Below are 72,089 nucleotides of genomic sequence, written 5' to 3'. Positions count from 1 at the left end.
GTCATGAGCACAGCTCAACCGTGACTCATGACGGAGTGGCTCCGTCATGAGCACAGCGCCACCGCGCTGCCCCCAAACCCCCCCCAGCGCTGCGGCGGAATTCCTGCCGCAGTCAAGGGGTTAAGCTGTCAAATATTACATAACAATACATCAATTTGTAAATACTAGCATTATACCATAAATGTATGTTGACATATGCCGTTATTTGTAGAAGTTTTATTCTTTTTTTTAATTTCCCATGCTGTCCATCTGCTCAGCTTCTGGCCTATAATTCATGAAAGATAGCACGGAGAGTCACTTAAAATAAGCACAATTTTCGGTATTTGTCAACTTTTAAAAATAAATGCAGACAGAAAACGCATTGTTTTATGTCTGTATTTATCTGTAAAAATCCGTAAAAATGTAAAACAGGGAGCCTTAATTATGAACGATGTCTTAGAAGATGTCAAGAGTGATGAAATATGTGGGGTAATTAACAGTGCACGGAGAGGGCGCGAGTTATAGTTTGGGTGCTAGACAGTCGTCCCAGTGTTTGAAGTCAATACACCAGCAATAAAATCTAGCAAACATTGGGGAATGACAACGCAAATAGGGCATTTTCTCACAACTATTGCAACAGTGCTAGTGATGGAATCTCCAGGAATTATATAATTGTGCAAAATGTTAATGGCAAAGTTGAAACACTTTCTCCAATCAGAACCAAATAACAGGAATTGTATGTGTGGTAGACCTTGGAAAAATTTGATCGTTGCAAATGTCACAATTTGAGTTTTTCTTTCTGATTGAAAGATTGTTTTAATTGATCCCTTTCTTTTGAAGATGATGTAATATCCTAAATGAGCATAAAGCTAACCTAAAAAGGTTGTTTGACAGCCACCCCATAAAGTCTGCTGTAAGATTATAACTCAACCAACTCAATGAGGGCATGGCCTGGACGGCTAAGATGGGGTGAGCCCCTGGCGGAGCCCCCTGCACGGTGAAAAGCTAAGGACACTGGCCCTGCGACACCACAGGCCTCCCTCCATGGGCCTGTGGCGGAAGTTGAAAGCTGCCCTCCGGTGATGTGAGACGGGGCGCTTGGGCCCGAGAGACACGAGGTGAGGGGGAGGATTACAGGTGCTGCCCTTTGCAGTGAGCCCTATCCGCTTGTGTGGCGCAGGGTCACCGTGCCCGGAGACACCCCAGAGGGCTGAATGTGAATCCTGGAGACGGGGGCGGGGGGAGGGTTGAGATCTTTGCCCCCCCTTCATACATCGGGGGGAAAGAGCTGGCCAGTTGAACAATACGATTGAATGGTGCGGTAGCCGTGCTGTTGTTGGAAGGGGAGCCCTCACAATGTTGAATTGGAGCACCTGGCCTCTGCATGGTCCGGGGGGTGTGGATGGCCCCCCATAAACTGGCATTACCCTTGGGCATCTAGATTGGGGGGGCACATTATGCCTTGTGAACCCCTGCCCTGTGCATGCTGGGCCCGGGGGAGGATTCAGGCAATATTGTATCCCTGCTCTATATTACTAGAGCACCCGACAATAATACCGGTGCATCGGTCAATAACAACTACCATTAGCTTTGGAGATACCACATATTGGAATATTGGAATATTGGATGGGTATTTATAGAGCGCGAACGTTCGCTCCGAAGGGAGCATCTTGGCGCTGTGAAAACCTGGGACCAGATCAGTGGAAGGGCGGTGGAGGGTTAAATGGCTGCTTTAGTCCAGTCGTCAGAGAGATTAAAAATCCACGTTTTAAGGTGCTTCCTAAATGGTTTCTCATGCGTCTGAAGTCTAAGATGCCTTGGCGTACTGTTCCAGGCTCTAATAGCCAGGGTGCTGAGAGTTTTTCCGCCTTTGGACTTCAGGTTGAATTTAGGGGGGGTCATGAGGTTTTCTTGAGAGGATCTGAGAATGCGACCCGGGATGTAATGAGGGAAGCGTTTCGACAGGTAGACTGGGCCGGATTTGTGGAAGGCTCGGAAGGCTACAACGAGAATTTTAAAGAGTATTCTCTTGTGCAAGGGGAGCCAATGAAGGAATCTGAGGGCAGTGGAAATAGAAGATTTGCGTGGGAGTTTTAAGACAAGACGCGCGGCAGTGTGCAGGACACTTTGCAGTTTCAGTCGGGTGGATTTCTTGGTCCCTGCCAAAAGGCCATTACAGTAGTCCACTCGAGAGAGAATGAGGGCTACCGCAATGGTCTTTCTGGACTCGAGCGGGAGAAAGTCAAAGAACTTTCTCATGGATTTTATAATGCCAAAGCATTTACCTGCTACAGTTGTGACATGGGAATCGAAAGAAAGATCGGAATCGAAGATGACTCCGAGGTTTCTGGCCGATGAAACTGTCTGGGGTGGGGCAGCAGAGTTATCAGGCCACCACAGAGCGGGACAGAAGGATGCGTTCTTTCCAATGGGCAGGATCTCGGTTTTGTTGGAGTTACAGCGAAGATGGTTGGTGTCCATCCATTGAAAGACCGCTGTGAGGCAGCATTTGAGGTTAAGTTCGGCCGAGTTGGAATTGTCGTCGAGAGGGATGACAAGCTGAGTATCGTCGGCATAAGACGTGACAATTATGCCGAACGATTCTATGAGTGAGAGCAGGGGGATGAGATATATATTGAATAGGAGGGGACTTAGAATGGAGCCCTGGGGGACTCCACACGAGATCTTTTTTTCTTTGGATTGGAAAGGGCCCAGTGAGATGGTTTGAGACCTGTCACTGAGGAAGGAACTGATCCAGGCTAGGGCTGAGTTGGTGATGCCAATGTCCATAAGTCTGTTGAGCAGTATGGAGTGGGAAATAGTGTCGAATGCCGCCGTGAGGTCAAGAAGGATCAGGATGGCCTTCTTCCTCTGATCATGGAGGTTTTTAATGGTGTCGGTCAGCTCGATCAGGGCGGTCTCGGTAGAATGTCTAGACCGGAAGCCGGATTGCTGGGGGTGAAGTAGGTTGTGGTCATCAAGGAAGGACTTGAGCTCTTTGTGGACTAATTGTTCCGTGATTTTGCCCAGTGCAGGTAGCAGGGTGATGGGACGAAGGTTAGTTAAATCAGAGGGGGGTTTGTTTGCCTTTTTCATCAGAGGTTTAACCACACCTTTTTTCCAGGCGAGCGGGACAGAGCCAGATTTGAGGGAGAGGTTAATTATTTCGTTAATGATGGGGTTTATTTCATCAATGATGGTGTGGAGGATCTTGGGGGGACAAGGGTCAGAGGGAGAGCCCGATTTGCATGAGAGGATCGCTTCTCTGGTTTGAGTTAGGGTTACCGGAGAGAAATGATTGAGGCAGTTTGTAGTCGGGCGAGATTTGTCTAGCTCCGAAAATGAGAACACCGGAGGGGAAGGGGGGAAGTTGATGTGGATAGAACTAATTTTTTCCTCAAAGTAGTCGGAGATCTTATCACACAGCTCTTGGGACGGGGGGATCTCTGGTTGAAGGGCTTTTGGTTTAGTAAAAGACTTTACTATGGAGAAGAGGATTTGTTGTTTTTGACTGGCATCATTAATGGCGTTTACATAGTAGGTTCTTTTTGCTGATTTTATAGTTGAGAGGTAATTTTTTCTCTGGAGAATGTAGTTGCTACGGTCGTCATTGTCGTATGATCTACGCCATTTGCGTTCTGCTTTCCTGCAGAGTAGGTGAGCGGCGGTAAGGTCAGGCGTATACCAAGGGGCTTTGATTTTCGTTTTTTTAAGGGTGTTATCTTTTTTATTAGGTGGACATCGTACAGAGATTTCTTGAGAAAGCCAGTTGTTAAAGGAGACTGCATCTTTATCGATGTTGCCAGAGGAAGGGGGGGCGTTAGAAGGGGAAAAGGGATGAGAGATAAGACTTGCCTGCACAGTTTTCCAATTTATGGAGTGAGTGTGTTGGCGGATTGGTTTTTTACAGTTAGGAGGGGGAACATTGAGGATATGGAAAGGGATCAGGCTGTGATCCGACCAAATTTGGGGAATGGGAGGTGAGGTGGAGATGGCTGGGAAATTAGAACAGACACCGTCCAGGGTGTGACCAAGGGAATGTGTGGGCAGCTTGACGCTTTGTTGCAGGTCAAAGGTATCCAATGTCTGCAGCAGGTTATTGGTGGAGGGGTCAACAGGTATTTCCAGATGCAGGTTAAAATCGCCCAAGAGGGTGAAATGAGGGTATCGGAGTAGGAAGTGTCCAAGTGCGTCATTGAGGGAGCCGAGGAACTTCGCAGCATTTCCAGGAGGGCGGTAGATCAGACCACCTGAAAAGGAGAGGGTTTGGCTAAGTTTGATGGAGAAACCTAGTCCCTCGGCATCAGTGAGGGGGTCGAGGCAGAAGGTGTGGCAGCTGAAGGAGTTCCTTAGAATGACCGCGACACCTCCTCCTCTACCTTTCAGTCTATCCTGTCTGTGAAAGGAGTACCCTGGGGGGAGGGCGATGGCTATGTCAGGATTACTCGATCTGAGAAGGGCCTGTCCCCCGGCCTGTCCCCCGGTGAGTGACGGCGCTGTCATGGGCAAGGACAAGGTCACCAAACCTGTCCAATCCAATAAAATTGATCACTACACCCAGGTGCTCACACCGACGGGACAGGCCACTGACTCCCATATGGATCCAGCTGAACAGTCACAACATGGTAACCTCCCCCAAAGAACCCACATTATCTGATCTTATGGCAGCAATCCAAACCACGCGCACAGAGCTTGTTCATAAAATAGATTCTGTTGCCATAAATGTAACCCTGCAGACCGAGTGACTACTGCTGAAAAGGTGGTGACGGGCCTACAATCTGAAGTAGTTTCCCACTGCGAAACAGTGTCCTCACTACAGAAACTGACTATCCGCTTGAAAGGCCGAGTGGAGGACGCAGAGGGCCGTTCCCGGAAGAACAACCTCTGCTTTGTTGTATTCCCTGAAAAATCAGAGGGACTATCAGCAGAACTATTCCCCCGAGGAATGGATTGGTAAAAAGATGAACCCGCATACGCTGTCTAGGATCTTCACGTTAGAGCGTGCACATAGAGCCTTGGCTCAGCCCCCTTGCCCTGAGGCACCGCCGAGGGCCTTTATTGCAAGGATGTTCAACTATAGGGATAGAGATGCGATACTGCAACACGTGCGGGTGAAGGGTACACCAAACTCTGAAGGCCATCAAATTTCTTTGTTTCCAGATTACACCCTGAAAGTCCAGGAGCAGCAACAAACCTTTTTAGCAGTTAAAGCAAGATTATGAGAGAATGGTTTACGCTGTAGCCTGATGTTCCCTGCCAAGCTCAGGGTGTTGTACCAGGCAAGGCCCAGTTTTTCTCTTCGGTGGCAGAGGCTTCGGACTAGTTGACACACTTCGGGAGCCTCTTTCCCACCCTTCTGGGAAACTGAAAGCATCTTTTAACACAGAGACCAAAGGCAGATCATTGCGACAGAGACACCGAGCCCAGTAGTCTGCACGCCCGCATTCACAATCGGTTCAAGGGCGAATAGAGGCTCAACCGATAACACTGGCCCCTCTCTTAACTAGGCAAAGTGGCCATGAATATGATGGCATGCTGTACCTCCTCAATGCCAAACACAACGGGTTTGAATGGGCTGCAAGCCCTGCACAGGAACTGTTTGAATGCGACCTTCCATGTACCTCCTTTAGTTGACATGATTAATACTGCATGTTGGTCTTGGGATATAAGCAATTAGGATCTAGCAGCTCTGGGACAGGGAGAGGGGATACCTTTTGAAACTGCCCACACTACTATTAGGTCGTCGTTTCGATGCTCACTATAGGAAACCTTTTGTTTAATGGCAATGATAAAGATTATATGATACGTTTTGGGAATTATTTTAGAGTTCACAACATTTCAAGTCACAATACATGGGTGGTATGGCTACGTCAGGACAGCGGGGGCGGGAACGGATCTTACCTTGTGCTCCTTATAGCCTCCAGTATTCGTTTTTGTTACTAGTACGGTGGTAAGAAAAATTGGGTATGGGGCGGGACCAGTGACTATTACTGTTGCTTGCTGCAAAGCGGGACGGGTTGGTGGTACCGCCCAGAGGGTGGGGGAGTTGTGGGTAAAAATGGTTACTAGGTTGTTACAGTACATTGGGGGGGAGGGACATACAGGTGATCAGGAAAAATCTTTGATTTAGATGCGGCGATACATTACACTTTTTCTAGAAACAGGTCAACCCCCAGTAAAACCAAAGAATACCATGGATAGGACACTTAAAATTATAACATGGAATGTTAGAAGCCTAGCGCAACCTAAAAAACGACAGAGAATATATGCATACCTTAAAAGATATCATATAACAATAGCCTTTCTCCTGGAGGCGGACTTCTGGGGAGATTGTCTCCTGGCACTACGAAAAAGATGGAGGGGGCAATTGTACGCATCATCATACTCAAGATTCGCCAGAGGCACACTAATTTGATTGGCCCCAGGAGTATTATTCCACCACATTACCCATTTGGTTGATCCTGGTGGCCATTATATGATACTTTCAGAAACATTAGATAGCCGCGAACTTTGATTAATCTCAGTCTGTGCCAGAAATCTAGATCACTCCTAGTTTTTACTGACCTAATTACGGCAGCAACCCAACTTCTAACCAGCGACATCATACTCGCTGGTGACTGCAATTGCATGTTGGACCCCGCCTTGGACCGAGCTACCCCCAAGAAAAACACGAAACCACATACGACGGGATGTTTACAGGCACTACTGCACTAATTCGGCATTAAAGGTGTTTGGAGTGAAAGGCATCCACCTACCAGGGCTTTTTCCTGTTACGCACGAGGAGCAGGTACCCATAGTAGACTAGACAACTTTTTCACTACCACCAACATTGCTACTCTAGTTTCTGAAGCATCATATCTAGCCAGATACCTTTCTGACCACTCCCCCTCTTACTGGCACTGACAGACCCTCCATTTGTGGCCACAGTACAAACAACACTTTGATCATAATTTTTTTGAAAATTGGGGCACCTCCACGACAAGAGCCCATGACTGGGGAGCTAAGAAGATGGTCCTTAGGGGAGTGTGCAGGAACACGACCTATGGGGTCAGGGAAGGAATTAGAGCATGACTTGGAATGCGACGAATCCAAACTACTGGAAATACAACGGACACTACCAGTACAACCCACTAGGTGAGAGGAATGTTGGCAAGCTGCGATGCACAACACTCGGACTGGCAAAGGGTCGAAAATTACACCCATAAGGCCCACAGACAATGATTGTATATGGAGGGGGACAAGACTGGGCTCTGTTGGTCAGACTAGCAAGACAATCACAGTCATGTGATCCAATCCTGGCACCGCGAGTCGCAGTGGGCGCGCTACGCACATCACAGGCAGCCAGAAATAAAGTGATAAGAGAACATCTCAGGGATGTATATGCACTAAATTCAACAACGATCGAATCTGCAATATAAGACTTCTTAGCAGACCTTGAATTACAATGCCTGTCAGCAGAAGATAGGGCCAAACTAGAAGCAGATTTGACTGGGGGATGAGATTCTCGCATCATTGAAAAGCCAATGGCCAACCAAAATCCCAGTAGGAGATGGCTTACCCACCGAGTTCTATCATAAAACAGCAGGGACACTCACAGATAAGCTGTTAGAGGCTTATCGTGAATCTCATACGGTGGGACGCCTCCCTGACACAATGTAGGAGGCACTTGTGGTGTTGATACCCAAACCAGGCAAGCCTAGAGACGAGGGAAAATCAGACAGGCCTCTCTTGATGCTTAATGTCGATGTTAAAATACTCAGTGGACTATTAGCATCCTGACTCCTTCCTCACTTACCCACACTTGTACATGAAGACCAATGTGGGTTTATAACTAAAAGAAGTACAACATTCAATATTCATAGACTCTTTCATATTCTCCAGATCCCCAAAACTCAGATAGGCCCATACGCACTCACTTTTCTTGACGTAGAGCAAGCATTTGACTGAGTGAGGTGAGATAATTTATGGCAGGTTATGAAAAATCTAGGGTTCGGGCCCAAATATATACAATGGGTAAAATTTCTGTACACCACACTGACCGCCCGAGTTCACACGGGTAGCTATGTGTCGGAGCCTTTTTCACTATGGAGAGGTACCAGGCAGGTATGCCCTTTATCTCCATTGCTTTTCATGATGGTGAAGGAACCACTAGTGGTGATACTTCGAAATAGACTAAAACAATGGGGAATTCCAGTCCGAGTTTCTATCCACGTAGTTTCACTCTACGCCAATTACGCTCTGGTTTACTTGCGAGAACCAGATAGGGCACTACCAGTGCTGCAGACAGCACTATCAGAAGTCGCAGCTGCCTTTGGCCTATCGGTGAACACCCAAAAATCACAAATCATGCCACTTGGGAAACTGGCGAGTTTAGACCCCGTATTACTCTCACAACTCTCCCTCTCCTGGTGCCTAGAAGGGATCAGCTATCTAGGTATTAGGCTGACTCTAGAAAGACAGAGATTCTTAGACTTAAATATAGGAAGGGTCCTGACAGGATTGCATGCTTCGGTCCAATTTTGGAAGGATCTTTGATGAGTGGGAAAATTGGGAGAAGATTGCTGGGGGATCTGAATGATCAAGTTGGCTTACCCGAACTCCTTATGCTGGGAGCACGCGTTCCTGACAGGTACTCATACTTGGTTAAACTAATTGGCTGCACGTGGGAGAGGATGATCATGACAGTCCTTCACAGAGCCCCGTACATGCAAGATATGCCAATACGGTTAATCAAACTCTTTAGGGATATTGAAAATACCATGTCCATGACTAAATGGAAATCTGGAGGCTGCGAGGTCCTGGGAGACCTTTACCTAGGCGATCAATATGTAACTAGAGAGGATGCCATTGACTCCTTTGTGTTGGGTACAATACAACACTTGTAATATAAGAAAAGGTTAGCCACAGCGCGTGAAATCTAGCCAAACTTTCCGGAGGAGCCAACTCCCTCCCAGACGTATATGTTATACTTACTTACTTACAACTTTATTGCCATCACACAGATGCTAAAAAGTATACAGCAAAGAGTTCCAAAGAAGTTATGCACCGAAATATATAGGTAAAATAAGTATAGGATAAAAATTGACATTTGTACAAATTCAAAATGACTGGGCCCCCAGAACAGTTTTAAAGTGCATATGTGCAAAGCAGCAAAATGTATGGCACAAGATAAGGTGCTTGAAATTCCCACAAGTACAAAATAGCAAAATGTTTTTTTTTTAAATTTGATAACATTCTAATCTGGCAAGTCTTTCCAAAACACAGTGACTCAGCTACATATTTTCTTTTTTACACATTTAGGCACATCCCATTGCCTGCTCTGTTGCTTTCTTCACTGATATCTGTACTGTGCTACCTGATCTGTGACATGCGACTCGTACACCTTCTAATCCTCATTGTTTTATTTAACATTTCCTAGACTGATTTACACACGTATGATTAATTGTCTCTGTGTAATGTGTCTGTGATGTTAAATGCTCCGACACCTTGTGTTAGTATGCGCAGCATTATAAAACAAAAATATTTGTGACAGAGGGACTATGGAGAGGTGATGGGCACTGTTGGCCACTGGTTGCGAGGGAAGCCATGGAGCACAAGGTCATGGGGCACCAAAAACGATTGTTGTACTGGGTACCATTTGCTGGTCCTAAGAGAGTAAGTAATGTCCTGATTACTTACCGGTAATCCTCATTATTCTTAGTCCTACTCGTTCTCGACCCAGTCATGAAACATAAGGTAATATTCACTGACAGGAAACAAAACAGGAAATGCTTGCTAACTCCACTCACCCTCCTGCCAGGGGCTATAATACTATAGCCAGAGAGCAAAGCACTTCCTGACATACCAAGAACTACAAAGGCCTGACACAGGGAGGGTGGGTTTCGAAGAACACTGGGTCGAGGACGAGTAGGACTAAGAGTAATGAGGATTACCATTAAGTAATCAGGACATTACCTCTACATGCTTCGTCCTCGACCCAGTCATAAACCATGAGGCAAACTAAAGCAGACCCCTGCAATGTGAAGGTCTTAGGCACACCGGTACAACAACCAGACAAGACACAGGAGAGAAGCGCACTACAGTGAACTTTAATGGCATGAAAACAACTCAATAAGCAGAAGGTCCCACAGTACGCAAAACACCACACCTAAAATTCAAACGGTCACCCAGAGCGCAATTTAACCTGTAATGTCGCACAAAGGTAGACTCAGAAGCCCAAGTCCCAGCACAACAGATTTAATCCAAAGCCACCCCATGAAAGGCAGCCCAAGAAGCCGAGGCCCCGTTAGCGATCGGGCCTGAACCCCTGAAGGACACAACAAACCAGAGCCCCGATAATCCAAAGAAATAGCGGACTTGAGCCAATGACCCAAGGTGAGCCAAGAGGCGACTTTTCCACAGCCTGCCAGATCAAAAGTCACAAACAGGCTGTCAGAAGCACAAAAGGCAGCAGACCTGTCCACATACACAGACAAAGCACGCTTCACATCCAGAGAGTGCAGCAAGCATTCCTCAGGAGAAGAAGGTGAAGGGTTGAAAGAAGGCAACACCAACTCCTGAGGCGTATGAAACTTAGAACCAATTTTTCGGAAGAAAACCAGGATCCAAACACAAATTCACAACATCCTCCACAAACCCCAAAAAATGGGGACAACAACGTAAATCAGAAAGTTCCCCCAACCTCCGAGCCGAAGTGATGGCCATGAGGAAAGCCACCTTAAAAGACAAGAAATTGACCTCCACAGTCAACAAAGGCTCAAAAGGAGAGGACTGAGGAGCATGCAGGACCAGAGAAAGATCCCAGGTACGCACCAAAAAATGGACACTGGGGGAGGAGAGCGAAAAGCTCTGGAACAACCGGGACACCAACAGACTGTCCCCAGAGGACAAAGAAGCATGATCCCGGAAAGCCCGGACAGACACCCACTGGCCCTTCAGGTTAGACAAAGCAAAACCCTTATGGAACCCGTCCAAAAAGAACTGCAGAATCTCGGAGACAGAACACGAAGCAGAGGACAGACCACAAACATAACACCAGCTGTCGAAGGAAGACCAAAGCTTAGAATAAGAAGACAAAGTGGACTTTCTACGTGAACCCTGCATCACGGAAATAATGTGGTCAGGCAAACCCCGCCCACCTAGCAACAGCCGCTCAACCTCCAGACCGGTAAATTGAGCTGGACCAGCAGGGGAGGAGAGAATGGCCTCAGGTTAGATGGATGTCACAGCAAGATCCAAGGAGGACCCAACTCCAGACACAACAACAGCAGCAACCAAGACCTCCGGGCCAGAGAGGTAACACAGCGACCACATGCACTCCCACCATCTGGACCTTCAACAGGAACACAGGAATGAGGGGAAAAGGAGGGAAGGCACACAGCAACCAAAGAGTGGCAAGAGAGCATTTGTCCTGGAAGCAAACAAGTCCAACCTGGGAGTCCCGAACCTCCGGAAAACAAAGCGGAACACCCAGGGAGACAGACACACCGTCAGAGAGGAGGGAAACCTGCGACTCAGGGCATCCGCCAGCACATTGTCCGTGCCCTGGATGAGTTGAGTTGAAATGGCCTGGAGATGCTGCTCCGCCCAACTAGTTATAGCACAAGCCACCAGATTTAAAGAATGACTGTGAGTACTGCCCTGATGATTCATGTAAGCCATATTCACAGTGTTATCAGAGAGCACCAGGACATTGCAACCCAACAGACGAGCATGGAAGTACCGAAGGGTCCTCTCCACAGCCGACAGCTCCTTCCAGTTGGAAGAGCGCCTGGTCTCTGACTCCAGCCAACGAGCCAGGCGGGCCACCGACCCAGAGTCGCACCCAATCCCCGGGCACTGGCATCCGTCGTCAGAACTACTGGTGGCGCAGGATGCAACCACATGCCCCGGAAGAAGTTGGACGCATCCATCCACCACTGCAGGCTGTGCACCACATCTGGTGGGACCAGTACCATCAATGACAAATCCTGAACAGGAAAACGAACAAAGCGGTGAAGATGCCACATCAAGGGACGAAGATGCAACGTGGCCCACGGCACCGTGAACAGTGAGGCCAACATGTGCCCCTGTACCTACATTCAATGAAGCAGAAGGGCCGTGGAACGAGACAACAGAGCCCCCAACAAACACCAGATGCAGATCGGGATTATCCCCAGGACGAAGTCGCTGTACAGACAAAAATAAACCTTGAGAGAGCCCTGGTCCAGATGACCATGTAAGGGTGAAACACGTGTCGGCTGCTGAAATGCTTTAGCTGCTGAAATGTTTTTAAACTGAACACTGTAATAATTTGGATAAATGATGAAAACTCCAAAACAAGGAATAAAGGCATAATCAAAAATCGTCACCAGAAATTTTGAAGCTTTCTTTATTCATTAATATTCAACAAGGAGAAGGATGCACTCACACATTCTCAACCAGAGCCACCAACAAAGACTGCAGACGCTTGATCTGGGAGGGAGACAGTAACACTTTGACCAGAACAGAGTCAAAGTCCGCCTCCATAAAAGATCTCCTGATGGCAGGTTGAAGGTGGTACTTCGGAAAATTCAGGAGGAACCGTGACTCTCATGCGTACGCATGGTCAAAGACAAATGTAGAGACATCACCAGGGTAGAGGGGGCCTGCAGGAGCCAGTCGTCCAGGTACGGAAACAGAAAACCCCTGGAGGTGCAGGTGAGCCACCAGGGGAGCCACCGCCTTGGTAAAAACCATGGGTGAGGAACCCAGGCAGAAAGGGAGGACACAAAACTGCCAATGACGACCCTGCAGGGAGAACCGCAGAAACTTCTGGAACCCCAACGCCACAGGCACATGCAGATACGAATCTTGAAGATCCAAGGTAGACATTACACAGCCGACTTGAATCAATGGGATCACACGTTACAGGGTCTCCATCTTGAAGGGGATCTTCCAGACAAACCTGTTCAGGGGCCTGAGGTTGATCACAATATGGAAACCGCTTGTATCCTTCAGGACCAGAAAGAGGACTGAATAAGTGCCCTGACCCCATTCCGACCTTGGAACAGGGACGATCGCCTTCTTCAGCAACAGCAGTTGAACCCCTTCCAACACAGCCCTCCGACAGGGAACATCCTTTGAAACCAGAGAAAGAATCGTTCCAGACTCTGGGAGGGGGGGGGGGGCAGGAACTTGATCTGGTAACCCCTCTGAAGGACATTCAGCACCCAGTGGTCTGTAGTCTGTAGTCGTGAGTCTCAAGGCCACCAGGAATTTGCGCAGTCTCCCACCAACCACAGTAGACTGCCAGCAGGACCTTGAGAGAGGGTCGATTTTATATCATAGGGTGCCCCAGGCCCGTTCTGTCCACACCTGAGGTATGAGACCCTTGTCCTTGCCCTGCCAGCCTAATTTGTAGGCCGTGTTAAATTGACCGGAGGGTCCTGTGTTACTATATAACAAATACCCTGGGACATCCTTACCACTCAGCCAGCATAAAACCCCTGTGTAGGCCCTTCTGTTCAATATGTAGGCCTCTTTGTTAAATTGACCATAGTTCTGCCATTTTCCTGTATAACAGGCTGAAGGCAGGTCTGAACCAAATCATATCTAGCTCCTCTTTCTGTGAGGCCTCCTGCTCCAAACTATAGAGCCCCCACCCTACCCGTGTGCCAAGTTCACTAGCGCAAAGTTCAACATCCCCCTGTTCTTTCGACATGCAGCAGACTGCATCCTGGGCCAGTACATACTTTTAGGGAAGTTGCCATCGCAGATGTGTCAAGCTAAGGAACACAGGACGTGAAGATTTATATATGTATATACAGAATCCCTTTACAATACACGTTTTTCTGCTTGCCCATCCAATTTAGGGCAAGCGCCTTGCCTGAGATATGAACTTCACCTAGCTCACGTACCACAGTTACTGGAAAGGGCATCACCATGTATGGTAAAATATTAGAACCATACCGTAAGTCACAAGGTAGACGTGGCATGAGATGACGATACCGTAGGCACTTCTGACCGCCTTAAAGAGTATAAGAAGGGAGACCACAGAGACATCTTCGGACTACCCCACCCGTCTGTTAGTAGATGGCAGGCGGGTGTGGGTGGTTCCCAAGAGCTCTTGTGTTTTGTTTTTATGATACAATTTAACTTGCCAATATATTTGCTGTATATGCTATGTATGCTATTTTGCTTTGCTATTTTGTCCCTAAATTGGTGTTTTATTATTGAGAATTCCATACTTATATTACATTTGCAAAGTTGCTTTCTTTTAGGTTTTTAGGTAGGTACGAGAGTATTCTCAGTATTTTAGATCAAGTGTGTTTTACATTCTGAGAACATTTTTCTTGATGTAACTTATGTTGCTCATAATGCATTTATAACTGTGTCGTTGAGGTTTTCTGAAGTGTCTCTCTCCAAACGAGTTCAATGCCTCCTGATTCATGCGAGGTCACTATATTTGTATTTTGTATTTTTATGCCTTTGTCTTGCAGTTTTTATGAAGTTGCACCTTCTCAATAAACTGCCAATATTCTTTGCTTCAAATTCCATGGCTCACATGTCTGTTTCCTTCATTTTTAGAGCGAGCGTTCCCAGACACCCCGGATCAAATTAAGGTGCCCCTTTTGTCCCTAGCTCACTCCCTCGCTCACTCCGTGAAGGCTTCAAGAGCTCTGTGCTCAGTCCCCTGCCCTCTTGACCTTTAAATAAAGCTCCCTCCAACATTTGGCGCCGTGATTCGGATTGGCAGTATCAGCAGACAGCTGAGAAAGCTGGGACCGAGAGGACGCAGACTAAACACTCGGGACTCCTTTCTGACTGAACCTCAGAGACAGACACTCGGGTAAGTCTATGATTGCTGCCTGATGTGATTGTGTCTTTTGGTAACAGTTTTTGAGAGGAGCGCTTGTGAGACCTCTGCGTTCCTTCTCCCTTTCAGTTTTTCTTCCCTGTCTGGCTTGGCTCGCTAAAGGACATTCTAAAGCTGAGGAAGCTTGTGTTCGAAATGGAATTCTGAGCCAGAGAGTAAAGTTAGGAAGTTAGGTGATTTATGTGTTTTTCTTGCTATAAATAGACGTACGTTATTACTGTGCCTCTCGTAGGACCAAAGGAAAGACTGCGTCTGGCATCTTTCAGTGGTGCTCATTTTTTTATTATTGTTATAACGTGTTATGGTGCCTCTCCACATATAGCAAGGGGAGGGCCCCTATTTCAGTACTAATAGGGAAGAGGTAGATTACCGGACGGGCCCGCGTAGCTAACGGGCTCAGGGATATCTCCTGTTTAGAGTGGATTACAAGTGGTTTCCCCGGGATGATTTATTAGATATTATGTTTTTCGCTAGCTTAAGCATTGTTTTTTTTAGGACTTACATTATGTTTTTTTTACTATTATGGAGATATATTTTGTGTAACGGAGATAGAGTTTACACCTGTGCAGGAAGGCAAGGAGTTTGCATGATGCAAATCTCAGCTTTTTGTGGGCTCAGGAGCGGTTCCGAGTCCCGGATAAGATGTGCCACTCTACGTCTTGTGACTGGCACATGAGGATTTATGATAAGCAGTTATCAGACTTCCTCGGCTTTTGCGAGGGACTGTCAGTATATACTTTTATTTCCAAAGACAGTCAACATGAGTATTGTGTGATTATGGTTTATGAACAGAACACCTTCCAATGTGGTTTTTTGTTCTCTTCCTGTGTTAAAATGAAATGTAAAGACATTTATTTTTTGCTATGTTATTTTAAGATATCCTTCTGTACGCATTTAGGCCAGCAGAGGAGAATGCGCAAATAGCACTGTGGGTTTATATATATAAATAGACGTGTACATAATATGCTTCACATTTTGTATAATTGAAGTGCGAATATTTTACGGTCAAATGTCTTTTTATTATGGACCTTTTTAGCATGCATTGTGGTTGTCTTTTTAGGCATCTGTGCCTGGCGCACCGACCTTTCATGTATTTAGTAAGACCAATAATAACTAGGATTGTTACTGTTTTTTATATCAAAGCTGTTGCCTTTTTGTGAATAAATAGTATTATATAGTTACCTCTTGCCCCCCCAGCCCGTCTGACCCATGTGGCTCAGCACCACATTTAATTAGCACAAACCATTTTCAGATAACTGACCACGTAGTGCACAACAACATACCCCAAATTGTTTAACTATTTCCTCACATTTATATTTTGAAGCATGTACTTGGTGACAGGAGGTTGTGTCTGGCGTCTCTCACTTTGTGCCTCAAATACGTGTTTATGGAACTGCGTCTGGCAACTCACATTTGTTTTGAATTTTGATTACTTATTTGGTGTAAATTGTATTGCTTGAACTTTATTTCTGCAGGGAATGGGAGGCATCTTATCCCATTGAGTTTAACAGTGTCTTTTTTTTCAACTGCATGCTTCCAAAAGGGGAGCTACTATCTTTCATCACATCGCATTGTGGTTCCCTATCTCAGGCCTGGCAGTAGCCAACGCCTTTCGACTTCTCTCTCCATATTATAATGGGTGTCCTCTGTTCTTCTCCTTTTTCAGCTACATGCGGTGTACTTTGATAGATATAATGTCTGTCACCTTCTCTAGATTTGCAATTTAGCGTCTCTCCCTCTCTTACCTGGCTTATAGGCCTTTTTCCCAGAAGTGACCAAAAATGCGTCATGTCCTATAGGTCAGAGGCACTTGATAATGTTGTCCTTATGTGGTCAATAGTTCATCATTAAAAGAGTATAAAAATCTGTTCCTTAATCCATTCGACGGACTACCCTGCTGCAGTGACCCCTTGGGTCACTGACACCTGTGTGGTCTCCTTCAGCCCTCTATCTAAGCATCTTTGGCTGGAGCTCTAATTTCTTATTGTACTTTGAAATGGTCTTTTTCTCTCTCCTCTGCATTGCCCTTATTCTAAATCATTATTGCAAAGCACTAATGGTTGTCCCTCCTAACTTAGTGTGCATTCCTAGCATTGCAGTAAAGTGTATGTTGCATTTTGAAAGTATTTCCAGTGACTTAAAATATATTTGCATTACATGAGTTTGTTCTTCACTCTAGAAATGTGTCTTTAAATGCCAAGACTTTGTTGAGACTTCCAGGCTATATATTGAATTATTTTTAATAAAAGGGGTTCTTCTTTCATATAAATCAGACAGCTATTTTTCCCTATCGTTTACATGTCTATTTTGTCATACTTTTGCCTTGGTGCAGTTCCCCAGGACCATGCAATTTCACCCTTTCATTGCCTTTAAATGTATTTTGAAATTGTAAATTCTTGCACGATTAATTTTCTCATTTAAGGGTTTGCCTTCTAGATACTTGAGGGTCATAAACATCTATTCTTGTGTTACTATTTTTGGCTGCTTACAATTGTAGTTTTGAATAGTCTTTCTGGAGCTGACAAACTGATGAATATATTCTCTGCTGTGTTAATGATTTGATGAATAAAAGTGCCACTTCAACGTAAAACCTTTTCTTTTCAGAAGGGAAATACTTACCATTAATATCTTATTTTGCTTATGGGCCCTCCTCATCTCTTTCTCTCACAGTGGTACCACAGGAGATGTTATATATAGGTGTACGTCTCTTGTGCACTGCAGAGAGAAGTGATAAGCAGGAACATCTGGGTACGTGCCAAGCACATCCACTTTAACTGAGACAGGTTCAATTAGAGACCACCAACTGGTGCGCGGTGCATCCAGTGAATACTGTGTCTAGCTTCCAAGTAGCTGCCTTTACGACTATTAATTACGTCTTTTTGTGCACAGTTTTAAATAGGCTCCCCTATTTCAACTCATTACACACTAAATTAAGTACATTCTGTTGCTTGACAGTCACACCTCACGCTTCTCATCTCACCTTTCTGGCGTGCTTGCACCCATAGTAAAGGATCCTCCCACTTGAATATTCAGTAAAGTAGTAGTAAGAGGGGGAGGAAGGCTTTTTCATGCATTTTTCGCACATCACACAGCACCTTTTTGTGTTTTCTGGTTGCTATTACGCCATAGACTTGGCCCAGCGTCAAATGATAGACAGCCATACAAAAGAAAGAGTGACATAATAAGGTGGGGTCAAGGACTGCCGTCCCTTACCGCCCAGTGCACAATGATAGAAGATGTAATACCAGGTAAAATGGAGCTGTTCCTTTTAATATTTTTGGATCATGGCCCACAATATTAAAAAGACTAAAAATGCCATCAATATAGGTAATATAATTTCCTGGCAGAAAAGGAGATACTTTCAGTTTCAAATACATATCAATATCTCTCTATTTGGATGGCCAATTATAATTCACACTGAAGATTACACCAAATACTGTAGTACTGAGCAAACAAGTACAGAATAGTTTACTCCTACCTGCGTCCAAATTCAGCAGCAACTGAAGCAGGCACAAGCAGTAGCCCGAATGCTAGGGCAGATCCAGTAAGTGCTGCCACAAAGAGCACACAGTTGGGGTTAGATAATAGGGAAAATTTTGAAATTGTGTCTCACGGCCAAGAAAGTTAGTGACACTAGACTTAGAGCAACGTAAATGTCGGAGCAGATGGTGAACATTAGACAGAAGATTGGAATAAGCAAGTTAAGACTGAAGGCTGTTCCCTTCCAATTTCTTGTGCACGGAAGTGCACAGAAGAGGGGAGATAAAATGATGGAGTGGAATGCATGCTAGATATACCCATGGTTTGACTTCATGGGCACACGTCAAATGCTGCTAGGTCTCCTCAGCCTTTCATCTTTCCAAGTTGGATAAAATGAGTACCATTGAGTGAGGGGAACAATAAAGATTTGCTATTTTGCGCCACAATACCATTCTGAGAAAGCGTGCGCTTTACAAAAAAGCCATATTATTTTAAAATAAGATATATTTTACGTACAATTAAAGTCAGCACGTGTCTGGATATTACATGGTGTTGAAGAGTTAACAGATTTTTGAGGCTGCCGTTAGAAGTAGCATTCCTGGCCGACCACAGATTCTGGGCATTAAGCCAGGCAGGAAATGGGCTTCCTGTGGTTGGCAGCGAACATAAGATTTAGTAGAAAGAAAATGTATGTGTAGAAATATATTTGTGTCTGTGGAAGTGAGCAGGAGGAATAGTTGCCTAGAATCCCACAATTTGGTAACGGGGGAAGCCGAGATTGAATACAGTGTTTCAGGTTTCACGTTGTGCAGGTTAGTAAAGGAATATGTATGTGTTTATGTGAAGATGGGTGAGAGAAGGTAAGGAATACGTTTTCGGATATGAACAGCTGTGTGCAGCCTTCAAAATATGAGACAACCAGAGATTCGTAGGAATAAGATTACCACAGGTAGCCACCACATGCCCCAGTACTAGGAAAATACAAAAGAATAAATAATACGTGCAGATATAAAGTAGATCTCAATGTTAAAGGACGGTATGCATGGAGTAAGCAATGCTCAGTATCGCAGTATTGCCAGAATAATAGGTGTGAATTTAAAGAGGCCTTCTAAAATTAGTTGCAGACTTTAGAGGTGGTTGCATATATTTTGCAGTTCGACCACTACAAGTTTTTATCTCTCGTAAAAGTTTCTATTTTCTGTTTGGGTTCTTCTTTCGCTTTCTTAGTTAATCAATGATTAGAGGTTTTGCAACATTATTATTATTAGATTCTTCCCTGCGTCTCCAAGAAGTGTATTGAATTTCCTGTCTTCGGGATGTTTGCTTACATAGGCTCAATGTTATTGTTTTCATCACCTCGTGTCTAGTTCGAAATGAAATACAAATAGGAAAATATATCATACCACAGGCTCAGGCCTACCACATTTTCCCATACGTTTGGATGACAGCTAGACCATGTGTCCATTACAATATAAAAGCAGCAACAACTTTCAGCACTACCTGAACGGACTATTTAAAGGTAATAAATAGAGAGAAAGCAAAAATAGTTTATTGCCCATGGATCACTCTGTTTTCACTCACAAATATTCCAATGTTCTGACAACAACTTAAAGGCCTATATACTTGTCCCTGATCAATTAATATATGTATAGGTCACATCAACTAGACATCACAGTGACATTGAAATTATGTAAGAGGGCATATATTTGTATAAATTAACACCCGCTGCGAAGTTTCTTTCTACTCAGGTATTCAGAAGGGAAAGGGCCCCATCATCCCTGAGTCCAAAGAAGAAGAGGACAGGTGATCAGCCACAACAGGAACAACGCCATCTTCACAAGCAGATGTTCTTCAGAGTTGGAGAGAATATTGGAGTAATAAATTACAGTGTAAGGTGGAATGTGCTAAAATGCATTCTAAATGCAGTGCATTCACCAGGGACACAAAGGATAGGAGTAAAGAAAAGTAGTAATGTTGTGTTTAATTATGTTTACGTATTGATCATTAGTAATGAGTATATGCCAATACAGAATGATAGTGTGCATTGAATAACTGTGCTTCGTATTATAATGTTTCAAGGATACAATGTGCACAGATTTAATATGTGTTGTAAATTGGCAGCGATTGGCTTAGCATTAGCGGAATCCATCTTGTATTTAGAGGCTATCTTGTCCATTTTGCGGAATCCATTTTGTATTTCTGACAGCCATTTTGTTTGCCATGTGCTCACCATGTGCTTTGTCCTCCCTCAGTGTTGACTGCTCTTGTAATCTGCCTAGAAACGAACTATATTTAGCATCTTCCACCTTTGCACATGCCCAGTGAGTTTTCAACTGTCCTTGCAGCTGTTAGTAGTATGTAACTGTCAGAATGTGTTTACTAGCATTGGCAAACCGTTAACTCCTCCTACTTGTCGACTGTGCATTTCTATATGACCTTAAGGTACATAAAATCTTCTGCTGTACTTGAACCGCCCTCTTTCAAGCCCCTGTGTGGGTATAAAAGGACCATGCTCCTTCTGTTTGGTGTGCTACTTCATTCAATACCGAAGGGTGCTGTGTGAATGTAGTTCCACCTCATGTATTTTCTATTCCAGTTTCTGTGCCAACTTCTTCCTATTGGTCTGAGGACTCTGTGCAGAGAAGGGCGAACCCCTTGCACTGGTAGGCCTAACTGAGGTCCACTTCTACAAATTGGCGCCCAACCAGTGGGGCTCATCGGCGACTCGGATGCCCAAAGGATTGGTCGCGACGAAGGATTGGAATCTCGCTCTGGACGCGATCGCTGCCCGATGAGACCCGAGTCTTGGCAACCACGGTGTTTTTCCTTTCTTTCTGATCTGACCATCCAGGTGGTGCCGGTCCTCGACTGAGATCTCTTCTGTTGATTCGCCGGGCAGTAACCATTTGGTCGATTTTAGAAGTTGGCAGTTGGAACCTGGACACCAAGTGATTGGTAAGTGTCATTCTGCGGCGCTTGCTGTTGGTTTTTATGCCTGGGATTGGTAAGGTAGTTTAGTAACACTTACTGCGGCTTTTGTATTTTGGAATTTTTGTTGGCCAACTTAGATTTCTATGTGATTCATATATAAATTACAATTTATATAGGCAGGTAATGAGGAGAATTTTCTCTATCTGAATGGATTTGAACGGCACATCGTAATAAAGGTACCTTAAGTGCTACTTTGATTATAATACTGCATATTCTGCACTATTTTTGGCATGCCTGTTTTTAGCACACTTCGTAGGATGTGTTGCTTTTGTAGTGGTACCAATTTGAGACTCGATGAAGCACAACCGGCCCCCCCCGGAGGGGACGCCTAATAGGGATATGTATATTAAGCATGGTCTTTCTTCAATAATGTACAGCACATTATGGAATAAATACACTCGTAAGGATCCTGAGTTGCGTTGGCCTATGTATGGGTCATTTGATTTACGAAAGATTGAGTATGTGGAACAATGTCTGTGTAAGCGAAAGACTAGACAAGATATGTTTGATTGTGTACGAATGTGGGAGAAAGAAGTGCGTGAACGAATGAAGCGTGAGCAAGCCTTGATTAAAAAAGAACAGCAAAAGAACATTTATGTGAAAGCATTAGAGCTGAAGAACAAAGAAATAAAAGAGTTAAAAGAGAGAGAAGATAGGGAGCTCAATTTAGAGGTAACTGGCCAATACGTTGTTCGGCGGCCCCTTTATCCCATACTTAATAAACCACAAGAGGATTCCTTATTATTAGATCGTCCTCCACCTCCGTATACTGTTCCTTCTGTCCCTCATGAGTCATATGAGGACTCTAGTTCGGAGGAACACAAGGCACAAGAAACTCGTTCTATGTTGACCGCTGAATGTTCGACCCAGCTTAGATCTGCTGCTCATAAAGCAGTTCGTAGCATTGCCCCCACCTCTGAACTTCTAGATAGTATGAAAGGGTGGCAGGAAAGGGAGCAGCTGTATTTTACTGAGGTGTTTGCCGCAGAGGTCCTAGAGCTGTTTAGGAAATATTCTGAGGAGTTAGAGCCCGACGATGTAGCAGTTAATTGTAAGCAAATGCGTGATGGTCTTTTTGTTTTCCCCCAGGTGAATGATACAATCAGGCGTTTGGTTACACTGCGTGTTGATGCAGTCCGTTTGCGAGAGGAGAAAAAGGCTGCAGATGTAGCTGCACAGACATCTCAGACCGGCATGGCACAAGCTTCTATCTCCGGAACAGATAAGACTATGATAGTTCATACGAAACCTATGCGGGAGGCCGCGCCTTTGTATGTTCATCCTAAAGGACAGTGTACAAGTGATGATAAGGCCTCTATCGATGCAAAGGGTTATTTTATTTATAATTGGGTTTACACTCCTTGGAATAGGACGGATGTCATGGCCCTTAAAACTGCATTGCCTGATCCGCGGAAAAATCCAGCTGCTTTTTATGAGGAAGATGAGGGTGCTATTAGCTCTTGTACTATGACTTTGCCTGATATTGATTTATTTTTCGGATTGATATTACCGCCTGATATGTGGAGAACTGTTCGTAAAATTGATGATCGTGCAGCTTTTGGGGTGTTATGGAAAGAGTTAGAACAAATGGATGTAGAAAGGGAACCCGCACAGAAGCCATGTCAGTTAATTTTAGATCTTCCCGCAGCTATATTAGTTAAGTTAAAAACGAATATTCCCCCTAAAAAGATAGATTGGACTGTTTTAGCGTCTTGTAAGCAAAAGGCAGATGAATCGGTCTCTGATTTCTTTACACGCTTTGAAGAAGCATTCCACAATTTTAGTGGCCAGTCATTGACAGATGACACGGGCAGACATCTGTTTGTCGATAAATATGTTGCAAACCTGTTGCCAGGGATAGCTAGTCGCTTAAAAGCCAGTGAGAGTTCATGGACTACCTCTTCTCCGGTTTCTCTCTTGACTATGGCTCAGTATTATGAATGCCAGGAATTAGAAGCAAAGGGTAATGAGGATAAGAAGACTAAAGAATTAAAAACGAAGGTTATGTTGGCTCAGGCTTATGGTCCGCCTTTTAGAGGTAGCGATAGAGGTGGACGTGGATCTTATGGTTCGTCTTTCCCTTCTTATACTCGTTCGAATTTGTCTGCTGACCAGTGCGCGTACTGTAAGAAATTTGGGCATTGGGCTTCCGATTGTCCAGCACTGTGTGCTCAGCAGTGTCCACGTGGTCGGGGACAAATGAGAAATCGTTCAGGATATTCAGGGCCTAGAGGAAGCACAGGTGATCGTGCTAGGTTTGATGCTAATATACGTGGGCAAAATGGGTTTAACACTTTTGATAGAAGGAACCAATATTAAATGTCCGACTATGTGCCGCCTGATTCTCAAGATTCTGCTTATGCATAGGATTGCCTAGGATGGGGTAAGGAATCAGTTGAAGTTCCAGTAGATCAGAGGGGACCCTATCTTACAGCAAATGTTTTGGGTTCCACTGATCAGTTTCTGGTTGATACAGGAGCTACTCGTAGCGCCTTGTCTATACAATTGGTTCCAAGGGCTCCCCTGTCTGGCTTAACCATTACATCGATAGGTTTCGATGGTTCCCCTTCCCTTAGCCCATTGTCACAACCACTTGCATTCCATGTGGATAAATTTACTGCTCCGTGTCCATTTTTGCTTTCCCCGAATACACCAGACAATGTTGTGGGCCTTGATATGCTCAAGTTTTTCAGGGCTACGATACGATGTTCTCCAGAAGGTGTACGTGTTATCTTGAATGACAACCATCCTGTGAAGGAGAGAGCTTGTCTTGTTAAAGAGGATATTGCATTAGCTTCACTCCCTAGTAATTTGTGGGCTACTTCAGACACTGATGTAGGGCAAATGGTTATTCCACCAGTACATATTAGTGTCAAGGAGGGCGCTGTGCTGCCACGTTTGCCTCAATACAAAATTTCACAGGAAGGTGAAGAAGCCCTCATACGTATTGTCCATGATCTCATTGGAGTGGGGGTTGTTGAGGAAGTTCCTTACAATGTTTGTAACAGTCCGATTCTTCCTATTCTGAAAAAAGATACTGACACTAGGATTTACCGATTCATTATTGATTTGCGAGAAGTTAACAAGATTGTAGTACCACAATACCCCGTGGTTTCTGACATAACGACACTTCTTACTTTGGTTCCTCCGACAGCAACTACATTCTCTGTGATAGACTTGAAGAATGCTTTCTTTTCGATCCCTATTCATCCTGATAGCCGATATTTGTTTGGTTTCACTTTGAATAATCGATCGTATAGATTTTGTAGAGTTCCTCAAGGCTATACTGAGAGTCCTAGTATTAACAGTCAAGCATTAAAAAGACAACTTGATTCTTTTGTTTTGCCTGAAGGTGTGGCTCTCATACAATATGTCGATGACATCTTGTTGGCAGCCGATACCCCTGAACAGTGTGAAAAATGTACTTTGTCCTTGCTATCTTTTCTTGCTTCCCATCATCACAAAGTGTCACGAAAGAAACTGCAATATTGTAGACCGAAGGTAACCTACTTAGGTCACCTTCTGTCTATTGAGGGCCGTGCACTCACACCAGATCGCATTCAAGCTATTTTAGACACACCAGTGCCCCTTACTCAGAAAGATGTCCGTGCATTCATTGGTCTTACTTCTTTTTGTAGGCAATAGATATTCGGGTTTTCACACACTGTTAAACCCTTGCTAGCACTTTTGACTAAAGCTACTCCATGCCCCTCCCATGGACAGATGAATGTGAGACTGCTTTCTGACAGTTACGACAAGCTCTTTGTTCAGCACCAGTGTTAGGTACTCCAGATTATACGAAGCCTTTTACACTCTATGTACATGAGAAAGATGGATGCGCATTGTCAGTTTTAGTGCAGACACACGGTGACAAACAGCGTCCCTGTGCATATTTTTCAGCAGTACTTGATCCTGTTGCTCGTGCGTTACCTGGATGCTTCCGTTCAGTTGCAGCAACAGCTGTGTCAATACATCAGAGTGAAGGGATAGTTTTGTCACATAAGCTGTTGGTGCTAGTACCCCATGCGGTTGATGCCCTTTTAAATCAGACGAAGACGCAGCATTTAACTAGTGCTCGTCTGACAGGATACGAATTGACATTGTTGGCCCCTCACATTACACTAAAGAGATGTGCGATACTAAACCCAGCCACTTTGTTGCCATACCCGGTGACTCAGTCTCAGTCACAGGAGTCTCATGATTGTATATTCCTTACTGAGGAACAGACAAAGGGTTGTGTCGATTTGCAAGACACGCCCCTTTCAAGTGTTGATGGGGAACTGAGGTAATTCAGTTTCCGATCCCGTTCGTATTTAGCCACCATTTTGTGTCTTTTTCCATTTCGTGTTGCCCTCACTCAGGCGGCACGGTGAATGAAGTGTTGTTTTCCCTCATCCTACTGCAACGTGTCAAATAACCTCCTGCCTCTGTTTATAGCTGGTGTGAGGGTCCGGCCGACTCCACTAATCCTCGTCTGGTCTGACTGATCCCTGTTTCAACTATCTGTTGGTTCGCACCATTCTTTCCTGACTTTATCTTATCCTCTGGCCTTCGCTATTCTTTACTCGTATTCTCTCATTTCACAACTGTCCTCTGGGGCATACAAATGTGTCCTGCCACCTGCAAGTCGACTTATAAACACTACCACTGATTAACTTGTGGGGAAGGGTGACAAACACAGTTGGGAGAGAGGCTTATTTGAGTTACTTAATATCTTGTTTTCACATTCTTCTCATTGGTTAACCCTGTATGCATTGGGAGTGTTCTTTGTGAATATGTGTGTTATAAAAGATTGTGCGCCACGAAGTAAAGTGGCAGTCTCCTAAGAACATACCGAGTGTACTTCTGGGACAACTGTACTTAGCTGCAACTAATAAACCCTATCTTCTACGCCTAACGGAGTGTCCCGTGTCTCTGTTCGACAAAGCAGGTGAACTCAGGAGATTAAGGCGTACCCTGCGCCGCCAGGCCCCTAAGGTCTTGGTTCTTCAGAACTATGGGTTGATGGGTCCTGTTTGAAGTTACCAGATGGTACAACGTCAGCTGCATATGCAATTACAACACTTCAGACGGTAGTTGAGACAGCTCGTATTCCACAGAAGTCAGCTCAGGCAGCTGAGCTAATAGCTTTAACACGAGCATGTGAACTTAGTACTGACTTATCTGTGAACATTTATACAGATAGCCGCTATGCTTTCGGAGTGGCTCATGATTTTGGGCTACTCTGGAAGGAGAGGGGCTTTCTTACATCCCACGGGATGCAAATAATGCATGGAGAATTAGTACATAATCTCTTGACTGCTTTAACATACACGAAGAGAATAGCAATTGTTAAATGTAGCGCACATGAGAACATAATTGATAAGATAGGACAAGGCAATGCTTTTGTAGACCAAACAACCCGTGAAACTGCCATGCAGCGAAGCACCACGTCTATGTACGTAGTGAAGTCACAGGCTGAACGTTGGCATGATACCAGACAGGAAGTGCTAGATATGCAGAGATCTGCTTCTGCAGATGAAATTGAGCAATGGTCTAAGGAGGGAACATTGGACGATGAGGGCTGTTGGAGGAATAAAGAGATGAGCAAGTGGAGACTGCCTACAGCCTATTTACAACCTATGATTCATATGGCACATGGGCCGGCACATGTTGGAGCCTCCTCGATCACAAAATTGCTCACGCAAGTTTGGGAGCATCCAGAAATTGCCGGCACAGCTAAAAAGATGGTGCAGTCTTGTCTGATTTGTCTTCAGCATAATCCTGGTAAAGAGACACAAACTCCTACAGGAGGGTTTGCTACGCCAACCGCACCTTTTGAAGTTTTGCAAATGGATTACATCCAGCTTGAGTGCTGTAATAACTTAAAGTATGTTTTGGTAGTGGTATGTGCCTTCAGTAAATGGATAGAGGCATACCCTACGAAGGACAATACAGCTCTCACTACAGCAAAGGTACTTTTGAAGGAATTCTTCCCTAGATTTGGTGTCTGTAAGCTTTTATGGAGTGATAACGGACCCCATTTTGTTGGCCAAGTTGTCGACTATGTCCTGAAGGGATTAGGAATTAAGCACAAGTTCCACACTGCTTTCCATCCACAATCAGCAGGGCTAGTGGAAAGGTATAACGCCACACTTAAATTGAAACTGGCGAAAATACTGGCTTCCACATCCTTGAATTGGCCAGATGCATTACCTTTGGCACTGTTGTCCATTAGATCAGTACCACATTCGCGATCTGGTCTTACACCATATGAGGTGGTGTTTGGAAGGCCTATGAATATTTGGGGAATTCCTAAACCACGCCCCATACATGATGTACCATGTGTGTTGATGAGTGACTACCTATCACAATTGACTGACAATTTGGTTTCTATTCATCAACAGACTCGAGAAGCTCTTCCTGATAGGTCTGCAGGTGAAGGCCATGGACTTCGACCTGGAGACCAGGTGATGATCCGATCATTCCAGAGGTCGAGCAGCTTGGAACCAAGGTGGCGCGGCCCAGAGCAGGTGCTCCTTTCATCGAGAACTGCGGTCCGAGTGACGAACAGGAGGAACTGGGTGCACTCCACCCATTGCAAGAAAGTGCCGTCTACCTTGGTGGATCCTGCTGCCTTAATCGACCATCGGGACATCCTGGATACAGAGAAAGGCCAAGCCATATCACCTGACGAACTTGAGGGAGTCTTCCCGGACCACAGGATTCCTGGAGTATCCCAATACCAACTGAGACAACGGAAAGAGCCCGCATCGTCGAAATAGACTGGTTGAGCAACCGCCCAGGGTTAGTGAAACGGAATGCCGATGTGGCAAGGGGGGAGGATCAGTCTTGTATAGTGTAGCGACACCAGTCTTGACCCTCGGTGAAGAAACCAACGGCTGCCCAGGGATAAAAGCTCCAACGATTGTTTTCAACGACAAGCTGATCATGCCCACAATTAAATCAACTGTTGCTAAGAGAAAGATCATTTGTGCTATAGGGTTTGTTGTTGCTATGGTGGCTGTAGCAGTAATAACCTGGTTCGTTGAGAAAGTGGCTCCTGCTCGAGAGCTTTTGATCGCCACTACTCCAGTATCAGTTAACACCACTACTTTACGCTTCCCTACCATGAGCAGAAGCATCGACAATCTTATTTAAATAATACCTTTATCCAGATGTTGCATCATACTCATAATGCCACAAATATTACCAACTGTTGGGTGTGTGGGATGATACCTGCACATCAAAAGATGGTAATGGTTCTTGTCAAGCTTGGTATGCGCTTTTGTTTCCATCTGGAAGACGCACAGTAGGCGGGCTTCTTTTTCGCCTTAATAAAGTATGCTACCAAGATAAAGATGGTTATCCTCAAGCCAAAGGGACCAAATGGGAATGGGAAGAGTATCAACCGGACAATATTTCAACACCATATGTCTTCACAAATATGAGAACTTTTACCAGTAATGAACAATTTGTGATTTCTGTTACTAGAGCTAAAGCAGATCTATGTGTAAACAGTATTGGGAGAATTCCAGTGGGGAAAAGCGAATGTACTGTAATTCTGACTATTGAAGGTATAAATATTAGCAGTTTTATAGCCTCACATAATACCTATTTTGTCTGTGGTAGCCACGGATATTATCAACTACCTGCTGGGTGGTCAGGTGTGTGCTATGTGTCCTTTCTATTGCCCCCTGTGTTTCTGGCACCTGCATCATATCACCGGGACCTTAAATTATTTAACGATATCTCTAGAAATAGATACAAGAGGACAATAAGTACTGACGAAGTAGACCAAACTGATACCACTCTGCAACAATATGTCGATTTTAATTTAGGTTTGTTCTTCTTTGTGGGTGCTGCATTAAACAGTAGGAAAGTAAGACGATTAACTAGAGTTGTGGAAGCTGTTACCAATCAGACAGCTATGGCACTTGGGAACATTACGGAGGAGCTGCAAATTGCAAGGATTGTAGCTCTCCAGAACCGAATGGTTCTAGATGTGGTTCTGGCTGATCGAGGTGGTGCATGTCGCATCATTGGAAGCAGCTGTTGCGTATTCATACCGGATCACTCACCTTCAGTATACGACGCAATATCAAAACTGCATAAGATTGCTGCAGAAATTCATCCAGAGACTGGTACTTGGACTTTTGCTGGATGGTTTTGGACTCTTGTTTCTGCTTAGGGCTGGAAGCTACTGACTATCCTGTGTGTAATGATTACGATACTTTTTACATGCTGTGTATGTATCCAATGTGGTCCAATGCTTTTCTCCATTTGCATCTCTGCCTGTATACCTGACAAAAGGAATGTTGCAGAAACAGAAGCCCAACAAATGTTGAATAAAGAGGTGGCCGAAATAATGCTAATAGATGTACGGGATGCATATTTAGATTACCCCAGAGGAACAGATGTCTTCAGCTAATGCTAAAAGGGTCGTCTGTTGTAAATTGGCAGTGATTGGCTTAGCATTAGCGGAATCCATCTTATATTTAGAGGCTATCTTGTCCATTTTGCGGAATCCATTTTGTATTTCTGATAGCCATTTTGTTTGCCATGTGCTCACCATGTGCTTTGTCCTCCCTCGGTGTTGACTGCTCTTGTAATCTGCCTAGAAACGAACTATATTTAGCATCTTCCACCTTTGCACATGCCCAGTGAGTTTTCAACTGTCCTTGCAGCTGTTAGTAGTATGTAACTGTCAGGATGTGTTTACTAGCATTGCCAAACTGTTAACTCCTCCTACTTGTCGACTGTGTATTTCTATATGACCTTATATGTACATAAAATCTTCTGCTGTACTTGTACTGCCCTCTTTCAAGCCCCTGTGTGGGTATAAAAGGACCATGCTCCTTCTGTTTGGTGTGCTACTTCATTCAATACCGAAGGGTGCTGTGTGAATGTAGTTCCACCTCATGAGGTTTATTAAACTTTGTTTTTTCTATTCCAGTTTCTGTGCCAACTTCTTCCTAATGGTCTGAGGACTCTGTGCAGAGAAGGGCGAACCCCTTGCACTGGTAGGCCTAGCTGAGGTCCACTTCTACAAATGTGTTTTAATATATTTGTGCAATATTTCAGGGTATTTGAAAATAGGTTTCAAGGTGTAGGGATTGGCACAAAGGGGTGTGGAATTTAATGAAATATCTACTTGTTCATGGGGCAGGTTGCTTCTTAAATATACTTGTCCTGTAACAAAATACACTTGTCCCTTTTGTGGCATGTAATGCAGCGACAAATTATGGCAGCATTGTCATTATATAAGAGCTCGGAAATAGCCTCTCTGATCACGTTAGGGCTCCTTCCGTAGTAGGTTTTGAATACTAACAATTACCTTATGCTGCCACGTTTCCGCAGATCAACATACTGGGGCTGAAGGTAATGGTAAGCAATAGTTCTGGCTCACACAAAAAAAAAAGTGGCTGGAGGAAATGTGAACTTGCAATGGCTCAGATTTTCGCTTGAGCAATATAGTACACCTGCATATTTGCTCATGCTTAAATACAGTTCACAAATATCTTCTAGGAGTACTATTTCTTGGCCTACTTATGTAGTATTGTGAATTTACAACAGTTGTATATCTGCACTTAATACAAGGACATGGGTGCACTTTATTTCATGATTTAGCCCCTTATTAGGTCTGGCATTAACAACGACCTTTTATGTTTAGTAAAATGTTGTCTCTCCCTCCCTCTTTTTGCTAGCTTCACTGTGAGTGACTTCATTCTGTTCTTTCACAAGGAGCATATCCACACACAGTTGTTTTATCCAGTGCCAGGAACTACTGTGCAATGTGTGATTTTTGAGACCACAACAATTTCTGCTTTTGCCAATGTTTGTTATAATGGTGAGGGCCCAGCAGCTCCCACACCAATGAGATTTCACAAAAATATTGCCAAAACAAGTTGTGCATTGACAGAGCCAAAAGGCTGACCAACAATTTCATTGTTTATTTTTGTGTTGCAAAGAAATGGTACCTACCTTATTCCAGTAGTTTAGCGAAATGTTTTGCATTTTTTTTGTGTGAACGTTTTTATTTTGAAGGCAAAGAATTATCAGTCTCGCTTTCAAGCTTCTGCAAATATTTGCATCTAATTGGAGAGCATTCTGAGACCAGTATACCTAGCCTCACATTGCTAAATATTGAGAAAGTGTGTACACATTTTCATACTCCAACCACTATCAGTAGTGCAGTCTGAGCTTACAACATTTACTTAGAGCGCTCACCCTAATAATGAAGCCTTTGCATCAATGAACAATAGATGCAGGTTTGAACAGCATTAGCACATGGACACAGATATTGTCATTTGGGCAGACTGTGCCTTTCCCTGATCCATAGTGTGGGTCTGTAGACTGACAGCCAAGGGGTTTGTGCTGTAGGGGTTGGGCCTACTTGTCCCAAGGACGAAATATGCATGAAGGCTTGTTGCCCTTGACCTCAAACGGATATGTCCTGGGAGTGGGGCTATGGGAATTCCACATCCCTGGGCACAGTTTAACACCTATGAGTGTTTTTGATTACTAAAGGTGTTACTGTGACAGAGATTTTCATCTGTGTTTGCTGTTGGGTCAAGCTATAGTACAATGTTTTAATTCCTCTTTTGCTTTTGGAGATAATGAATTTCGTTTTAAAGTCTTGTATAAGGATGCCAATATAACGTTTGGGTTCTTTTCTTCATTTGGAGTTCCCTCCTTACCTCAGCTGGACAACACATGCAGCATGCACCATTAATAGCTCAACTATTGCAAGGCCTGTTGCTTCCAGTTTAAATTGTAGAGTGTGCTGCACACACCTCCCCAAAGGACTGTGTATCAATTGGTAAAGAATTTATTGATGCAGATGTACAAAAAAAAGAATAGCATTAACTGATTGTGAGTACACAATGGTTCAAATTGCTTCTACTACACATGATATCATGATATAAAGATAAAGGATGATGATATGTACTATGACACTAGGTATATTATTGAAGGGGCTGGGTGGAAGAAAAGGAAGAAGGGAACAGGGGAGGATGTATACAAACAGAAAAGGGATATGAATAGGCCCAAATGGAAAGAAATGTTTACCAACGATAATGCTTGCTCCCATGGCCCGTCTTTTTTTCATGGTTCATCACTTGTACGACGTGATAGGAAGACCAGACTGCTTTTCTAAAGTTGTATTTCCACTGCCTCAGGCCACTTCATTTCCCCACATGAAATGGACTTCATCAACATACCCCTTACTAAAACTACAAGTACGTGTTGGTTATTGTGTGCATGATCAGTAAATGGACTAAGGCATGCCAATTCAAGAACAGCAATCCACAAACTATTGCCAAATGCCTCCTGAAAGAGTTCATACTGCGCTTTTGATAACCTCTGCATTTGGATTCTGAAAATGGACCGGCGTTCATCTCACATGTGATTGAGGGGTTGTACAAGGGGCAAGGAGCCACACAGAAACTATATGTGTTCCACAGAAACTACCAAGTGGGAATCGTATCCCAAGCTCATCCTGAAGGGTTGCACGTGCTACACAGAAGAGAAAGGACGAGTGTGTAAGCGGGCCACAAGGATACTTCACTTAAAGAACGTCTGGAAACATCGACGCCCCAACCCCTCAGTCTACAAGTTGTGACATCGAGACATCTTTACCTTTTCTTCACTTTGTTTTCTTCATGTCGAATGTGCCTAAGTAATAGAAGTGCTTGCAAACCTCTCAAATTACTTGAAGACAGGCACCAAAGGTTACTTTTTCTGTTTACAGGTATCATCTATGAGGCTCTACATTATTATTCAGCAGACTTTTTTTGAACATAGTACAGACGCAGCAGAAGATAAGACATTCTTCCAACTAGTCACACTAGCCACACGTACCAACGATTGGAACAATGCCTCAAGACTTGCTCAAGACTTTCACAACAATTCGAGAAAATGATCATGGGTGCTACTAGCAGCATTGACCCCTATTGCTGCTATTATAATGACTTTTGTACCACATTGAATAAATTGCCATTGATAAAGACGGGACAGGGGGACAGTTGACAGAGCAGGATGTTATGTTTGCACACACCGGCATACCGACACAGAAAACAGCATGTGTTATAATGTCAATGTCATACCTGTCTCTAAATACGTGGGCAGTGTCCTAATGTACAATTTGCTCTTCAATAAACACACTGAGTATGTAGCAGTTGCACCTCCTGAGAAATGCATAATTAGCAAAGGGAGAACAAGGATAGAACAGGGAATGTGAATAACTTTGCACTTATAGAAGCTGTAGAAGTAACAATAGGACTACACTAAATGCAGCCTGTTACCATAACCAAATACCTCAAAGACCTGAAATGTATGCTTTAAGTATTTTGTTCAAAAATGAACAAGAGGAGGGAATGAGAGAGGGTCGATTTTATATCATAGGGTGCCCCAGGCCCGTTCTGTCCACACCTGAGGTATGAGACCCTTGTCCTTGCCCTGCCAGCCTAATTTGTAGGCCGTGTTAAATTGACCGGAGGGTCCTGTGTTACTATATAACAAATACCCTGGGACATCCTTACCACTCAGCCAGCATAAAACCCCTGTGTAGGCCCTTCTGTTCAATATGTAGGCCTCTTTGTTAAATTGACCATAGTTCTGCCATTTTCCTGTATAACAGGCTGAAGGCAGGTCTGATCCAAATCATATCTAGCTCCTCTTTCTGTGAGGCCTCCTGCTCCAAACTATAGAGCCCCCACCCTACCCGTGTGCCAAGTTCACTGGCGCAAAGTTCAACATCCCTCTGTTCTTACGACATGCAGCAGACTGCATCCTGGGCCAGTACATACTTTTAGGGAAGTTGCCACCGCAGATGTGTCAAGCTAAGGAACACAGGACGTGAAGATTTTATATATATATATATATATATATATATATATATATATATATATATATATATATATATATATATATATATATATATATATACAGAATCCCTTTACAATACACGTTTTTCTGCTTGGCCATCCAATTTACGGCAAGCGCCTTGCCTGAGATATGAACTTTCACCTAGCTCACATACCACAGTTACTGGAAAGGGCGTCACCATGTATGGTAAAATATTAGAACCATACCGTAAGTCACGAGGTAGACTATATTTTGTATTTTTATGCCTTTGTCTTGCAGTTTTTATGAAGTTGCACCTTCTCAATAAACTGCCAATATTCTTTGCTTCAAATTCCATGGCTCACATGTCTGTTTCCTTCATTTTTAGAGCGAGCGTTCCCAGACACCCCGGCTCAAATTAAGGTGCCCCTTTTGTCCCTAGCTCACTCCCTCGCTCACTCCGTGAAGGCTCCAAGAGCTCTGTGCTCAGCCCCCTGCCCTCTTGACCCTTAAATAAAGCTCCCTCCAACAACCTTGCAAGGCGGCATAGTCAGGAACGCTGACTTCCAGGACCGGCATCCAGATGAGGCTTCCTCTGAAATTACCACTGGAAACTTTTCCCCGGGGCCACTTGGCTCCAGAAGTTACTCCTCTCCTGGCGAGAAGGCTGATGAAAAGACTTCTCAGAAGAAAAGGAAACCTCCTTGTGCCGCTGTTGCCTCCGAAAGGAAATGGAATGCTTCCGCTCCTTAAACACCTTATGCAATTTCTCCTCAAGTCCTTTACCAAAAAGCCGAGGACCAGTAAAAGGCAGCCTCAAAGCCATGGAACCCTGAGCAGCATCCGTGTTCCAAACGTTCAGCAGCAAATTATGCGTGGACGCAATGGAAGCACTACAGGAAAAAGCTGATGCTCTAACAGACTCCAACAACTCAGGACACTGCCCACCGTCCTGGATCGTGGAGAACAAAGTTTTGAAGTCGAACAAAAAAGACTGCGCCACATAAGCACCATATACCCCTTAACGAATGGCTAGATGGGACCCCGCTTAAGCCTTCTTCAGAGAGGAATCAATCTTCTTATCTTCACCATCCTTCAGGATCTTATCCTCAGCCATGGATGGACACCCCACCAGACTGGCCACAATAGAGTCAACACAAACTGACCCCAGAATAGTATCCTCCATGTCTCTCAAGGGGTAAAGTTAAGACATGAAGCGAGGCATCATGATGTGATCGGGGTTCTTCCATTCCTTGAAAAGAACATCCATCACAAATGGATGAATGGGCAAGGTTTTTTAGGCAACTTCCAAAATTGGAGCTAAACCATGTCCTTTGACGTGCTGGTGATCTCCGCTTCTGGAAAACCCATATTGTCATTCACATGGGAAACAAGATCTGGTAACATAGCCTTAGATATATATTTCCCCTTAAGGTCCACAGCACCCAAGGAGGACTCATTAGAAGACTCCGAACTTGAAATGTCTGAGTAGAGGTCGTGCCCCCCTCCAGAGCTAACACTAGCCGGCATCTTTACGTGATTCATAGCTTCATAGACAAGATCTCCAAAATTAACTTCTCATCCAGTTGTCATCACCCCCTTTACTCTTCTTCAAGAAAGGGGCTGAATCATGAGTCCCCCCAGAGGAGGAGGAAGAAGAAAGTGGAGAGCAAAGTCTGCACTTAGACGAATGCTTCCCCATACTGCCTCACAGAGACACACGACAACAGAACCAGCCTGGAGTGCAGTAATAAATATATGGGAACCATAAGCAGACAAAACGGCTTCCAACCAGACACTCCTGTGCGCGTACAGCAAACACCAATAAAATTAGCTGAAAACATCGCCTGGAGCTACCACATAATGCTTCATTCTTCCCAAGCAGCCCGCCCATAAGACAGGCATTGATCCAAGCAGCCGCCGCAGGGCACGCCCAAGCGGCAGACGGCAGAGGGAGAGGCTCCAGGCAGAAAGAATGGTGCCTCTGGCATCGAACTAACAGGAGAAAACCTGAGACTCACCCCGCCAGACCACAATTGCCTTGGTATTGGCTTATATCGTCCAACTGCGCTGCACACCGAGGTGGCTCAAGCAGCGACTAGTAATTCGCAACGCGGCCCACTCCTAGTACCGCAGGGCCGCAAAGGCAAAAGACCCTAGCAGGAGCTGAGACAGAGGTGGGCCAACCAGCAACAACAGGCAATGTGGCCCCAACCAGCATGAAATGGCGGTAATAAGGAAAAACGCTGACCGGGAGCAGAACCAAGCCCAGCAAGCAGGGCTCCCGGCAGCGAAGCATACTCGCGGTTCCAGAAGACCAACCAAGTGTCCCAACCACCAGGAGCTCCCAAGACGGTCCCCAGGCACTCCTAGAGCCCAGCAGGAGAGGTCCGGAAACTACACACTGAAGTAGGTAAAAGCCCAGCAGTTACCCCAGCCTCCCCCGTCCGTATCCACCGACAGGAAACAAAACAGGAAGTGCTTTGCTCTGGTATTATAGCCCCTGGCAGGAGGGTGGGTGGAGTTAGCAAGCGTTTCCTGTCAGTGAATATTACCTCATGTTTTATGACTGGGTCGAGTATGAGGGACATAAAGGTAATGTCTGTCACTGTGCTGTTTGAGATTGATAGTTGTGTCCAGTTGGGAAGGTGTTGTTATCGGTTTTGACTGTATGTATGTATGTATAACCTTTAATAGCAAATTGCATATTTTATAATGCAAATGACAATCCGCGACAGTATTTAAAGTAGGCGGAGTTAAATTATGCTAATTATGTGGGTTGAGCGGAGCTTTGGGGCAGTGGGTGTGGTAAACTTTCAAGTAAGTAATTGTTAACAGTGCTGCATAGTGTCCCTAGAATTGTTTCTCAAATGTTAGCAACTATGGTATGATTCATTGTCTCTGTGTAATGTGTCTGTGATGTTAAGTGTTGTTACACCCTGTACTTTTTAGGTCTCGCGCCAAGCGATGCAGTGCGTAGCACTGCTCACGCAGCGAGAGACCTCTTGTTTCAAAACGTACCTAGAAATCGCACACGCTTGATCCCCACGATTGGCTTGTGCGTGTGTGTTTTTCAGAAAGAGAGCACACAATAGGCCAATGGTGGGCGCATTGCTCCGCCCATGGCTTATTGGTGTCTATTACGCGCATTGCTGATGTGTTCTCAATTATCATGCATAGACACGGGTGCGATAATTAAAACCACATGGCTTTTGTGGCGCGCACGCGCACCACTCGTTCTCTCTTAGGTAGAATAGGGATCTATGAGGTAAGACTGCTCTCTCTGAGGCTGGGTATGCCACTCTCTACCTCTTTCGTATGTAAACAATTAACATATGTAATGGCTTTCTGTGAGGTTTCAACCGAATAAATATGATAGGGTTCTGCGAGGTACCATATCTCTTTATGATGGTGCATCGCTCCCTCCCTCCCCCTCCTCGTCTGAGGTACGATAGCTTTCTGTGAGATTACATTTCTCTCTCCGCTGTGTGACGGGGTTACATAAAGTAGGATTGCTCTCTGTGAAGACGGATCCCTCACCCTCCCTCCCTCTGAGGTACGAAAGGACTCTGCTAGGCGCCCTTGTTCCTTGTGACGTCAGAACAGGGCCGGTCCGTGGGAATGACAGGCCACCCCCTTGGTGGTTGCTTGGAAGCTGCAGGAATCCCTCCCACCCCATCACACGGTCCTGTGGTAACCCTGGGAGGAGGCTGTGCTCCGCTCAGCACTGGAAGATCGGCGGGCTGGGGGCCCCCGGTCGGCTCTAGCACTGCGCCGCCCCCAACCAACCATAGGCCACCTGGTGCCATGCATTACAGGTGAGAAGGGGGCTCTGTGTGTGTCCAAGTGCTTTATACAGCGCCTCAACGCACTTTAATACACGGTAAGCAGGGTGTACTCGCTTTTGGATGTCAGATACGCTGCACTGGGTTTTGGACGGAGAATAAACCCCACTGTGAGCGTATTAGTTCTGGAGACAGCTAGGTGGGTTATACACCGGCTGCATGACACCACCGGCTGAAATGCTCCGTCTAGGTTATGCGCTAGGCGGACTCAGCATTTCATCTTTCCGTGATGGCTACTCTTGTTTGGACTAATATCTAACGATTAAGCTGCTCTACATGAAAATGTCCGATAATTTAAAAGCACCTTATTTAAGGGCAGAGGGTACTCACTTAACCGTACGGTGGTGATAGGTGTCCTGGTGCACGCGGGCTCGGGTGCTCAAGGACTGGACGTTACGTGAATTGTCCAACCGTCGGGGTCCCACTATTGGGCTGCTGTTTTTCCAGACAGGGTGGTTCGACGCCCAGTAAACACGGCTTCTACGCGCATGCATCTCGTCTGTTATTTCTAAACTCAAACTAACAAGTTTAAGAAACGTTTAACACAGAAACCCTGCAGCACGCATATCCCGTTACCCGCTCACTGGGCCTTTGTCTATGTTGAGCTCAGTCTGAATGTACATCTCTCACACAGCACGCGTTATTCTTTCTGATAACATGATTTTTTCAAACACAAGGATTTTTCGTTAGTCCATCCTGCTGTAAATAAAATATGTTTTTGAGAATAAGAAAGAGTTAAGAGAGGAAAAAATAACAAATAAAACGACCTGAAATAAAGAGCAAAATAAACAATAGAGAAATACGCACATACACACCACGTACACACACACGCAGACACACACACACACACCAACCACACAAACCCTCCGTGCATCCGCATCAACCACGCACTATACACACTACTTCACATACATAGCTACACACCGATCTTTTTGTCTTTCGTCGTGATAGTGTTGTTTTCGCCTCACTTGCCGTTACAGTTCGGGTTGGTTTGACCTGGTGTTTTTCACGTGACCCAGTGTTTTGCTGCTCTTGGTGCGTTTCTTCGAATTCTGTCCGTATTCGTATTAAAACAACAGGCCCGCTGCCACCGGGCACACTGTCGTGTTCATGTAACCCCTGGAAGCACAAAGCCCCCTTTGTCCGTCTTAAAGCTGGGTTCAAAGTGCTGCGAGCCAGGAGACGGTTTAGTGAGACTAGCATTAGCAATGTATGCGGAAGCGCCCGCAGCCATAGGGTCGGGGTTGTGAATCCGAAAAACTCTCATATAGGGTATTCGCCCTTAGATGAACTGACAGGCGGGTGCCTCGAAGGCCTACAGCACCGAGGAAGAGCAGACGCAGCACTCAACAGATGTCTGTGCTGTCCAAGGCGGGAGCAGTTTGAAATCTGGCCCATCCTTTCATCATTCCGTGTGACCTATGAATGGAAATTTCAAAACCCGTGCCCTGAGCTCCTCTACTCACAGTCCCAGTGTTTTCATGTCTGTTAAAGGACCCCCCCCCTTTAATTTCCAGTTGTACTCGGTACCCTATAGTGCTTCAGATCAACTTCCACCCTATGATGTGTGACCCTGGGCATATAAGAATGGCCAGCACGTATGATAATAAAACAGTGCAAAATTTACATAGCACTTACTGAGGTAGATTAAAGAGCTGTAATTAAAATGTGCTATTTTTATCCCAAACAACTATAAAACAAGCATTTGCAATGCAATAGGTCTCGCATTATTAAAGTTTGAGCTATTGGTGTTGCATTATTTAGCAATGCCAATAGCTCAAACTTTAATAATGCAAGACCTATTGCATTGCAAATGCTTGTTTCAAATGTAGGCAACTATGCATTTCAGTGCGGTAATACAGACCAGTCCTGTGATATTGGGTCGGCAAATCGCAGACAGTCTAGCCCTGGTCTGAGACACGATTGGCAACGTCAAGAGCCGCAAGGTTTCTCCGGCCTCGGTCAGCCTGGATCAGGAAAAGGCGTTCGACCGCGTTTCCCATGAGTTCATGGGCCAGACACTCAGAGCACTGGGACTGGGAGACTCCTTCTGCGACGTGGTGACCACAATGGAGATATCTCTAGCACGGCATTGGTTAAAGGCTGGAAAACCAACCCCTTCCCCGTCCAGTCAGGTGTTTGGAAGGGCTGTCCGCTCTCTCCTCTTCTGTTTATCTGTGTGATAGAGCTCCTCGTCGAACACAGAACAGGAACATCAGAGGAGTGACAGCGCCAGGAAGCAACGGAAAAGGCGAGGTGAAGTACTCCCTCTACATGGATGATGTCTCATTTTTCTGCGCGGATGGACAATCTGTGAAACAGCTGGAGAGGACTTATATCGAGTTTGGAAAGGTGTCAGGAGCGAAGATCAACAGCACCAAGTCGGAAAGCCTACACTTCGGCCACTGGACCCCCACCGAGACCCACTGCTATTCCCCGTCAAGCAGGATTTCCTGAAGATCCTTGGAGTCTGGTTCGGCAGAGAAGTCCTGCAGAGAAGACATGGGAAGACAGACTGGAAAATATGAATCAGAAGCTGGGACTCTGGAGCCTCCTGAAGCTGACGATCGAAGGGAAGTCTTTGGTCCTGCGGAACGAGACCCTGCCAGTGCTTCAGTACGTCGCTCAAGTGTGGCCATTGTAGACCCGTACCACCAAGGCCATCATGAGAATGATCTTATACTTCATCTGGAGCTCGAAGGTGGACAGAGAGAAGAGGGAGGTGAAGTTCAAGACCAACAACAAGGAAGTCAAGGGAGTGCCGGACAACGCCACCATCGTAAGGGGAATCATTGTGTGCTACTGTGTGAGGAGCACCCTGTGGACAGAAGATGAGCCATGCCGGCTTTCTGATGGCACGCTTCTTCCTGTTGCCAACTTGGCGGCGCCTCAGATGGGCAGAGTGGGTGAGCACCATCCCCTACAACTGGGACACCCCATGGTTCTACAAGGAAGTGGAGAAGTACATCAGGGAATTCAGACTGGAGGCTGCCGCGCCAGCCACGTGGACTCGGAAGATCGTCCAATGCCAGATACGTGCAAGGAACGCCAGCGAGCCGATTGGCGGCCTCTCCTCTGCCACAGCGGACCATGTGTGGGAGAACATCGCCTCCAAGCGCCTGACCGACCAGCACAAAGACATCGCCTGGATTGGCATCCAAAGAGGACTGCCAGTGAGAGCCTTCATGCACGCTAGAGGACTCAACCGACACAAGTCCTGCCCGAGAGGGCGCACCTCAGACGAGACGACCTACCATCTTTTCTGTGAGTGTGTGTATGCACCGGACCAGCTGAAAGGCCCTAGACACAGAGCTTGGGGCCAGGATACCTACGTCATGCATCACCACAAACCCAGTGATGTGTGGTCTTTTCCCAGGGACACATGAACTAGGGAACCTCCAGGACTGCTGGAGGCTTCTGTGCTGCTTTAAAGATGTTCTTTTGTTTTCCAGAAACTGCCTGGTAATAGGGAAGGAGACATCGACCCTGGTATGCCGAAAGATGATCAATAGCGTCCTGCGTGACTAAGCTGCACTGCATGGATCAGATGAAGACAGCAACAACAAAACCTGAGGACCCAAAAGGGTCCCCTTGTACCCTTACACTGGTGGGGCCCTGGAAGGCTCATGCAACAAAGAAGATGACGACGACACCTGAGGACTCAAAGGGGTCCCCCTGCCCGGGCAGAAGGGCCACGAACTTGTTTTGTCCTTTTTTTCTCTTAAATCCACAAACTAGATGGCGACAGAGGTGAGGGCGGATGAAGACAGGGGGAGTAAATGTAGTTATTTACGGTATGTATTAGACTAACCTGACCTTTTCCCTTCACAGGGAAAAGGTCAATGAGATAGCTTGTGCACTTGTTGTCAAGTTTGTTACCAACGAATTACAAATAATAGGGTGTTGTGGAAGGTGACGATTGATGTATCTGAACAAGGAACGACGCCCTGACAAGAAAACATAAACAAAAAATACGAGTACCATGCTGAAATGCGTTAGTCTAACGCCTGATGCGTTGGTACTTGGTAGGACAGGGACTACCCCTTCCCTACTTCTATTGATTGAGGAACCAAACTGTACAAAATTGGAACATTCCACACCCCAACCCAAAACGCACAACTTCTGGTTGCCCACTTAACATACAACTTTAAGAAAGCAATACAAAAAATATTCAAAAAATGTAAGTGACTGTAACATTTGGGGTCGTTTGTAACTTGCGCAAAATCGACAACTAATTTAACGCAAAAACTCTATATTCTGTTTTTCTGGTTCAAAACCGATATTTTGATAAGAGTTACAGGAAACGAATTATTTGCTGGGTGATATCGACAGTGAAATGATTCGAGCATTTCTGGGTCCTCAAAACTACAGTCATTCGAATTTGGGACAGGTGGCTATTATAATTTATTTATAAACAAACAAAAACTATCAAATATTTTTTTCGAGGAAGACAACAAGAAGCAGAGCACTAGCTCAATTTTTTGTTCAACACGTTTGAATTCTTTGGGCGGGCAGGCGCGCGAGAGTAGTGCACTCTCGATGACACGTTGAAACTTTTTTTGTTATTATTTTTCCACTCCATATTTGGGAGTTACACATCCTCGATTCTTCCCTTCCCTCAGCCCAGGCGGGATCCAATTGAACCTCAGCAACTGTATTGTATACACCCTTTAGGGCATGCAGAGCGAGACAGACGGTTCTTATAATGAGGATAGACGAGGCGGCCATCACAGAAAATAAGATCTCTTTGTTGAATTCGAGGCTGATGCAACAAGTACAATTAGTCTTCTTCAAATCAAGACAAAAACCCTTCATACGTTTGTGGGTAAATTGAAAAGACGAAATGTGTTTGCGACGTCTGAATTTAAAAAATATTTATATATAAATAATAGTGATTACCTAGTAAATATATAATGTCACCTTATTATTTGCTTTGGGTTAAAGTAAAAAATATTCATATTCATACAACCAAAAATGCTGAGAATGGGTCCCGGAAATCTATTCCACGACTTCAATCACAAAACGACTGCTTCATGCGGAGAGCTGCAGTGAGTTAGCGATTTCCATCGTTGTCCTTTTTGGATTTCCATGACACCCATTGTGTAGCGAGCACAAGCATCCTGTTTTCTTCCTCACCTTCGCTCAGCAACAGGCGGGCTTGCTGTGGTGCCGCGCTGCCATTGGGCACCTTCCTCAGTACGTCTCCCACTTATTGGGGGAGAGTGAGTGGCTCCAGCAACTATTGGCCTGGGCGGGAAAGGGGTGTGCACAGCTCCTAGTGGGCTGTACTGGCTATTTTGTGTTTAGTGGCGCAGCGTTGGCGAAGTGAATTTGTTGTTGTCGAGCGGAGGACTCGAACGGACGTGGTGTGAGAGACAGAGAACCGGGAACGGAGATAAGAGGCGTAGAGCTGGGTGTGGCGCAGCTGGTTCACGTCAAACGCCTTTTGTGTCGGGGTGGTACCCCCTGCAGGCACTTCGTGCGGCGGGAGCCGGTGAGTGGGGGGCGTACGGCTTCGATGAAGTCGCGCAGCCGCCATCTTGTGTGTTTTGTCTATTTCCCTTTGTTTGACCCAGCTGTGCGCCCGTCTGTATTCTTTTTAAAACTTATTTTATTAGACTTTCCTTTATGATTTTTGTTTCCTGCACGTAGGCCCAGTTGAGAGGACGTAGAGCAACGCTGGTTAATTTTAAGGAAAATGTTAATACTTGTTTGTAAGCTAGCCACCCTTATTAATCCTGTTCAAAGTAGGGTAAAAAACAGAAAATGTACAGATGCTATCTTGTTTGATCGATTAACACATACTTTTTTATGGCTAACTGCGCACTACTTTGGGTTATTATTGTTGAGACCTGCGGTAAAAATACACCAGTTCTGTGTTTTTGTTTGGATGGGTTCTCTGCATATAGAGGTCTATAGTCAAATTGCTTCTGCTCAAAGTTTATACAGCCCCCATGTCCAAGGCTTGACTAGCCATCGACTTGTGTGCGTCTTTGTGCCCCGGGTGACCTGGACACTAGAGCCATGAGTTGTAAATGATAGACTCTGCTGTTGCCAGGTCAAAGGCTCGTTTCCATCTAGGACGTAGTACTGTGGCAAATAATAATAAAAAGCAGCAACCTCTGTGGTGAGGAAATTCTGGAAATCGGAAAACTAGCCCAAACTTGGCGAACAAACCGAAAATAACGTGTATTGTTGGCGATCCCTCCCCCCCCCCCCCCATACTAGGATATTTGTGAATCAGTCCAGGGTCTCTAAAATAAAAGCTCTTTGTTCGGAAATGAAAATGTGTCGAACAAGCAAGTACAAAGATGTATTTTGTTTTTTGTTTTTAGTGAGTTTTTAGATTCGTGCATATGCATCTTCAAAACAGTCTCGGTTATAGTAACATATTGACAGGTTAATATGTTGAAACGTGCCAGTTGAGTTTAAAACTCGAGAGAAAGCCAAATTAGAGGGATGCCAAAGTAAAAAAAAACATAACTAGTGAAAAGGATGTGCAACGGTTTAGTGACAATGCTTCAATATTGGGGCTACAAAACGGATAAGAAAAGCTCGTTTCTTGGTTGGCTCCATTGTGTCTTTGCCTTGTGATGCTGTCGTTTCCTGTTTCTAATTGTGTTCTTTTTGTTTCAGTCGACTACTCGTCCAGATCTGGCCCGCTGTGCTGCGAAGGCTCAGATGTGTGTGGCCTCGGCCCCCAGAACCTGCATACCCCGCCAGCTCATGCAAGCTTCGACCCGCGAAGAACCGAAGGAACCAGGAGAGACGCGCTCTGTATTCCGGAATCACACGACCCGCAGGACCCGGACCCAAGGCTTGAATCGACCAGCTGAAAGGTATCTTGCGTTATGAGTCCGCTGTTTTTATTTAATATACTAGGGTCCGGCTCTACTCCGGCTACGTTTGCTGATTTGGGACGCCCTGACTCTAAGCCGTTTCACCCAAAGTTGGAGCACCTCACACTTTAATCGGGCATCAGTCACTGCCTTGTAACGACATAACATGTTTCCAGTCTAGTACGATTTTGAAGGTCCCGCCCAGTGCTTAATTTGTGCCGGTGTTTAGCATCGGCACCTTTTTCTAAGGGCCGGGTTTACACTCTAATTTAGTCCACATGGAATATGACTAATAATTGGCTGCGGGCTGTTTAGTGTAGGTAACACCGTCCCAGTCTCCCCCCCCCCCCCCCCCCCAATCCCCGTGGAGAGGTGATAGGGCACATAAATGCTTGAGCGTAAAAGATTTCAAACTGAATGCAGCAGCTCGTCTGCCTACATAGGAACCACACACATCATATTAACGCCAGAAACGGAATCTTCGCCAACACCTCACACCCCACTTTCATTTTTCAGTCTTTCATTGGTAACGTGCTAGCGTAGTGCACTACCAATAAAAGATTGCAAACTATATTAGCTAGCGTAGTGCACTACCAATAAAAGATTGCAAACTATATTAGTCGCCTGGCCCCGTCCCTCCTTGGCGAATCATCAAGTTTTAGTGCGAAATCGGACCAATGAGTACTGTTTTCACCCTCGGCCTGTTAACATACTGCGCAGCTGCCGAGTTAATTAATCATTATGCGACGACAGAAGCAATCATCGTGTCTAACAGCAGGCCCCCTCCCTCGCAGATGAATTAAAACTAAAGTCTATCCTGCAGAGCCGGTAAGTAATTCCTATCACCAGCGTTATATTTGTCTACAATTTCAGCTTTTGAATGTGATTATGCTAAATAGTTTTATAGTGTGGGGTCCGTGGCTGCAGCTTTTCCTGTACTGCTGCTGGCTTTTAATTTGTTTGGAAGAACTGCAGCAGTGGGCCCCACACGCTAAAACTTTATTTTGCATAATAAGCAATTTGAATGCTTAGTAGACAGATATAACATTGAACACTAGTACACAGCTGATGGCAGAAAAACAAGACTATCTGAACGTGCCACTCGACGCAAAATTGCTTCGGGTGGCACATTCAGGTAATCTTGTTTTTCTGTAATCCGCCTTATGCCAGTGTTATATTTGTCTACAAAGCATTCATGTGGCTGATTATGCTAAATAACATTTTATAGTGTGTGGGGCTCACGGCTGCAGCTCTTCTCCACTGCTGTTGGCTTAACTTTTGCAGCGAAATAAATAATTTTTAAAGTTAAAAGACGGCAACCGTGGCGGAAGAACTGCAGATGTGAGCCCCACACACTATAAAACGTTATTTAGCATACTAACAATTGGGCGGAAGTCAGATTCCAATTGTTCCTCCTATGTGAACAGCTTAAATGTCGGAGTTAAAACCAGAAGTTGCCCCATTGGTGTCTTATTTGTAAAAAAATAAATAAAAGCGACAAAGATAACCAGGCATGTGCTTAAGTGTTGCCATATTGTACTCTATGCTCTTCCCTACATACCTCTGTGTGTTATTGCTCGGTAATCTTCATTACTCTGAGTCCAGGTCTTCCTGTTCCCTCTCCAGGCCCGTCCCACCCTCCCTGGTTTTGTTTATGGTGAGTGTTTTCTTGGCTGTGGAGCAGGTGAACTGCTCATTTGTAAGGCCTGGGAGACTGACTTGGTGTTTATGCTCGATTTTTCTGGGCGCCCTGGTGGGTTAGTTATCTGGCTTACGGTGTCCACCCGTTTGGTGCACAATTACCGTGGAGTACGTTTGAAGGCATTAATATTTCACGGCACCGGGGGCAGATTTACAAGCCCCTTGAGAACTTTACGCAGCCATTGCGTCACTTCTGTGATGCGGCACCGTAAAGAATGCTCCACGTTGCAACATATTTACGTGACGCATCTTGGGAGATGTCGCGTTGTAAAGCCCTGTGCTACATTATACCTGCGTCCGGTATAATGTATGCAGGGTGGACGTTCCGACGAGAGAGAACCTTGTATAAGTGATAGTGAAATCTATAAGATTTCACGGAGTCACTTATACGACGCCACTGCGTCACAACCATATGCCTGCTTGAAGCAGGCATAAGGATTGACGCAGCATGATAGGAATAGGCCTTCCTGGTCAGTGCTGGAGTTGCGTCGTGCCTGCAACACAACTCCAGCAATGTGCTGCCTTTACCCCGAAAGATGCGTGACACGCTACGGTACGCTGCATTGTAAATGTGATGCAAGGGTTTATTTTTATTTTTTGCGTGACGCAAATTAACTGATGCATCTCTGCTAATATACAGAGATGAGCCGGTTTTTAGGTCTCGGCTAGTGAAGGCTGCGCTTGCGCAGTCTCGCTCGCGAGATTTAATGACTTTGAGATATGGGGCTTGAACCCGCCCCTCTTCTCCATTGGCTGGCCTCTTCTCCAATGGCTGACCAGCATTTAAGAAGCCCTGTCTTTTTCGGATTCGGGGGCGTGTTTCTTTCTCTCCTCTGGAATGTAAACATTCCAGCCAATGGCAAGAGGAGAGAAAGAAAAACACGCCCCCAAATCCGAAAACGCCGCTGTGTTCCTCAGAGGCATTTCTGCTTGACCTCGGAGAAAGGCGGTGGTGTTAAGGGCGGCAGCACGTAAGACTTGTTTTCCATTCTCGATGTACGCTCAAGTTCGTAGTCCTCCTGCCTAAATCTCCACTATACACCGATTTCTGGGCTTGGTTCATAGCCTGACAGCAGAACACGTGAATCCTTCAATCTATCATATTCCTTTAGGTTACCCTACATGTGGTCCTTATTACAGTGATCCGGTAATTGATGTGAAAGTTATTGCACCCGATAACATCCGAGTCGGAATTTATTGGTAGTGATATCACTGAATTTCTTGCTCTGCGATAATAGAACGTGGAGTTTGATGCATACTGTTGTACCAAATAAATATGCTCCAGTAAATACTTCGAATTTGTCTCCGCTAAATATCGGTTACAATTGCGCTATTTGCATAACAGCAGTGACCACACGTAGTAATTCGCCGGGCCGCTGTAAGGAGGGCCATGGAAACCGTCAAGGGCGGCGGTGCGCCCCTCCCCCCTGCTTTGGTAACTGCTCTTAAGATGGCGCTGCTGTTTTGGAATGTTTCTCCTTCAGCTCGGGGCTGCTCGGCAACAACTGCCTCCTCAATGCTAGGACAGGACTTCCCTTTAGATGTTCAAGTGTCCAGTCCTCGTGGTTGGGTAAATGGAACATTAAATACTGATGTTCAGTGGCCACCATATTGTAATAACATGCATAGCCATGAATTGTAACTTAATTCGATAGTCTGTCGGATTCAGGCCCGCATTTCTTCGATGCTTCGTTGCATACTCCGATGCCTTCAGTAAAACTACTGTAGTAAATAAATGTGGTAACCTCCAACCATTATTCAAGCTGAAGAAACTCGCAGTAAACAAGACAACCATTCCATTAGAGATGATTCAGACTGAACGTACCCTTGCGTTTTAACGTGCTTTTCTAAAACGCGTTGCATTTTAACAAAGCAGTTCACTTAGCGAGGTGTTCAACAGACTGACATGCACGTCTTTAACTATATAAACACTGATTCAACCCGGGTCTAATGCTATATTAACAAAAAGAGGAAGAGAGTATACTGGAACAATCCGATATCTCTGATTAATAGAGAACCCTTCTAGGAACAGAACCCATCAATCACAGAGGAATGGTATGTTTGTCATCATTTGGGTCTGTATACCTCGATACAACGTACCAAGTCCTGATGGAACGACCCGGTAACGTGTAAAGAGGGATGGCATACAAGGGTTGCTGTCAGATCTCCAGTAGTGACAGAAATATGATGAGTCCTCAATTTTGTGAATGTGGTTCTAAAAGTGCAGCACTAAATCATAAAGGTGATAATAAAAGTGGCTAGTAGAACTCAAATGTGCTTTAATTGGTAGAGTGCGACTGCCACTGTTAAAAGGCAATATGGCAATTCAGCATAAATAGATTTGTCATTATGCTCGATATCCATAGTAATCGGTCGACATGTTTCTGCCCATAAAGATCTAAACAGTATCAGGGGCATTCATCAGGACCTCAAAAATGCTGCTACTATGTGAGAAAAAGTGAATTAACTAAAAATGAAAAAATTCACAGACAGTCCTACCGCACCGGTCAACTCTATGTAGTATTCGAAACCGGATACCTAGGAAAACAAAGAGATGGATAAGAAATACATTCATCCTACATTATGTAATAATAGCAAAAGAACAGTCTTATTTCCTGACTTCAAAAGAAGCAACATGACTAGTGCTTCACAGCATCTTATAGTGTATAAAATTGCACTTACCCAAATATTTTGGGTGAAACCCTCACCTCAACCTGGTCTGTGCTCAGGGAAAGGGGCCCCGCTCTAATAAAAAAGGAAGACAAAATACAAAGTTGCAGGTTTGCATACCTACGTACTGTCTCCTCAAAAGTGGCTTTAAAATAAAATAGGTAACGTCTTAATACAAACAAACAGTGGAGGATGGCATCCGGGTCTATGATCGACAAAGAAATAGCTTAGTCTGAGACCTATATAACAGGTCAGAGGAGTGCAAAGTATGAAGCGATTCTGCAACTAGACACCCTCTTGTTAGAGAGTCGATCATGAAAAGCACCCAAATTGGAGGAAACCCTGTGTACCTGTCTAGAGTGAATGTTCACTCGACTCGAGGATTTATCAGGAGCTAAAAATAGTGAGGACTCCTTCGATCAAATTATTGCTCTATTGGTAATGTTGGAGCCTCAGTGTACGGACAAGAAAACAGCGCCGCACTTACCTATCCGTCGGTACCCCGAGGCGGTCTTTGAGTCAAGACCGGAGGTACCGACCGGAGAGGTTCGGCATGTTTTATACTGATAGAGCCAAATCGTATGCAGCTGCGTCTACGCTCGGTGGTGGCCAAACGTGTGCCTGTCGGGTTGTCACGCGCAAGAAGGACCCACAGTAAGGAAACGCCCTCTAGCCGACTGCGCTTGAGTGAAAGAAACGCTGAGATATTAGAACCTCCGTCTTTAACTATAGCCAGAAGAAATGTCAATCTGTAGCATATTTATTCAATGAATGGCTATAGTGTAACCATGCAAACTGAAGTTTATAAGTGTGTTGAATGGCTTTTGAGTTGGGCTTGTATTTGCCAAGATTTGTTAATTGTCTATTAGACAGTTTATTATTCAAAATCAAATCGAGCTTTATTCGGTTGTTGAACATCTATAAAAGCACAGTATAATAAAAATAAGCAGCCGGGTAAAATTTTGCTCAATAAACCGAACCTCCAATAGGGAAGTAGTCTAAACTCCAATTTTGCAAGCTACGACAATAGGAGGATAGTATACTTTTAAAAACAAGAAATATCAAAGGTCTATTACAGGGGCAGCAGATTCTAAAACCTCAACAGTCGAAAGGCCATCGTTCATCTTGGAAAAAATGGATCCCATTCTTACTCCAAGTTCTGCCTATGCTTGACAACCAATTTCAAGAAAGTTGCTATCGATTTAGCATACGTTTCAGTATCTAAACGCAGAAGGGCGAGAAATGCTGGGCGACACCTACGTAGACCCATAACTTTCAAGATTGGAACGAGCCACTGTTTCCTCATATCTTGGTAAAATTTGCAAAATAGTTATGTGGATCGTTGATTGGGGGAACTGTCGTCACAAGGACAAGGCTGAGGACATTTTTCCCAGGTATTCATCTTGGGGAACGTAACCAAGTGGTGGAAAATATTTAATCTAAGCCTAGTTAACACACAACTTTCATAGCCCGAGAAATTAAAAGTTAAATAGGGCTGAACCATCATCGATGTTTGAATTTGTAGGGAGTGTTGAACAATGGGTTTAGAGACCTCGCTGGATAGTCGAAGAGATTGTAAGTGAGCCAGGCATGCCTTTTTAAAGCGCTTCCTCTGTATTATTGCAATTGAAGGAGGGGAGGAGAAGTATTGTGACATGCCGAGGTCACTAAAGAACTTACTTGCATACGCTATCCAGCTGATCTTTCGGGCTTTATCAAGAGATATACAATCCTTGATGAATTCCGGGCAGTGTTTCATTGGTTGGCCATATGCGATGCCACAAAAGAAGTGGTTGAATCTTTATCAGATCTGTTATGTAAGTCAAAACCGTTTCCAAGTGGCATGCATAGGTCGAGGTCCCCTGCGGGACTGTAAGGAGGAATCTTAAACTATTCTCCACCCTTTGTAGTTGCTCAACCTTGGAAAAACCCCATACCCCGGCCCAGTATATTGCACTAGTGACGCATTTTGCTCTATAAATCTCAAGGAGTTCAGCGGTGGGACGTCTACCTAACTTGGTTGCGAAATTGACCACAGCAGCTGTTGTCCTTTTAAAAGTAAGTTGCCTAGATTCTATAGCGGGCTTCCAGGAGGATTTGTGGTCAAAAACTACGCCCAAGTAGGGATAGGTGGATGTGCACTCTAATTTCTGAGTTTCAATGAACATGGGTTTCATATTCTTCGCCCTTAACCCTGCAGACATGACAAACGTCTTTTTGATGTTTATCTTTAAGCCAAGGTTGGCCATGAAAGTATATCTTGCAAGGGCACGCTGCAACTCCATAGGGGTACGAGCTAGGATTACAGCGTCGTCCGCATAGAGTAGAATCGGTATTGGGCGCTTATTTATGGTAGGGAGGTCCTGGGACCCTGACACCATGGCTTTTTCCAGGCCATTGGTATACATATTGAATAAAAAAGGTGCCAGGACACAACCCTGCCTTATCCCTCGTTCCACTCTAAAAGACTTTGTTAGCTCGCCCCCCCACACCAAATCTAATTCTAGCTGTGGCGTCTGAGTATAATTCACGCAAGAATAGTAGGAGGGAGGTATCGATACCCATATCTATTAGTATATCCCACAGCTTAGTATGATTTGACGCAGTCAAATGCCGCTGAAAGGTCAATGTATGCCATATAAAGTGCCCCCCCCCCTTTGCATATATACCAATAAATAGCGATAAATTGAGGGCTTGTTCTATAGTGCCCAGACCCTCGCGAAAGCCGGCCTGTAGGTCAGATACAACTTTATTGTCTGAAGCCCACTGCCGAAGTCGATCTAAGATGACACGGCCGGCCACTTTCCCCAGCAAATCTAGCAAGATGGTGACTTGCGATCCCCTTTTTAGGTCTCGCCTGAGCCAGCGCTTTAGCGCTGCTCTCGCGAGAGCTTTTGTAAAAAGGGGGTTTGGAAGTGCAAACCAGTGCTTTCAGGCCGCCAACTACAGTACATGTGCGCCGGGCGCGCGCACCAGTTGGCAGCCTGCTGATCACTTTCCCGTCGCTTTGATGTTCTCGGTGAGCCGCGCGGCCACTGAGAACATCCAAGCAGCCGCAAAAGTGCACACCATTTGCCTCCCCTCCTGCCATGTTTATTTTGAACTGCCTCACACCTTGTTTAAGTTAGGGGGACAGTAGTTGGTACCTTTTAAATGGGATCTTATTCTGAGGTATGCACAACTGGTTAATGTATCATACCTGCTTTTTATTCATGTCACCTGTTTTTACCCCTGGTTTGTTAACACGGTCCCGTCGCATTTCCCTTAATGTGAGTAACTGCATCTCTGACGGATATGGTTACTCGCATCAGAAGACCGGGTCTCAGGAGCGCTGTGTCCATTGCAACGAGAGCTCTTTCATAAACCGCATTTAAGTGGCTGTTGGCTGGCGTGTACCCCGATGCCGTGCACACCCCAGGCTTGGAGCCCCCTCCCCGTGTAATGGATATAGGGATGGCATCCGAGGATTTCGTGCGCCCTAGAACTCCCTGGGTATCCGAGTTTTAAACCGCTGGGACAGCTGACCCCTGCTTCAGTGGCCATCTTTTATGGAAACCGACTTTAAACCCCCCCCCCCCCCAGTCATAAAGTGCACGTGTGTTTCACCACCACATACTACAGTCCACTAGGGTGGAGATCTGGTGAACAAAGGCAATGATAGAGCGACAGAAAGACAGAGGTGGGCAGATTGTCAGACGGTACGACACATAAACAGATGTACGCGAACGGATATGGAAACATAACTTGATTTTTTGTGTATTGCACACGCAGGTGTAGGGACCGCAGCTAAGACTGGTGCCAAGCCAGCCACAATTCAGGTTAACTTTGTTGGTCACACAGTCATGGCGTGAGTCTCTGAACCGTTAGGGCAAATGCAGGGATTTAAGTGGGATGAAAAACGGGTGTGGTCAATGTAATTAAGGGCGTGGCTTAAAACACGTGAGTTAAAAATCTGTGTTTAGCGTAGTGTGCCGCACAACTTGTATTTTGCTATTCCTGTCATTGTATCAGATATATGATACAACAAGTAACATCATACCTACAAGAAGTCAGTACTATTGGCTTTGTCAATGGTTGCTAGTTGCATAAGATAAATAAGCAGCAACTACGGCTTGTATACAATTTTGAAAAAGCTTCCACTTAAAGCCCTGGTGACACCACAACAATGTTGCTGCTCCTGAGTTTTACAAAGAGAATGGAAATCCAGAGAGAAAATGACTATTTAAAGGATTTCCCTTTCCCTACAATGCTCACCGGGCATAACGTCATGCCGTAACTAGTGAGTAGTGTGAGCATGCGCACATGGATATGCCTGTTCTCACTGCAGTCCGGAAACAAGCATTTGCAATGCAATAGATCTCGCAGTTACACGAGTTAAGGCTATTGGCATTGTAAATGACAATGCCAATAGGCATTGGTATTTGCAATGTCAATAGCTTAAACTCGCGTAAATGCGAGACCTAATGCATTGCAAATGCTATGTTTATTTAAATATGGGGACAAGAATAGATTGGGACCACGAGCCTGAAGGACCCTAGTTAGAATTGGCGACCAGAGTTCCATATTGGATTTAAAAAAGTAAATTGGAACTCCGTCGGGACCTGGGGCCTTACCAGATTTACTGGCCTTCAAAGCCAGTTCCACCTCCTGGTGTTTTATATGGATAGGCAAGGGAAAAGGAGTTGAGTTTGGGTCAGATAAAGGCAGTTGAGATGCAGATGGGAGGGAGGCTGAATATCCGCTCAAAATAGTCAACCCACACCTGTTCATCGATCGCAACATTGAGACTAGAGTTCGCCGTGATATCTGCTAGAAAGGGTGATTTTACAACCTTCCAGAAGGCAGCGCTATCCCGTATGGAACATGAAGTGTGTAATTGGGTCCAAATATCTTTTTTCAACGATTTTTTTTTTTCTTCTAGTTTTTTGTACGGGTTTGTACTTCTTCCTGAGGGCAGCAATTTCCGTAGGGATTCCGTCTTTACTATTTAGTGCTATTTTTAGATTCTGTTTCGTACAGGCGCTATCGAACCATCCCATCCATCTAGGTTTACCTATTTTTGTATGGATAAAGAGTTTTGCTAATTGATGTGTTCAGTAACAGAAAATTAGCCAAAATTTCCTTGCTAGTGGCATCTGAATCCCGGCATTTATCAAGAGCTGGTCTTAAGTTCGTAAGTAGTCTAGTAATGATGGCCTGGTGGCCCACCTTAATGAATAACCATTAAGTCTGTCTAGTGTGATATTATTTTGGGTTAATATCGTCGTGATTTTACGACTCTCTCGGCCTTTGATAGGCGTTGGAGTAACACTAATTGGGTAATGGTCGCTGATGACCATGTCATGAGTTTTACAGTTTAATACATCCTTCCCTGCTGTTACTGAAAAAAAAATGAAATCAATAGCATTTGTCTTCCCTCTACCATTAAAGGTAGGTTTGACCGGGATGGGAGGGTTCGCCAGGTCGTTAACAAGGGCAAGATCTAGGCCACATAGTTTCGCTCAAACAGTCCCCGAATGGGGAAAACGGGTTATTGGATCACCGTTTTCATCCACGATGCCGCAGGCTATATTAGTACTATGATTAGAGGGTCTGATTAAAATCACCCCCCCCAAATTATGGTCAAATCCTTCCAAACCTTGACTATTAGTTCTTCAAGGGAGGAGTTTATTAATTTTATAGTTTTTATAAAGTCATCCATAGGAAGGTTATTATAAAAATTAACAAGTACAATGGCATTAGTCTTACTCTGATGTAAGATAAGGATTTGAAAATTAACATCCAGCCTTATGGGAACTATGCTAATGAATTGGAGGATATTTGATACAAAAATGGTTAGTCCGCCCTTGGCTCTGCCAGAAGAGGTTGATGAGGCTGGAGAAAAGAATGTTTTATGACCCTCAATGTGTAATTCTAATAGCGCCCAAGTTTCTTGTAGGCATAAAATGCCGAAGTCGTGGACGAAGTCTAACCAGGCGACGTTCACCACCATTTCGCGCAACCCTGCCACATTCCAAAATAAGATCTTCATTGATTGGTCATCCTTAATTGACACGGGGTCGATAGACGGTCCCGTGATTACCTCCTGCTGACGCACCTTCCCAATAATTTCATGGTACTCTTTGTTAATTGCGTCGTCATAAGCCGTGGCAAATTTTTTTCCTTGGAGAAGTTAGTAAGGTAGTGCTACCATTTATACAAGAGTCCCCATACTCAAGTCAATCCACCCTTTCCAAATCGGACAGTGTTTCAAAAAAATTAAAAGTTGGAATATTATATCTGATACCCCTTCTCGCTTCCAGATCCACGTATGCAGATTCCCTTCGGTTCATAGAGGATTGGCAAGGAGCGAATTGAGGATAAAAAAAAACAACTCGGGTCCTTAGTAGGGATTTTACTCTCGCCTGACATAAAGGACCAATTGCATATATGATGGACCACCCGCCTGTCCCTAAAGTTGACGACCATGCAGTCCCCTAAGAGATCCTTACTCCTGTGTCCTAACCAGTTTATCCTTCTGGCAAACAATATTTGCCTGGAGAAATCTGGCGGAAGTGGCCTGTTGGTATTAAGCCAATGCGCAACTTTATTTCTTAATTCAGGAAAGGACTCTAGTTTACCTTGGGGGTGCTCCGGGACGCCAACTAAGACTACCGTATATGCTAAAGATTGTGGAGGTAGGTCAATGTGTATATACTGCCTTTTTGATCTAGGAGGCGGGGAAGAAGCCATGGATGCGCCTAAGTTATTGTACACCCGTCCCGTGTATTCGGCATGCTCTACAGCCGTTCTTAAAGTACCCCTCCCCTAGTGATCTCACTAACTTCTTCGAGGCCCTCGGCACAGGCCTACCCATGATTTCTTTGGGCTTCACTATTTGAGGGTCTTGAGATCTAAGATTGGATAGTAGCTGGGTAGTAATAAAGGGTCGGGTTGTTGTGATATAACGGGCAATTGTTGGTCAGTGGGCTTCGTGGTCGAGCTGTTCATCAACAATTGCTCCAAGTTATCTAATTTTTCCCCAAGGCGCTTTACCCTTTCCACGAGGGGAGCCATTAGGGCTTTCATGAGGGTTTCTATTTTCTCAGAGTCCCTCATTACGCTGGGAAATAGGTGGACATAACGGAAAACTGATAGGCATTTCGTTGTTTACAACATAGGACCCAGCGTCATTAGTTGTTGTAGCCAGTATTATAGGCACGCTGTTAGGATTTTTCCCTGTCGAAGCAATATCTTTCACTGCAGGTTTCTTTTGCCTGGAACCCCCTATAGGCCCCTGAGGTTTTTTACCCTCTGGGCTGTGTATTAACTTGTTTCGTCTTATTCCTAGCCTTCTGCCCTCTTGTAGTTACTCGCGGGCCAGCATTATTTGCACAATGGGAAGTAACCGATCAAAGTTGGGCTTGATGGTGCTTCGTATATCCCACTTGTTACTACATCCTTAAGCTGGGGGTCGGAAGTAGACTTGTTAAAAAGAGAATTGGGGGTGATAGCCTAGTTAATAGGGACAGGGACCCACTGGGTACATTACTCATTTCTGAAGGGATGTCTTGAGTTGTTGGAAGGTTGTATATCCCAGGGAGGGCAACAAAAGGTGTCCTTATTGAATCTTGGGAATTGATAGTGAGCATTGATATATTAGTAGAAGGCAAAGGGGGGAGAGAACCAGCTGGAAGCGAGAGGCGTCGTTAAGTGTGCTCTATAGCATTAGCCACCACCCCTATAGTTTCTGCAGCATTCGATCTATAGCTGTCAGGGTAGGTAGTGGAGGATATGGGGGTGGCTTAGGTTTTGAAGCTGGTACTGGTGGCACAAGATTATTCTTCCCCATGATTTGCCAATATCAGTGCAGATGGAATATTATTTGATTTCCTCCCGTGGCGCACAGCTCTTCCTGCTCCGCTGATCGCTCGTTCGCTCACTCTGCTGTCGCAGTCACAAGATCTAAAAACCTGGACTGGAATTGCAATGTATTTGGTTATTATTCGAAACAGAAGCATACTAATTTCTTTTAAGTATCGAGTGGTAGCACTTGTAGATTTTGGAGAAGTGCAGTGTAAGAGGAAAACGGTGGTGAAAAAATAGCATTGTTGGTGATATTCTCCATAAGTGAATATTTTGGCAAGTTAACAAATATTCACTGTCTTTAATTAATATTCCAGAGTGTTTCATGTTTGGTAGACTACTTATGCTCTCTGTGATATTCGAGCAGTTACCAAAGTGTTGCAGTGACAGCAGGATGCATAGGTAGTTAATAATGCCCCTAAGATGACCAGAATATATCTGCTCCCCAGTTTCCTATTTTTTCATGAAGGATGAATGTGGTACTGAAGCACAAAAATATTGGTTCTATTCCTACACTTGATTTTAAGACAAAGAACTTGTTTGCAGCATACAGAGGGTGTCTTTTGACATGGACTTAGATAACATTTGATCATCAGCAATTAAGTTATGCTTGTAAAGGTATCTGCAGTGCTTGACAGAAATTGAACTCTCTAAAGGACTTTGTTTTTGCCCAAAGGGTAATTTTCTTAACATTATATAAAAGCATTTGGTGGACACACATGAGAGGAGAAAAGTCATGGAAAGAAAAATGTCATGAGCAATGCCAATAGCTCTAACCATGCCGAGACCATTGCATTGTAAATGCTTGTTGTAAATCTGCCCCGAATCTTTTGCTCTGCTTTTACCTCCATCAATCATATATAAGACCCACAGCTGGCAATGGACAATCCACTACAGTGTTACCCAATATAGTGATGGTCTGGCTTGATACGGACCCATTAAACCAAGCTAGAGAAGCGGGAGTGTAATTGATGCCATTTTAAGTAATTGTTAAAACCAAAATCTAGCTCCGTGTGATCAAATGGAGGAATTCAATAATCTAAAACGCAGTGGTGCTTGAACACCTGCAGATCACAGGACCGGCTTTATTATGAGCAAAATGGAGTGCACCCTTTTTTTGGGCCTTCAAATTTCCTGAGCGGTTCAGGTGCTGACTCCGCCTTACCTCGTGTGAAAAGTGTGTGCCATGGTGGGGGAAGTAAGAAACATTTCGGAAGTTGTTGATCATCAGTCATGCATTTATATGTATATCAGATTCGCCCGTTCCTAACAGCATCTGGGGCATTAACACGTAAACGGAAGACTGTATATTTGTGGGTGCGCTTAGTTTTCGTGTGCCATGGAATGACGCTTACGTTTTGTACAACCGACATCCCCCAAAAGAAAGGCTAGGAAACTGCTTAATAGTAGTACAGAATAAGCCTGTCCATTTTTATGTGCTGTACAATAAAACTTTTTTTTTTTTTTGCTCTGCAGGTGACATAAAAGTTGAAGATGGGTGGCGGTGAGAGGTTTTGCATTCCAGTTCCTCAGCCTAGGAATAATCGTACAAGGAACCAACCACAGCTGAACAGACAAAAAAACAAGGATCAGAACTCTCCTCATCTGAATGTGCTTCTTACAAAGAAAGACCGAGTGCCATCTGCTGTTGCATGGCAGGCCATGCAAAACGGAGGGAAGGGTGCAGCCCACTTTCATAATAATAACTGGGGTCCTTTTTACTCTAGCCCTAGTCCACTTTTCCTTGGGAAAAACAACCAGAATTATGCTGGAGCAAAGTTTAGTGAGCCGCCTGCGCCAAGCGTTCTTCCGAAACCACCAAGCCATTGGGTACCACTTTCTTTTAACCCTTCTGACAAAGAAATGTTGACCTTTCAGCTTAAAACCTTGCTTAAAGTCCAGGCATAACATAACCTTTTCCATAAAGAAATACATTTTACAGGGTTTCTGGTTTGAGGTTTTGCATGGGTCATCAGTGTAGTTCAATGTTTTACAGTGTTAACTGCATAAGAGCATTAACTCAATCGTGGGCAACGTGAAAAATGTCCACATAGCACTTTCATCATCTCGTATACTTGTGCGCTGTGCGCATTGCACTGAGATGCTCGCTTGCAGTAACAACTCCCCCCTAAACCAAATTCATGGCGAACCACAATGCTTGCACTTAACGTAGCAGTTTAAAAAAAAATATAATTAGAAGTGTTCTTCGTAATATGTTTGCTTTTAAAGGCACCTTAGGCAGACCATTTAGTACTGTCAGCTTTATTGGTTTTGTGGGTCACCGTTGCTCTGAACCTACTTAATTGTATTGGCCTTCTATTTGTTGCCGTTGTGTTGTATTAGTCAAACGAACTATACAAGCAGACATCTAGATACTCTTAAATTTGCACATCCCATATGTTTACATATTTCATTTGGGCAACCATTTGCTATTAAATATTTGTCTAATGGCAAATCTTTCAAGTTGCTTGTTTCTGTACCTGCTCCCCCGATGTGCCAATTTATACATTCTTTGCACTGCCATGGGACTGCCAAACGAGGGGCTTCTTTAGAGCTACACTGTAGTTTCCAAACTTTTGCTTGATAAGTGAAACAATCTTAAATTGATGCCCTGTAAAATAGATTTGTGTAGCTGGAGGAAGACCTCAATTACTGTGGAAAACGAGAGCCATGTAAATAAATGTAAAACTTGTAGCATATGTAAATTTATGCAGGGCTTTACCTGCAAAAAGTATTTTTAGTACAACTTCTGAATGTAGAGCTATGCTGACAACATGGCTTGATGAAATATTTTGTGTAACAAAATATAAAGCACATATGTTATGATGTTGCACTGTCCTGTACCAGTGAACATGCACGTTTGTTTTGACTTATTGTAAACCGGCTTTATAGTGAGTTCAAGGCAAAAAGATCACATTGGAACATTTTCACAACATAATGCTGCTGAAACTCCTTGTGTATGTAGGAAGATGAATCGTTTTGATGTCCAGCCATAATTGTGACCGTGAATTCTTTGTGGAACTCTAGGTTATACATTGAGGGCGCTTCATTTTCTGTACTAGCAAGTTAAAAGTTTACTGCACTGTTTTAATTTTAATGCTGTGACGCCGTTTGTAAACGGTACTATTTCAGAATCGGAAGAGCGCTATTAGTGCTGCTGTCATCAATTGTCAGGCATTGTGCTGATTTCTTTGTGTTCATTATTATATGCACATATCTACCCACTAAGTTACTTGCAGAATTGAGGTTTGTCCACCTAGCTTGTTGATGTATAGTAAGACAGTGGCGTTTATATAGCCAGCCGTGGAGCATGTCTAATGTGCCCCAGTCACTTACATTTCTTGTTGCAGCATTCCAAATCGTGGGTTTGCAAACCAATGCATGTGAAGAGTAATTTCAGCAGTAGTGTTCCGTGTGCAGTTTAGGGTCAGACTCTAGATTCAATAGGTATAGGAAACATCTTCTACATTCAGAATGTGCAGCAGCTATACTGATAAATTACCAATGTTAAACATTTGGGCACGCTTGCAAATTGTCATAGATTCAAGGGAGCCTGAATGGATGCATTATGTTAATTTTGAGTGTTTATTGTACAGATCCATTCCTGGCCCTGAGAAATTTAGAGCCTAATCTAGCAGTTTATCACTGCTGAGGTGGGAGATGTACACAAGCCAGTAGCATTCAATGTATTTCTGCTTGACTTGTGAACGCTATTTTTTATCTAGACATCTTATCCAGTGAATGAGAACTCTGCCGGTGATTCGTTGTTCAATCTAGGGCATAGGACCTAAAATGTTACACCATTCATCATAATGCCCCCACAAGTTCTCCTCCAAACTGTATTGGGGAGATATCCCAACCAAAAAGACACCGGTGGAAAAAAATAGTTTTCATTGACATTAATTGGCCGATATTATAGTTAATGACAGACTAAGTGGCCCATTAAGTAACAAAGTCACATTTGTTGTCAACTTCCCCACTGGTCATATGATGGGCCTGGGTTTGTCATGAAATAATTAATCCCTTTGTGTAGACAAACATTCTATTCTGTCTAAATCTGATATTTCTTAGCCAAACTATGTGGTATGTGAGCAGTAACAGAAAAGGGGGGGGGGGGGGGAATGAGCACCCGCAAGTGTGCTGGGTTAAAACAAAAGTTGATAGTGGCGAGTAAGTGGTCCACATTTGTCATTATCACTTGATAAATGGTTAGACCCTTTGACTGTGGGTCCAGTCTTATCTCATGAGGAGATGGCAGCAACAGTCCTGGGGTCCTTGTATGCACTCTGCAAAAGGCCTACCTGTCGCAGCTTGCAATTTTCTACTATGGTGTCTCAAGACCCCGATGAGACAGTATGATAAATGATTAAGAATAAACTAGCTGATCCTGTATCATGATACATATGCAAGTATATTGAGAAGCGCACATGGGTATCCTTGCTACTGCTTCATGGTATTATTGCAAGGGTTCTGTGCGGAAGGCATTTTTTTCCCTTAGTTTCTGCCCCCTTTACCTGACACCTGAAAGGTTTATGCTGTTGCAAGCAGCATAGTTTAATATACGTGTCAAAGCTTTCTCTTGGATTACAGGGTCTCTCAGGAGAATAGCCGTAAGGGAGGACATTTGTGTACAGCATTTTTTTTCTTTTCTTTTTCCTCTGGTGAAAGATTTGATAGGAAAAACTGCTTGGAGCGACAATATTTGGGTACAAGTTACAAAATACAATTAGGGAAGGGCAGTTATGAAGCCTAATTGGCAATTTTTACTGAAAGTTACATTTTAATTTGGAAGGTTAGTGGGGTGGATCTTCCAAAGCATGAAGTCGTTCCACCCAGTATCAGGCTACAGATTTGTGGTAATCCGGAAAGCTGTACCAAAAATCTTGAAATTGAATTAAACGAAGCAATTCCGTAGCTTGGTGTTTTAAACTTTAGTAAGTTTAAGGGTAGATTTAAAATCGAAGATACCCGTTTATAAAATAAAGTTATCAATACACGTGTTTTAGGGTGGATCTTCCAAAGCATGAAGTCATTCCACACAGTATCCGGCTACAGATTTGTGGTAATCCGGAAAGCTGTACCAAAAATCTTGAAATTGAATTAAACGAAGCAATTCCGTAGCTTGGTGTTAAACTTTAATAAGTTTAAGGGTAGATTTAAAATCGAAGATACCCGTTTATAAAATAAAGTTATCAATACACGTGTTTTAAATTGAAATACCTCGTTGTTTAAAGGTAACCAGATTAGTTAAAGTAAAAAGACAGCAGGAAATAAGCTCTTACTTAAGAGAAATCTGAAGATGCCCTGTCGTCTTCCATTTATTATCTTCTCAAGTAAGTGCAACTCAATGAAATTGGATGAGTCGCGTTTTACTTTGGCGAGATGGTTTTAACAGGAATATTAGGCGCTTAGTGCGCATTTTCTCACCGCAACTTCGTCCTTTCAATCTTTGAAACGAGTAACGTGATGGTAGAGCACTCAGTTGGACAGTTGTTTCTGATCTGTCTGACCAGTATGTTTCACTTCCTGCGAACATGATCATAAGTATGATTTTTCCAACTGTAAATTGGAATCTAAAATGTATTTCAATTTGTGAAGTATGAGTTTCAAAAGCGTCAATTGGAAACAAAATAAAATAATTATTTTCCCCGAAAAAGCCTTGGGTTTGCGTTTTTATTTGTAAAATTGTAATTGTCTTTATATGTAGCACTCACTACTTCTGACGAGATGTTGAAGCGCTTTTTTGGTGAATAGCATGCTACTCCGGAACCCAAAAGTATTAGTTGTGAAATATGAAGTTAATTTGAGCGGTGGATGTGTTAGTCTGTCATTTGGATTGAGAAGGATAGTGGAGGGATAAAGGGATGAGGTTTGCATTTATATAGCGCATGCTACCCCTGATGAGGTGTTGTAGTGCTTTTAGGCAAGTAGCATGCTACTCCAGGACCAAAAAAGGATTAGTGATGAATTAGTCTGGGGAATATAACATTATTTTGAGTGGTGGACGTGTTAGTCTGTTTTTGGGATTGAAAAGGATAATGGAGGGATGGAAGAGGGAAGGGTTTGCATTTTTAGGTCTCGCGAGCCAAAGGCTCGAAGAGACATTTTATATGTGGGCTTATCAAAGTGCTGCCGTGGCCAAAAGCTACAGTGCACGTGAACTTGCACGCGCGCAGCGCCATGTGTCTTTCCTCCGTAGCGATCGTAATCACGATCACTTTCGCAGGCTCCTCTGTTGCTGACATTCCCCCCTCCCTTCTCGCCCAGCCCTTCTTGTTTTAGTTATGATGGGGTCATTAACATTTCCCGTAAAAAAAGGTGTAGGATGGTGTTTTGCTGTTAAGCAGGTTGAGTTGAATGTTCTACTTGTTGACTTCATTTCCCGAACGTCCTCGCGATTTTTATTTTAGGCGTTTCCCATTTTTTTTCTTCTTTTTGCAAGATAGTGGTTGTACCGCCGTGTAAGCACAATGTACCCCTCCCCTTTTCACACGGCACCTTTCTCTTAGACATGCCACTTAGACTATATTACGATTTTTATGACCAAGAGAACTGAATGTCTCTTATTCCACTACCTTTTGCTTAGTTGTAACCAGGGCACAAGTCCTGGGAAAAATACTAAAGGACCAATTGGTGCAGCCATTTCGCAATACTGTCACAGACAGTGACATCAGTGTGGATTATTAAACTGTAATGCTAATCTCCATTTAGAACTGAACCAGCCTATTCTCCCAAAAACATTTAGCATAGCTGCAGACATTTAAAAATAACATTTTGGGTTTGTTTCACTATTTTTTAAAAATCACGTCAAGGTTTTCCTCATGTCATTTGGTAGTATACATCAGAAATAGTGAAAAGGTACACTGTGTTTAAAGAGATACGTAGAACTTTGTATTACACCCATAAACTACGTTTATAGAGAAAATAAGATGTGCTTGGTGTTGATTAGGATGTAAAAGTGATAAATGTTGTGAAGCTTCCTGATGCTTCTCTTAAGAGAATCAAAAATACTGAGCCTCTCGCGCACATAAGGGGGGTGCTACCAGTGGTAAGGGGTTTAACCCCGAGTCCAGGTTACATGCTTACAGTATTTCTAAATGTTGTGGGCACAGGGTGACACCGCGCAACCTCCCTTTTCCTCGGGTAGAGGGCACTAAGCTCCTTCCCTAAATAGTGAGGACTAAATAAATCTACGTCCAAATCCCGACTCGTGCCATGGTTGTAACTGAGTAGCATTTAAGTCTGTAATATTCCCTTGCACACCTGTAAAAATGCCCGTTTTAACAATGTCTTTGCTACTTGTCGCTGATTTGCGAAGGGGGCAGAACCTTCTTTTAAAATTACGTTTCTCACACCATGTCTTTAAATATTTGTTATCTCAAACGCTAAACATCTAATTCAGCTGTCTTTTGATGCCTTTCATGTTTACCCTCTCAGCCCCCCTCAAATAGTCTTGTTTAAACCCGAAAATGTAAATTGTATGGAATTACCATTTTAAAAAGTATGCCTATTTTGTACGGAGAGACGCTAATCAAAAATGTACATGGCTAACAACGCACAAAGTGAGCACAGATTACCAACCGAGACTGTTCCAGTGGTAAAATGTTTTCCCACCTATAGGAACTAGGCGAAAATTAATTGTTTGCTTGAGCCTTTCCCATGTATCTGTTATAATGTCTGAGGTTTTCATTCTAATAGTTAAAAAGCAATAAATATTGTCTTTTGCCCAGTACTCTCCCCCCCCCCCCCCCCCCCTCGGATTCTGTGCCTTTTTTCTACTTCTGTCCCCTTCCACCAGGCACACACACCACCAGCCATCAGTGCACAATTTCTACAGGCACAAACCCCACCAGCCATCAGTGCTCGCTTCCACCAGGCACACACCACCGGATATCAGTGCACGCTTTCACCAGGCACACACACACCACTAGCTGTCAGTGCACACTTTCACCAGGCGCATACACACCACCAGCCGTCAGTGCATGCTTTGACCAGGCACACACACACACCACCAGCCGTCAGTGCACGCTTTCACCAGGCACACACCACCAGCCGTCAGTGCATGCTTTCCGAAGGCGCACACACCACCAGCCATCAGTGCACAATTTCTACCGGCGCACACACACCACCAGCCATCAGTGCACACATCAAGTAAACTCATCCACAATTAACTATTGTAGCAATCGCAGTATGGTGCAATTTACTTTTAAACATATTCATCTAAAGCGCAGCATGCCACCATTGCTACAAAAATAAATTTATAGACTTTGGTTGCAATTGGTGTTGAAATATTTAGCAATGCCAATAGCTCAAACTTAATTAATGCGAGACCAATTGGCTATGCCAATGCTTGTTTAGTTTTCTGTGGAATGGTTTAGAGGTGAATTGACAAGCTGCGAGAGATTAAAGTTACTTTTTTGGACACAAGTTTCCTTACAACTGATACAGAGAAGAAGGCTGCAGGAAGCTCACTTTTCGCCAGACTTCCAAGAAGTAAAATGTTTAATAATGCTCTATGACCAGGCCAGAGTAACTTTACTTTGCTTGGGTCTTTTAAATGCTGTTTTTTGTACCCAAATATACAGAATAGTTTAAGATTTCGCATTTACGTATACCCAAGACCGATAAATCGAGAGAAGTGGAGTCTTTGCTAATTGTCCTAAGAAAGAAATGGCCTTCCATACACCAAGGTCAAAGTTGAGCCATCGATGATGGGTTTTCAGGACGGAAGATATTACTGCAGAAGGAGCCAAGTCGGAACAGCATGCTGATTTGGAGGACTAAATGTTTCTCTTATTGTGTCGATCTTAAGGAGTCTCCCAGAAAATATTCCTGAAATGACACTTCAAGCCTATGAGCCTAGAGAGCGTAAAACAGAATGACTCTTGGAGCTGAAAAATGGAGCATCCGAGTTTACCAGAATTGGCGACATCTACAGTGTTGAAGTAAATCTTTTGAAGTTCACTTCTTCCAAGTCCGCACCAACAGCGTCACAAAAAGTGACACCACTGCGAAACAAACCCTGTTGATCATCAAAAACTGTTAAAATGTGTCAAAGCTAAGCGAAAGATCAATCTGCTTGGTCGTTTCTCTTGTAGAATAAACCAAGAACGTAGATTCTGACTCGCCAAGAACCCAGTTCCGAGGTCGAGCGCCCTAACCGTTGGGCCAACTCCTCTCCTTAAATTCTGTCCTGTGAACGACTGTCTCGGCCATTAAGTAACGTCTGCAAAACGTGATCAGTAATGGCGAGAGGTGTGCACCAGACCAATCTAAAGAGCATAGGGTAGATGTATGGTCAACTCACTCAAGTCTGTTCCGGTCAATGACAGAAATGCACAGAAGGGGCCATGAAAACGAGCAGCGACCTGTCGCATCCTCGGGAGCACCGTAGTCCTAGAATCCGGGTGTTCAGCCGCTCTGCCATTGCCGTGTCAGTAGCCACTCCTCCTCAGTTGAGACAAAATAGCCCAGCATCCCTCCCATAGATTAAATCACCACCAGCCTCCTGCCTGTGGTTATATTAGCCAACGCTCCAAGCATGCTCCTGGTGTAACAGTCGACGCTGGAATTAAACAAGCATTTGCGATGCAATCCGTCTCGCATTTACGCGATTTTAAGCTATTGACATTGTAATGCCTTTTATTTGTTTTAAATACGAAAACAAAAAAAAGGCATTGTTTGGAATGTCAATAGCTCCGTTGCATAAATGCGAGACCTATTGTAAATGCTGGTTTTAGGACTTGTGCCTCTAAGAAAATCTGATGGACTCTTAAGCTGCTTCCTGGTCTGGATGGGCGAGGATGCTTCTGCCATCCGCCCTTGAAAGCAGCTCCAGTCAGTGGGTTTCTCGCGGGATTTCCCAAGTAAGCGGTCCAGGCCTGATGCCAAGAGTAGGTGTCACGAGTGCTAGTAGTGGTCGTATCTAAAATTGACTTTTGCTTGCAGTCCTGAAACTGCTGTCACGATTGACTAAGACAAACACTCACTACACATGTTCTAGGTTAGTCCGAGCGTTCTGGACTTTAAGAAAGCGTTTATATTATGCACACATAGGGAAACCGTTCCTGATAAGTTACGAATAAACCTGTTCTTGCTTGCACGACTTTAAAAAAAAAAAAAAAATCCCCAAAAAAATCCTTTAAATCATACCGCAAAAAATAATTATGCATTTCGTTTAAAGTTGCTTGAAGGACGTCGCGGAAAATACATTTGTCCTCAAGCCGCCGAAGGGCCGTAAACGATTATTTAGAAATTCTACACGAGGCAAAATCCTAAAGGGTAGCCAAGTTTCTGACTATATCCCAATTGTATCTGTCTCTGGGAAGGAAGACCTGGTGTCATCTTCCTAGTTATGGCGACACTAAATTGAGTTTCCTAAAATTGAATATTGCTACTCTGGCTTCTCTTTGAAGATTGGTATACTTTGGTTAAAATCTATAATGTTGAGTTTTGCAGGAAATGTGGGCGCGGGATTATTTCTGTTTTGACAGGTACACATGTTTCAATCTTCTTGCAACTCCTTCCACTGCACGTCGAGCTAAGAGGGGGTTTGGCCTCCTGGTTTATTGCCTCTCTGAAGTATTAAAAGCAAAGTGGCTTGCGTCTGTAGTGCTCTAGGTGAATTGGAGCAAGGTGGTTGGTTATGTCCCACCTCCGAGGTGGAAATTTATGAAACTGGTTTCACAAGTTAAGAAAAAATGCGGCGCAATCTGTGACTGTATTTAATGTCTACACCTATAGTGGCCAGGCAACGGTGCATCTCGGTACCACATAACTATTGCATTCAATAACTGACTGTCAGTCGTCAGTTAACTTTTGCAGCGAGTCTGCCATTGCCCAAAACAACATCTTTGCATTTTAGGTTTAGCGTTAGCCAAGGCCTTTTTATCTTACTAAAATCACATGTATCCTATGTTCATAGTGGTTTTTAAGTCTTCTCATTTAATATTGGTTTGTAGCCCTCCGAGATATGCTAGATGTCATGAATACGCAAGTATAATCCTCTGTGTACAGCTTCGAGTTAACACCAACCCCAACCTTGTAACACAAATCTAGTGTAATGCCATATGCTGTTATTGGGTATTGTTATAGCGCACACAGCTTTTACTGTTTCCCTCCTCATAGTCTGTAGGCTTGGCCTGGTTGTTGCATGCTTTGACGTGCATGTGATTGCCATAGCGCAGGGATGATGTGCTTCTCTTATGGGGCTGGTGGAGGAGTACTGAGGCACATAATTTGATGGTTAGTAGTCGGACATCACTACCCATGTGACTTCAGAACTTACGTTGTTATAGGTGCTGACTTTGGACAATGGTACCTACATGGTTGCTGAGCTCAGAGCTATTTTGCAGGAGCCTGGAGTGAACTACACTATTGACCGCATGCTGCACCAGAAAAAAACGGTGTCTGACCTGTATGTATAACTGCATTGCGATCAAAACCTTTCCAAAGAACCACAAACTTAAATCTTAGGAGTATAACATTGGTTTCATACCACCCTATGCAACAATGCTTCCTGCACTTTATTTGCATCTAGTACTACACGTGAGGTGGATAGCCACAACACATTTGCCCCCTCCCCACCCCCCTACTGCTCCACTTTTAGTTACATCTTTACATGTTGCAGTTGAGAGATTTTATTGGAATGTCCCATACATTCTTTATATTCTCGAAGTACACCACTGGTGACTGTAAAACACCCTTTGTCTTTTAAAACAAAAATGAATATAGCCAGTATCTTGCTCAGCTATAGCCCTTTAACTGATGCCACATACCACTCAAGTGCTTCGACCTTTTTTGGCTATTTGGGGTAGTTTGTGCTTGGGTTCCATAAGTTTTCCCACATATGATATCCATGCTAATAAACGTGACCTTTTCTTCCAAAATCCATGGGATCTTAAAAGTACCCAGGGTTTGTAGATTCTCATGGAGGAGACCTATAACATAGGCAAACTATTGCTAGATTTTGAGTTTATTGGGGGGAAAAAAGTGCTCCGGAGAAACTTTTTCTTTCCTAAACGTAGCATTGGCGAACAGTTTGCTGTGCTAAACAGCTTTCAGGAATATGCAAAGCTGAATTAACCCCCACACAGTTTTGGCATTCATTTTCAAAGAGGTTGCCCATTTCTCATATATATAGATATTGCACTTTCAACTTCCAGTTTGTGGTGGAAACCCATGGGCGACCCAGAAAAGCTGTAGGTTTCTGAAAAGTAGACAGAATTCCGAATTTCTTGATAATATTAAGAATGAGTAGGAAAAAGACGACTCAACGTTTTCACCTGAAACTTTGTCAATGGCAGATTTACAACAGCAGTATATACCATTACGTCGGCTAGATCCTTCTGGTCTCGGGGATATATTAGTTGTAGGTTCTCAGAAAATCCAAGGTAGGCCGTGGAAACAACTGAGCTGCACTGTACAGTATAGACAAATTCATATGGTGAAATATGTAGACAATCAAGGAAACCTACGTGTTTATGAAATGGGTTCAAGATATGAATTTAGGAGCCGTGGTTATTTGTAAATCTCTGAATTTGTGCGTACCTGTAGTAGCATATGATTTAGAGGATGTTTTTCAAAGTGTCGTCTTTCACATTGGCTTACATTTGGAAGACCCAAATGCAGCAAAATCCAATTTGTAATATGTTCTATGCTCCCACGTGTGTGTATGAAATAGTACCTCACTTGTGTGGGTAGGCCTAGTCCAAGACTGGAAACTGCCCAAAACGCAGCGTGGATGCTTAACATGTTTCCATTTAACTCACTAGCTCAACGGGCACCTAGGGAAACCTAGCAAGCTTGCACATTTTTAAAGACACCCGGGGGAATCCAGGGTGTGGTGACTTAAGTGGCTTTCCCAGTTTTTGTTTTTTCCCACCCAAAATTACTTGCAAACCTCGTTTGACTAAACTCATTTTGCTCACATTTCTGAGCTCGTAAATTGTGTAATCTGTGGAGAGCTACAAACTTCCTTCCAACCAGCATTCCGCCAAGTCTCCTGATAACAAGCATTTGCAATGCAATAGGTCTCGCATTATAAAAGTGTGAGCAGTTGGCATTGCTTATAATAATGCAACACTAGCTATTGGCTTTGTAAATGATAATGGCATTTATTTGTGTTTGTTTTATAAAATGGATTAAAAAAAGGCATTGTCATGAACAATGCCAATAGCTTAAACTTTTGCAAATGCGAGACCTATTGCATTGCAAATGCTTGTTTCAGTACTGCAGGCTTTTTAAGTTTTAGTCACTACTCAAAATTAAATCCATTTATCAGCGTTGCCAGTGCGCCTTTGTTTAATGCCATAAATGAAACACAATGTTGTAAGCAGATTGCTAAATAGCATCTCCAGCCCGATCACAATGTCTCACTTCAGGCTGGACAGTGGGCACCCTGTCCAGCAAGACTGGGTGAACTAATGCACAGACTGAGGTCTGTCAGCCTCCGAGGCTCAAAGCATCCCTTGCAACAGTCTGCTGTGTCAAGGTATTGCCATGTGTACAGCACACACACTGCAACAGCAAGTGGTTTCAAAGTTGGGGGTGACTTCCCAAACTTTCCCGAGGTGTTCATGGTGTTTGGTGACAGCGTATTTATGCGGTCAGCAAAAAAACAGTGTGTGCATGTGTGTGGTTGTATGTGTGGTTGTGTGCATGTGAGTGGGAGAGTGAAGTTGTGAGCTAGAGAGTGAGGTAGTGATGTTTTGAGAGAGAAGTTGAGATAGTGAGGTAGTGAGATGGAGTGGAGTAGTGAGGTAGAGAGAGTTATGTTGTGAGAGAATGAGGTAGTGAAACAGTGATGTGAGGGAGAGGGATGCAAGCAGAGTATGTATAGTTTGCATATGTTAAAAAAAAAAAAATTGTAACATTAGGCACCAATCACTCTCAAGTAAGACCTAAAGAGGCAGCAGCAGCCGCCCCGTGCCGTCGTGTAGGTCGTGGCTGTAAATCAGGGTCTATTTTGACATTCTATGTCAGGGCGGAGCGCGTGGCTCGGCCTGCACCGCCGCTGTTCACCCCACGCATGACCTGATCACCCCATAGTCTACTGGCACGCTTGGCTTATCTGCGGTGTCAGCCATTAGACATGTTATGTTGAGATTTGCAAGTGTCAGAATATAAAAGGAAAAACAGACTGGATGAAATGCTCGAGTGGCGAAGTTGACAGTGCGCTCGTAAGTTTTCCGGGGGATAGGATATTTTACAAAAGTGCCACTGTCCGCGGGAATAAAGGTGGGAACGCAAGTGGGACACAGCCGCCCTCGTATCCTTCCTGGGGCCCGGGTGATGCCGCCACACATACACACGCCATCCACACCCAAGCGCCACCGAGCACGCCCACAGGTCACGTGCTCCGCTCCCATAGGAGAGAGGCGCCAGAGAAGCAGTCAACGGCAGGTGGGAAGGCTGTTAGCAGTGACTGGGGTCAACAAACTTCGAAAGGGGGGGGGGGAATCTTTTTTTTTTTCTATGTTGCCCCATGTCTCTGGAACTCGCTCCCCTGTGCCTTACGTAAGTGGCCTAACTTGCTTAAAATCAGAAAACTATTAAAAACAGAGCTTATTAAAGATTGAGCGCCCTCACGACTTCCTTGCTTCTATCCGCTGCTAGCGCGGAGATACCCCTGCCGGGGGGATTCCAGCGCTTTATAAATTCCTCATTCATTTTTAGTAGAAGTACCAAGGAAGGAAACGCAGTCTGCTCTATACACCCACTTCAGCAGCAAATCGCTAAAGCTTAGTTATTAAGACATTTTGCATTGGTTCAATGAATGGTGAGTGAACTGAAAACAATCATTGTTAAAGGCAATGGGTCACGGTTTAATGATTTAGGAAGCAAGTAGGAGCAGAAAAAGGATGGTCGAAGAAAGCCAATGATTTAAAGGGGCGGATCACAAGCCTGTCCAAAATGCTTACTATACAAACTCCCAGCTAATCACCGGTGCCTTTATGAGATTGAAATTATCACTCAAAACGAGCCGACGCTGTATGCCGACCTGGCGATAGTAAACAGAGTTGATGTATTTAAATAGAAGGGTCACTTAAGGGGCTGACAACCTTTCGTCCTTCGGCC

General features: G+C 44.3%; 1 protein-coding gene across 2 annotated transcripts; it reads left to right on the top strand.

Annotated features, from left to right (window-relative positions):
• Positions 1–43,182: 43,182 nt before the first annotated feature.
• On the top strand, positions 43,183–62,667 carry PNRC2 (proline rich nuclear receptor coactivator 2). Of its 2 annotated transcripts, XR_014979896.1 has the most exons (3): positions 43,183–43,450; positions 44,593–44,795; positions 58,488–62,667. XR_014979896.1 is itself a non-coding variant. In XM_085647860.1 (2 exons), exon 2 carries the CDS (start codon positions 58,506–58,508, stop codon positions 58,917–58,919), a length of 414 nt encoding a protein of 137 aa, XP_085503986.1. In that variant the 5' UTR covers positions 44,659–44,795; positions 58,488–58,505; the 3' UTR covers positions 58,920–62,667. The 2 variants fall into 2 exon arrangements, 1 of the variants encoding a protein (XP_085503986.1); XM_085647860.1 differs by lacking the exon at positions 43,183–43,450 and having other exon boundaries at positions 44,659–44,795.
• The last annotated feature ends 9,422 nt before the right edge of the window (positions 62,668–72,089 follow it).

This window comes from Triturus cristatus, chromosome 3_2 (genome assembly GCF_964204655.1).
Source record: "Triturus cristatus chromosome 3_2, aTriCri1.1, whole genome shotgun sequence".
In the NCBI taxonomy this organism is placed as follows: domain Eukaryota; kingdom Metazoa; phylum Chordata; class Amphibia; order Caudata; family Salamandridae; genus Triturus; species Triturus cristatus.
This window is presented reverse-complemented; position numbering and strand designations above follow the sequence as displayed.

Excerpts from the sequence above, each read along its gene's own strand:
- PNRC2 (XM_085647860.1), top strand. The coding sequence starts at position 58,506 with ATGGGTGGCGGTGAGAGGTTTTGCATTCCAGTTCCTCAGCCTAGGAAT.